At 39.4% G+C, this 60948-nt stretch overlaps 5 protein-coding genes across 8 annotated transcripts in view; 3 read left to right on the plus strand and 2 right to left on the minus strand.

Moving 5' to 3' along the window:
• Nucleotides 1–3694, plus strand: part of iqsec3a (IQ motif and Sec7 domain ArfGEF 3a) — a 49857-nt gene extending 46163 nt beyond the window's left edge. Inside the window, exon 12 of the mRNA XM_078243072.1 lies at nt 3544–3694. Coding sequence (XP_078099198.1) covers nt 3544–3609 — 66 coding nt within the window. The 3' untranslated portion in view covers nt 3610–3694. The remainder of the gene's footprint in view (nt 1–3543) is intronic.
• A 6164-nt stretch (nt 3695–9858) lies between these two features.
• Nucleotides 9859–19624, minus strand: LOC144512321 (sodium- and chloride-dependent GABA transporter 1-like). The gene is made up of 14 exons (XM_078242992.1): nt 19384–19624; nt 18192–18323; nt 17394–17494; nt 16551–16660; nt 16282–16414; nt 14899–15033; nt 14705–14808; nt 14491–14615; nt 13475–13587; nt 12602–12733; nt 12084–12186; nt 11618–11718; nt 10468–10635; nt 9859–9954 (listed from the first exon to the last, which is right to left on the minus strand). The coding sequence occupies exons 1-14, from the start codon at nt 19622–19624 to the stop codon at nt 9859–9861; spliced, it is 1794 nt and encodes a 597-aa protein (XP_078099118.1).
• Nucleotides 19625–33216: 13592 nt separating this feature from the next.
• On the minus strand, nt 33217–52573 carry LOC144512320 (sodium- and chloride-dependent betaine transporter-like). Of its 2 annotated transcripts, none has more exons than XM_078242990.1 (16): nt 52466–52573; nt 51889–52092; nt 51017–51151; nt 50502–50642; nt 50145–50265; nt 49378–49440; nt 48651–48784; nt 45588–45718; nt 41749–41852; nt 41530–41654; nt 40663–40775; nt 40455–40592; nt 39714–39816; nt 36264–36364; nt 35197–35343; nt 33217–34631 (listed from the first exon to the last, which is right to left on the minus strand). In XM_078242990.1, exons 2-16 carry the CDS (start codon nt 52076–52078, stop codon nt 34467–34469), a joined length of 1911 nt encoding a protein of 636 aa, XP_078099116.1. In that variant the 5' UTR covers nt 52079–52092; nt 52466–52573; the 3' UTR covers nt 33217–34466. The 2 variants fall into 2 exon arrangements, with proteins under 2 accessions (XP_078099116.1, XP_078099115.1); XM_078242989.1 differs by having other exon boundaries at nt 51889–52087; nt 52466–52565.
• A 503-nt stretch (nt 52574–53076) lies between these two features.
• On the plus strand, nt 53077–57770 carry LOC144512322 (protein mono-ADP-ribosyltransferase PARP11-like). 3 transcript variants are annotated; one of them, XM_078242995.1, is made up of 8 exons: nt 53077–53247; nt 53498–53622; nt 54505–54625; nt 54797–54872; nt 55274–55346; nt 55708–55835; nt 56080–56231; nt 56328–57770. In XM_078242995.1, exons 1-8 carry the CDS (start codon nt 53190–53192, stop codon nt 56642–56644), a joined length of 1050 nt encoding a protein of 349 aa, XP_078099121.1. In that variant the 5' UTR covers nt 53077–53189; the 3' UTR covers nt 56645–57770. The 3 variants fall into 3 exon arrangements, with proteins under 3 accessions (XP_078099121.1, XP_078099120.1, XP_078099119.1); XM_078242993.1 differs by lacking the exon at nt 53077–53247 and adding an exon at nt 53254–53395; XM_078242994.1 differs by lacking the exon at nt 53498–53622.
• A 344-nt stretch (nt 57771–58114) lies between these two features.
• On the plus strand, nt 58115–60251 carry parp11 (poly(ADP-ribose) polymerase family member 11). The gene is made up of 7 exons (XM_078242996.1): nt 58115–58334; nt 58454–58568; nt 58659–58728; nt 58863–58926; nt 59103–59236; nt 59327–59478; nt 59573–60251. Exons 1-7 carry the CDS (start codon nt 58233–58235, stop codon nt 59869–59871), a joined length of 936 nt encoding a protein of 311 aa, XP_078099122.1. The 5' UTR covers nt 58115–58232; the 3' UTR covers nt 59872–60251.
• Nucleotides 60252–60948: the final 697 nt, after the last annotated feature.

A 60948-nucleotide genomic window follows, 5' to 3' on the forward strand; every position in this document is an offset into this window, starting at 1 on the left:
ATGAATTCCTTGCTGCACTAGAGACATTTAAAAGACATACAAATGTTATGTTTTTTTAGTATTGTGCAAAGGAATATCTGCTCATTTTTCTGAACACAATGGCTCTCTCTGTTAGCAGTCTTTGGGTCCTCATAATAGGGAGCTATGATAGAGGCCAGTCTTCATGGTTGTCTGAGCTACCTTCAGCAGCCGTCTTCCCCTCTACCATGCAGCCTGCTGTAAATGTCAGTGGCTGGTGGGGAACCGTTAGCTGTCGAAACACATTTATCTTGGAGAGCAGGAGGGTCACACCAAGAATCCTGCTTATACTAGAGGCATGTACAATCCCACAGCAGGCTTTTATTATCAGCAGAAACTGATAGTAAGGTGATGAGATTGTACCCTGAGTAACAATATGCTAGTCTGTGCTGTAGTTTCAATGTGGCTAAAGACTTCTAAGACAGTCAAGGGTGTCATTTATATGTCCCCCTCACTTTTCAAAATCTTTTTTTTTTTTTTTTTTCTTCAATCTACACCCTTGAAGACACAGTCATGGTAATGGACTGTCTGTCAATACACCAGTGACATGATGATGACATGTTTGAACAGATGTGTGGATTGTTTTGTTGACGTGAAAAGCAAAACCAAACACAAAGAAAGCAATCATCACAGAAAAGACTGGCAAACAAAGACTGTTGCAATTAGGAGCCCTTTGAAAGCTCTACCAGCTTCTCCTCAGGTGCAACCAATCCAGCTAACAAGCTTCGACAGTCTAAATCACATGTAGGTTTTGTTATCAAAGGACTATAATGCATCTGAATAAAAGAAAAAGAAGATTCAGACTTTAAAGGTGCAGTAGGTAAGACTTATAAAACAAACCTTCTGTCATATTTGCTGAAACTGACCCTATGTTCCAGTAGAACTACATGAAGCAGGTAATTACAAAAAGAAATCCGTCTCCTCTGGCACCACCTACAGCCTGTAGTGTGATTTGCAAAACTCCACCGCTCCCTGTTCAGATGCACCAATCAGGGCCAGGGGGGGTGTCTAACTGTGTGTCAATCACTGCTCATGCACACACATTCATTCTCCCTTGTGGGGGGAGGGGCTTAGGAGACCGTTTTGGTCTTTAGCAGAAAGGGGGGAGGGACTGAGAAGTTGTTGATGTTCAAATTTTTTGGCTAAGTCCTGGATCTTCACAATCCTACCTACAGCACCTTTAATGCTGCGGTGGAAAAACTAACCGAGTCACTTATATTGAGACTCTGGCAAATCAATCAATTCCTTTTTTTGATGCACTTGCCATCCTAATAAAAGAGTCCTGTTTCCTTGTTGTGTAAACATACATATTTTATTATTTTATTAATCACAGTCAGCCAAGTTTGTTTTTCTGCATGGTAAAAAAAGGAGTGAATTTTAATAGGAATAGCTCCTACTAATGTGTCATTGGATTCACATGGCATTCATTGACAGCCTAAAGGAGTCATTTTTGAAAATATGCGTATTTGCTTTCTTGTGAGAGTTGGATGAGAACATCAATACACTCACCAATCTGTCTGTCAAATATGGAGGTAGAGTCAGGAGATTAGCATAGCAAAGACTAGAGGAGAAACGGATAGCTCGACTCTGTCCAAAGCTATCACCACCTCTGAAGCTCAATAAATAACATGTTATATCGCTTTAGTTTGATCCATACACAAACAGAAATGTAAGAATGACAAGCTGTGATTTTACAGTTATGTGCTAAATCTATTTCTTGGTTGGGCGTATTTACTTTCTGAGCTGTGTCGAAAATCACTCCCTATGCACTATATTTACTTATGTGTACTTGTGTACTTATAGTAGTACATATTTTTCATTCCATTGCACATTAGTGCATAAATCTCGCACTCAGAATTTGGACACTCAAATAAATACAGTGCACTATATAATAACTAGGGAGTGATTTCAGACACATTAATCAGAAAGGAAAGGTTAGTTTGTTGCTGCTTTTTAGCAACCAAACTAACCAAATCTAATAATGTAATTGAACATTTTGAAGGAAATGTTATATCCAGCACTATAATTCCTTTGGTCATCTGTGGAAAAACCGTATTCTTTCTACTTAGACATCAAACTTTTGAAAGGCACCAGAAAGTCAACAAAATCCTTCATTCTTTATCTAAAGTGCTTCAGAGCTCATTGATACTGTACTCTTAAGTATATGTGCCAAGTCGTCAAGGAGAAATAGTGGTTGGCAGATTGAATAGGAGCAAATGTTAATAGAGTTCGTTCACACAAGAGTTACATCGGCTCCAGTAAGAGAATGAGTGAACACCACTATAAGCCCTTTCTTACCTCAGATACTTCACATTAAAAGTCTATTATATTGCAGGTGAATTACCGTTGACCTTTTTCACACAGTCACCATTGTGAGGAGTTTTGCTGGGAAACTATATTCTGATTGACACAGTCACAGTATGTTAAAGTGAATTTAAAACTAAGATATTTCGAACTACTATGACTGCTTGAAAGTATGGAGTTAGAAAGTCTGCCAACTTACAGTACATAGCAGATCCATAGACTTGGGACTTGAGTCTAAATACTTTTAGCTAGTAAATTCTCTACTAGCAGTGAGCGTTTTCTACTTTAAATTTGAATTGAAATACATTTAGTTATATCGACCAATAATTTAACTTATACTTTACCTTGTTAAAGGTGACAAACACTATGCTAACCCATTAGCCATTAGCTTGCGACAAATATAAAATCAGCATCCCTGTGCTGTTGTTGCTTCTAATTTTCACATATATTTTGTCCACTACACATTATATGCATTTCAGTTTATAATACTTCCTATATTTTTGTTTTGGCCAAACGTAATGCAGTGGAAAAAAAGTGGAAAAGTTGACATGTTTCCTACAATAGGAGACATATAAAGAATTAAAGAAAGATATAATAAAAGGAAGACAGACAGAAAATAATCTTTGAGGGAAGGAAAGTGTCTACAGAAAATAGAGAGTTGAAATAAATGTGACATAGGGAGGTTTGCATTCTGATGAGTGTTGCCTGTGGACGTCTGTGGTTGTCAGTCTGCTCACCTCCTCTCCTTCCACCCTCCTCTTCTTCGTATGACCTCCGTCTATGTTCTGGTTACCCCGACACCTCAAGTCTCCTTGTGTCCGCTGTCACCATAGCGCCACACAGTGGTTTGGAAGGGAGACACAGGGGCCCTCAGTGTCCCCTTTGGAACCACCGGGCCCCTTCTGTAGCGTCGCACCAAATCTCTTATCCCCATTCCCCATCACTTTCCTCCTGACCCCAGTCACACACTGGTGTTCCCAGTACCCAGTATACACTGTCCCAGTACCTGTAGGTGTGGAGGGAGGGGAGTGTGCAGTAGTCACAATGATTTTACACCTCCACCGACCCCCAACACCTAAGCGCCCACGCATGCCCTGTGTGTGTGTGTGTGTGCTGTGCGTTTACAAGAGGGCTTGACGGATTGTAGAGGAGGAACCAGTTTTATAACATTTGATGCTGTTCTCTTGGCTGTTTTCTAAACTAGGTGTCAATTCACAACAGGCTTCAGACGTACCAGCTCAGCAGCAGCAGCACGGCTCGGAGTCCCGAGAGTTTGGCCCTTCTTAACCACCGGGGGGAGCTGCTTTTCCAGCAGGGGCCCGAGGGGCTAACCCATGGGCCGGCGCCTCCAACCCAGGCGCAGTTGCAGTCAGCGGCAAGCACCCCTGCCCACCACCTCCACCTCCAGCAGCACCAGCAGCAGCCGGCTGTCAGCATGGCTGATCTGCGGCCCGAGACACTCATCCAGTGTCAGCAGATCGTTAAGGTCATCATGCTCGACAACAGCGGCCACGGACGCATGGAGTCCTTCCTCAGCCAAACGCCCACTCACCACCACTACCAGCACCAACACCACAGCCACCACCAGCTTAGCCAGTCAGCCATGTCCACCCCGGTGCGCTCGCCGGACTGCGCCCATGGCACCGATGGCCACCAGCCCCCGCTGCCTCCCCCACCTCCGCCTTACAACCACCCACACCAGTACATACCCCCTGACCCCCGCCTCAGTCTACACCGGACCCCAAGTGGCTCTCGGAGCATGGTGTAAATAAATGAATTAGGATTCTTTCCCTGAAAACACACACTCCCACACGAACCCTACCCCTTCTCTACCTATTTAAAAGTACATAATGTACATATATACATACAGATGAAAGAGTTATAATGGAAAAAAATGAAATCTCACCTATATGCATATTTAAGGAAAAAAATAAACGAAAATAAAAATTAAGGTTTTAAAAGAGAACCGGAGAAATAAAGTGCATATATAAAGTTTTACTTGATTCCACATGTATTTTGAAATATTATGTAGTTTTAACAAATTTCTATAACTTTTTGTCAGTTTTAACTCTTGCTAGGGAAAAAACAGATTTTCCATTTCTGGATGGATTCCTTCTTGTTCTGGTATTCATCACCAACAACAACATAAATGGACTGTGATGGATGGACACTCTTCAAGGACCTTCTGCTTCTGTTCGCTTTTATCATCCCAGACCTCATGCCTACTGTGCTGTATGTGCACGTGCGTGCATCGTTGACACTTACTGAAAACGTGTGCCAAAATACATTAGCCTTCACTAAACACTGACTTCTTTGCACTTGACTAAACGCTAGGGCTAGAAGAAAAAAAAAAGAAAGAAAAAAACTCCTTTCTTTTGCTGTGAGAAAATAGGCACACTTCTCCCTCAAGGAACACAAAAAAAAGAAAAACAAACCTGATATTTCATTTAAAAAATATCTCCCTGTGTGCGCTGTTGCTGATTTATTTATATGACGGAGAGCATTCTCTCTTCTTCTCCGCTCCCCTTGATAATAAAAAAACTGAAAAAAACGACCTCCGATAAGCTGCATTTGTCATCCGCTCCTCTGTCGTGTTGTGGCTCTCTATCATCAGAAAACACTCTCACTCAATTGTCACTCTCCATAGATCTTTCTACAGTGAAGTATGGCAGGACACAAAAGCAACTAATCACGCGGATTGCTTCCAAAACCAAACATTCAGCCCAGGATGGTCCTGTTGATTGTTGTTTGTCTGTTACTCTCCATATTTAATAGCCTATCGATAACTCTTCCCAGGAGTTCGTTCCACATGTTATCTGCTGATGGAGGGAACATTTTTTTTTATATGTTGAAATCGTTTAAGCTGCTGAAACTGCTCTCTCGGACTTTTCTAAAACTAAAAGGATTCACCATTCACATGTAATATATGTACACTGTGCTGTCATCTGTTGTTTATGAAACGCTTCTTTGCTTTTTCAGTAAATCACCATGAATTTCCATGAAGATGCTTCTGCTACAACTGTTAAATGCCAAAATCTGTGTTTATTTGCATTTGTGTAAAACATATTCCACTATTGTGTGTTTTCCGTCAGTTGATAAATGCAGGACACCCACAAAACATACAGGCACTGTCTATTTATGTCGGTACAACTCCCAGGTTTTGTTTCAGCTCCTTCTGACTGTTTTCTCTTCCTTCCTAACCTTTCAGTCTGACATTTTCAAAAGGCAAAAAACTACAGAGGCACACACACACAAACAGCTTATGTTGCAAATGCTGGCATTAATGGTATTGTTCGTGCTGTTGGCTAGCCTGCTTTAAATAAGAACGGGACAAAAGCAACATATTATCTGATCTCTTTCCATTTCACCCCAACCTAGATTGTAAATACCACATTCAAGCAGTGTCGGAAAGGACAAGCAAGCTACCGCTGCCCTTCAAAATGCTATTGCCCTGTCACACGTCCTTCATTCTGAAATAGGGCAGCTGAATGCATCCATCTTTTAAACATAAGCCCCGCCAGGTACTGTGGAATGGATGTTCGGTTAACTCTGCTCCCATCTGACCCCCACCTGTCTGATTTGTTGATTTATAATCACAGAGCCGCTGCGGGGAGGTCTCTATCTCATCTTTTCTGTCCTTTTTCACTCATGATTTCACCCAGTGGAAATACAAAGGTTGCAGAAAAAACAGTCCGGCAGAGATTGTGTGTGTGTGTGTGTGTGTGTGTGTGTGTGTGTGTGTGTGTGTGTGTGTGTGTGTGTGTGTGTGTGTGTGTGTGTGTGTGTCCTCACCGTAGCATCCTAACTTTCCTGTAAACCAATGTGACCTCTTTCCAGTGTGTCCCGGTAATTGCTTTTGTTCATATTTCAATAACACAATGAGGAGAACTAGCGCTTTCAAAATGAATGAAGAGCTGTTATGACAATTTTAATATTTTTCACTGGCTATGAACAAACTTTTGGAGGTTGCGTAATACATTTCAGCATATAACATAGAAAGTTCTGATATTATGGATTTAACATTGATGGATGATTGTTGTGATTTAGATCAACATTCACATAAATGTGATTCTTTTCTCATGCATGCTATCAGTTTAGAGGCCTATTGGACTGATTCCCATTTTTTATTGTTTGTGCATGACTGAATTTAGTGAAAGATGAAGATGACACATTTTTTTGTTTGTTGTTGAACTAAAAAATATTAACAATTATGACAGCAAACAGCCCTTCAAACTGAAAATGGATTTACAATGGCAAACCGTGGCCATGTTTGTTTCCCTGTCTTTCACTACCCTTTATTAATGGTTGCACAGTTTTTCCTACTTGACAATGTGTTTAAGCATTTTGAGAGATAGATATCCTGGGTGTGCAAAAAAAAACATGAATATGAGCCACACTGAAAATCATGTTTTTATATTTGAAAGCGAACCAATGTAGCATTTTGGGAGTGCATCATATGACATGGAAGAGCAGTAGTGGCTAACTTTCTTAAAGAAACTGAAAAAAGGGCTCTGCCATACCAGTGCACTGCTTCATGAATGCCATGTGGAGCTTGTCTGGCTCTTCAATACTGTTTGCTCAAACTAGTTTAAAAAACATTTTTAGGGTAAGACAGGTGGAAACTGAGTGTAACAGATATGAACCATCACCTCCCTCAGTTGGCTTTGAATCCCTCTCTACCTGTCTTTGCAGTGTATTAACATGCTATTAAAGATGATTTAAGTCTATTCACCACAATGGTTTGCTTTGGTTGTTGGATTGAATTGTCTGATTCTTCACAAATTTAAAGCCGCTTGGCCATAAGTCAATTTATTTAGACTTGCTGTGGAAATATTATAATAGAATTTTGAAATGTCACTTTATCATGCATTACACACCATAAACCCAGACTCATATCAGCTAACTTTTTTTTTCACCAGAAAGTTGAATCAAAATCTACTGTATTAACTACTGTTAAATAGCAAGGATCCAGCTTGTCAATGGATGATAATGACCTATTAAGCCAACTAGCAGGTAGAGTAGGGCCCTATCTCTATGGTAGTGATAACAACTGCTAGCGCCTATTCAATTGGCTGATAACATGCTAAGCGGGTGCACCACATGACAATTTTTATCTAAAAGGGGTTGCTTTCTGCTTTTTTAACTGTTTCAGTGTCTTTCAGTGAATTGTTTTGATATTCCAACATGCAACTTTAATGTTTTGGGAAATCTCTGCTCTCATCAGTGTCATTCCCAGCAGCAGGGTTAGGGTTAGTAATAAAAAAAAGGGTTAGGGTTAAAAAAAAAGAAGAAAAAAAACAAAAACTGCTGTATGTGTAAATTTGCAACTTTAAAAAGGATATAATATGTCAGCTGTTTTGTTTACAGCTTGTTTCTGCTGCCCCTAAGTGGCCAAAAAGTGATTTTGATTATGGGATTATTCTTTTCGCATCCTGGGCTTTTCTCCTGTAATTTTTCCCGCCCACTGTGATAAATGATTGTATTCAAGAATTCATCATGTCATCAAGAGTGCTGCTCTGAATACACATGGCTCTACAGTAAAGTCAGACCACAAACTTTAGGGTTTATCCCAATAGGACAAGCTTTTGGGGCTCAAGCATTACATCATCTCTGGAGTTACCAGGTGCAGTTTATTTTGTACATGTTCTTACTGACATGAAAAAACAAACTGGAGTAAAGTCAGAGCAAATCCTTCATACACCTCATTTGACATATTCCCCAAACTGTCAAAACAGATCATTCTATGGTATGTAACAACTCTTTACAAAAACATAACATATTTTAATCAAACAAGCTGCCATTAAGGCTAATACTTGAAATTATACAATGTCATTTAAAACTTATCTCAAAGCAGTGTTAATTGAAAAACTGTCTAAAGTGAATAGCCTGTACAACTTTAATCAATACATACATTATACATGTTTGTTTTTTTCAGCTGGGTGGCCCACATATTTATTGCTGGACAAAAATATCACAGTGGCTGGTTGGTTGGTTCTTCAAGCTACCACAAGCAAATAATCGTTGATGCTTTACAGTTTTACATGTAAAATCAAGTTTTAACAGATTTCCATATTTTTTCAATGCTTCTGTACAACAACATTCAAACATTTGTGGTAAGCTTAGACGAAGACTGTGATTTTGTTGAGTAGTAGAGAAATTGTACATGTACGGAGGAAGATTTACAGTCATACATTAATGTGGTATATGTACACAGGTTCAATGCTGATTCTATAGCATTCACTCTACGGTCAGAGTTTACTCTTACTGCAAAAGGAAATCTATCCTCTAAATTTATCAAAAGTGACCCTCATTTTCTTACTTTTATTTGCCGGATTTTTCGGCAACATTTTTAATTTTTAAATATTTTATTTATAACTTTTTCAGAAAGAAAACAGACAAGACCTTGAAGCGGTTAACAAACAGGAACATTACCCACCTCCTCCCATCATTCCTTTCACATATAAGGAAGAAAAAACAAAACTTAGTGTACTCTTCTTCATAGAATTGGATGGTCATCTGTTTATACAATTTGTTTTGAAAAGTATATGAAGACAAATGTTTAACTTGCTTTCCCTGACATCTCATAAGATTTTCTCCATACATAAAGAACTAGAGAACCTCTGTGAGCCAGGTTCCAAACAGGATGATGTCCCTTTGTTCCAGACCTTGAGAATGATTTCCTTTTAATTACCATTCCATACTGCATCGACAAAGTTTTCCAATGACTTAGAGTTTCCAGCTGTTGTGACCGCAAATCCATTAACATCTGAGTAGCAATGAAAGACTTCTGACCAAAACCTAGAGTCTGGTGCAGAACCAAAACAACCAAAACATACGAGCCAGTGCTCCATCAGATTGTGTGCATTGAATACAAGTGATAAGGATGGGTATAAAAAGTGCAATTTAACACATGAATAATGGAGTCTATGTATGACCTTATACTGAATTAACTCATGCCATGTCATGTAAATGCTGTGAAGACGTCTTCTGAAATTCCTACTCCTATTTCACTCTCCCAGGACGCCATCAGGTGCTGTGGAGATGGAGCAGTCTGACTCTCCCACACATTTGCAAGCATAAAGACCAGCTTTTTGGTTCACATGTCAATAGGAACTGAAGTTCATCCGAAAAATTCTAAGTTTCGAAATTTGAAATGTTTCCTCTGACATAGTTCCTGATTTGTAGGACTTGGGCATTGGTTTTTAACTATACAACGTGTTTTGTACCGCCCCAGATGAAAGGCATGGTAATAAAAAACAATGGTTAAAAAAATAAAAAGGGGCAAAGTCACCATTTTTATCGCATTAATTCGGCCAATCATTGACAGGAGGAGTGTTCATTAATATCCAGTGTCACTCCTGAGTTTATTCATCATAACTCTATTGTTCAGACAAATTTTTCGGCAAAATGTTATATAAAGGAAAACATCACAGAAAAATGTGGCACAAGGCTCCATCCATCCAAATGTCAAATTTCAGTGTTGACTACAGTAAGTCCTGGCAGACAAGGGAATTATTTTGACCTGAACAATCCTGGCTAGACAGGAGCGTCGCCCATGCTCCCCATGTGTGTAAATTCTTCATGCCCCGATGGCTTTTCATCCTCCTGGGAAGTTGTCATCTTCCGCCAACGCTGGTCAAGTAAAGAAAGTCACATCAGTCTCACCTTAGCAATAAATGCTTCACAGATTTTCTTGAAGGTTAGTCCAGACATGCGAAGTTAGGTGGACCAAAACTTAATTGTAAAACAATAGTGTGAAAAGTGAGTAAAATGTGCTTTTTAGCTGTAATTCACGTGATTTTAATTTAAGGAAAAGCAGAGGAAACTAAATGTTGTTTGTAGGGCAACAAACTAACTAAAAATATTAACTCTAAGAAGCTGTGCTCACCTTCAAAACATACCTTCCTACCTAAAAACAGAATAATAATGTTGGCCTCGAGCCAAATCCATTTTTTCTGCCTCTCTTCCTGCAGTCTTACCTCCTGCCTTCCTGCACCGTAGATCAACTGGAACTACGGTTTATTTTATTCACTTTCAGTTTTTCTCCCTTTGAAGATCCACATAGAAGTATCCTACATAACTATTTAACTGCAGGGAGTAGACAATAAAAACAGAGAGACCTGTAAGAGCATAGGTATAAAGTACCTGTTTGATGCTGCCCTTGGTGATGCAGAACATGTAGATGAAATAGCCCGGGATCAATATCATGGAAGACAAAGCCATGAACCAGCCAATCACTTGACCCCACAGCGGGTACACATACTTCCCCAACGTCAGAGGGGTCATCTCAAAGGCACTGAAGGTAAACACCCCCTACAATATAGAATTATGTTCTTTAGTCCATGTAATCTTTACCAATAACAGAATGAAATCACTAAAATGGTGATTTGTATGCTGACAAACATCTCGGTTAAAACTGGGCTAACGTCACTGGAAAAATAGATGTTTTTCAAAGCCTAGGTTGTAAGTAACATTGTTTATAACAGCTTTTAGATTGTTGTATTACGTTATGGACCTGTATCGCACTCAAAACAACAGTTATGTGTTAGCCTACCCTTGATATCTTAACAAGAGTCTACAGCCATGCTAGTGGCAGCTAGCGGCTAGACGGTGAGACTGTACTTAGGCACAGTGGTGCTTTAAGATAAAGGTTAATGTCAGAGAACGCTAACACGCTCACAATAACAATGCAGACATGCTGATGTTTAGCAGGTATAATGTTTAGCAGATATAATGTTTACCGTGTTCACCCACCATCTTATTTATTGTGTTAGCATTCTAACAGCTAACATTTGCTAATTTGCACTAAATGCAAAGCACAACTGAGGTTTAATGTCACCATACTGGACAATTAAACATTTAAACATGATGCTTGGGACGATGCGTGTACCAAATGTTATAGCAGTCCATCCCACAGTTGTCGAGATAGCCCTCTGGCTAAAATGTTTTACTTTTCAATCAAATTTAGCCCAGTTTTAACCATCTAAGCTGCATTTATTACTTGTGGCAGAATACCCTTGATTTTCCATAGAGCTTCCTTTAACATTACACTTCCTTTTTAACCACAGTATTGTAGATAAAGCCATCACCATGATTTCCCTGAGGGTCTGACAGTCCACAAGTACAAATCCCCACATGGCGAAGGAAACCAATTCAGCAATGTCATCAATTCTCTACTATTGGCACCTGCTGCAGCATGATAGATCTCCGTGAGGGAGAAGGGAGAACACGCGATGGTTCGACTTAGAAAAACTGCATATTATGGAGGTTAAATTGATAATCATTCAACTCCTACCAGGCAGATCAGCGGAGTGAAGAACTTCCAACAGAGCTTCCACCAGCCACATGGCCTATAGCCGATCATGTCCTCAATGTTCGTATAAAACCTTTCAGCTCCTGTGGCATAAAGAGAGGCGGATAAATAAAAGGAGTGTGTGTGTGTGTGTGTGTGTGTGTGTGTGTGTGTGTGTGTGTGTGTGTGTGTGTGTGTGTGTGTGTGTGTGTGTGTGTTAATGTGGAGAACAAAGCCTTATGGGTTGAAAGAGAGGGAAAGCTGATTGGGCAGAGAGTCTTAAGACAGAAAGTGGAGCAGATGTAATTTCCTCTTGGACAGTTTCAGTGTATATAAGAAATCGACATGCTTGGCCAAATATAGTCCTTTTCTATCCAGCTTTGTCTCAGCTTATTTCAGCTGTGGTTACATTTGATTTCACTCTACAGTGTTTGGTTTAAGCGTTGACGTCATAAAATATAGTTCCTACCATAAAACCAGGCTATGGAAACGGTTTCGAAGAAGACGAGGAAGAGAAGACACATCCCACTGGCCGAGTAGTAATCAAACAGCTTGAACACGTACAGACCACCCTGGGAGATTTCCACACACACAGAGACAAACATATCTGCTTAGAGGCTGAACAATAATACTTCTCACATACACTCTCTATATTGAATAAAATATATGCATGATGAGTATAACGCTGGTTGTTGTGAGATCGTTTTGTCATTATGTATAATGCAGGAGGGGGCTCATTTCCGTAGTGTGCAAATGTTCAGGTAAGTGTGTGTGTGTGTGTGTGTGTGTGTGTGTGTGTGTGTGTGTGTGTGTGTGTGTGTGTGTGTGTGTGTGTGTGTGTGTGTGTGTGTGTGTGTGTGTGTGTGTGTTGGAGTTTAATACAACCGCCGGCAGTGACTTTAATAAACTGAACGAAACCATCTTTTCATACTGGAGAATCAACATGGACTGAGGGCATGTAATACACAGAGATGTACACAACTGCACCTGTGTGATGTTGGAGAAGCCAATGATGAAGGAGATGAAGCAGACAATGAGGATGAAGATCTTCTTCCTCTTCCTCAGCACCATGGGATATTCATCCATTAGAGCTGTGATGAAGCCTTCCACTGTGCAGAACTAATACATGTCATTATTAAGAGACATGGGTCAGAATGTACTGCAGTTTGTTATTTAAAGACCCCACCCCACAAATTTAGCATTTCTTTCCTGTAACATTGTCAAACTCACGACTTAAAAAGAATCAAAATACATGCAGCAGAAACAGAGATATTGTCTTTTTTATTATTTATGTCAAAACCAGGCCCCTACATTACCCACAATGCAAAACAACCTCTTGTCAGTCGGTCACTCAGAGTTTTGGGTGTGTTATGCCAGTAGCAACTAATGTAGCCTTGAGCCGTTAGCCTAAAGTTGAGATTCGGTAAAATCACCTCTTTCTATCTCCACAACCCCAGAGCATAGGTTTAGTTTCAGAAGTGTGTGTGTGTGTGTGTGTGTGTGTGTGTGTGTGTGTGTGTGTGTGTGTGTGTGTGTGTGTGTGTGTGTGTGTGTGTGTGTGTGTGAGGAGGGGGGGTTAGGATTGCATGTTTCATGTTTTTCCATTATTTATTCAATTGCTAGTAACATTCACTTAAATTGACAATAATCCCATCTGAGCACAAGACACTTGAGTGTTGGTCGGAAGTTAGTTGGTATTTCTGTGTATAGGACATGATCTAAATCATTAATGGAATATTTTTTTTTTTTATTATACAGCAGCTTTCTGGTCAAGCAAGTGTGTGTGTGTGTGTGTGTGTGTGTGTGTGTGTGTGTGTGTGTGTGTGTGTGTGTGTGTGTGTGTGTGTGTTCTGTTTGTACCTGACTGTCCAGGCCCAGCATCATGAGCATGGAGAAGAAGAGAATGGCCCACAGAGAAGACATGGGCAGCTGGGTGACGGCCTGAGGGTAAGCTAAAAACGCCAGACCTGGACCTAAATGTTACACAGAAGACACGCCATTTAAATATCTAATGCTTAATCTTATGACATTATAGTGTAGCCTAATGAAATTCATAAGAATGGACATATTTACATATCTAGAAAACATAAGAAACAGGACACAAACATCACAATACTATTTACTTGTTTTTTCTTTTCGAATTTGAGTTGCACTTGGTTAGCAAGCCTCTAGTCTCGCTTTGCCAGACCTTCCTCCACAGCGTTGCGGAGGAGGGTCTGGCTAGTCCACACAGCATTCCGGAATGGGAGAAAAACATGCTGTGGTTTAATGGCATGTCTATAAACCAAACACAATCCTCATAGGCGGCGCTAGGCACGGGTCAGAGCCACGGTGCCACTGCAAAATAGCCTCAGGAAGGAACTTGTTTTGGTGGAACGTGTACGTTCAAAACAACAGAAAACAGAAACAACAGAAAACTCATATTGGACAGATAGTCTAGCTAGCTGTCTGGATTTACCCTGCAGAGATCTGAGAAGTAGTTAATCATAGTCCTCATAAATCCACTGGAGTTTAAAATTACAACACAAAGAAAGCAGAAGGTAGCGGACATCCAGCCGAAAATGTAGATATAGACTATTAAGCTTCCAACGTTTTTAAGGTTGCCAAATGCATAGGTTCACTTAAATGTGGACTGAAAGCAGGTCAATTTATCTGAGAAAGCTTTTTCCATGTAAAGGTCAAATACACAACCTGTCTCAAGTTTTCAAGAACTTTTCTCAGCTTTTGGGTATTGGTATGTTTATATATATAAGTATCTGAGATTTGGAAGATAATCATACCACATTTCCAGACTCATGCATGCCTCATTGGAAGTACCAAGGCAAAGATTTAAAGAAGTCCTTGCCAAACAATTCAAATTCAATACAGTACTGCACCTGATGCTGCTAATTCCTGGACAGGTTTTTTAGTGATATGGGACATGAAGCCTACAATGGAGAAGATGACGAAGCCAGCAAACATGCTGGTGCAGGAGTTAATGCAGCACACTATGATGGAGTCCCTGCCGAGAAAGAAACACAATTAACAGTTGGGATGACAACATGATATCAATTATGAGGATGTACAAAGCTTGTGACTGCATGTCCCTACCTGTACACATCGTTGTTGTAAGGGTTGTAGCTCCCCAGGGCGATGAGCGAGCCCAGGCCCAGTCCGTAGGAAAAGAAGATTTGAGTCGCTGCATCCAGCCACACCTGTCAGATACATGTATGCGCCCATATTCACTTTGTCATTTGTTTGTCTATAAATATGTTTGGGTGATCGGATGTGTGCAAGCTGTCTACCTCAGATCGCATGAGCTTTTTGAAGTCTGGAGTGATGTAGAAGAGGATCCCATCTATGGCTCCAGGCAGAGTGACCCCGCGTAAGAACAGGATGAACAGCATGACGTAGGGATAGGTGGCTGAGAAATACACCACCTAAGAGAAAGAGAAATACTTTTTTATGTATTCACATAAAATATACTTTGGATTTCTACTCTGTCAAAGCCAAAAACCCATATTTGAATTATACAGAACTTAAAATGGAAGTAAGCCTGTTTTAAGACGGGGGTTGAATCTTGTTTTCAAGTTAATCACAATTGCAAACATCCCAAAACCATTCCTCTTAAATAATTAAAAGTCAACAATAGATGCAAAATCCCTTGTTGCCACAGTACACAGTGTGAAAAATGTCTTGACTAAAATATTTCCATGGCTTCTCTTTGCTAGAAGACCTTGCCAGAGCCTTAAGAATGTGGCCCACAGCTCTGTAGCATAATCATTATGCTTAATTGGTAATGTCCATCAAGGCCAGGGGCCTTGGGGGAATTCATTTTTCTCACTGCTCTCAGATGCCACACATTAAAATCCAATTATCCACTAGCAGTAAATGTGTAAATGTGTTTCTGCTCACATACATCGCTTGGACTTGCTTTAATTTAAAAATCCCAGGCAGTAGGCAGAGTGATATATATTTTTTCTTTCTTTTTCTAACTCTTTTGCTAACACCTCTAAATCATCCATCAGTTTCGGATTAAATACATTTTGCAACCATGTCTATTTATAAGAGAGAGAGATGGGGTGTGGACAGCAGGATGACGACAGATACAAACAATCTGTCAACATCTGAGAAGAATAAATAAATACTAAGGCATATGATGATTAATAAATAATTCAAATATATTTTAGGTTGTTGTTCAACTCGGTGGAGCCAATTAACACATCCTCTGTCCCGTTTTGGTGTGCAAAATTTGGAGGAAGCCAAAGTCAATAGGCTTCATCATCTAGGCACCACAAATGTCTATACAAGATTTTATGGAAATCTGTTTAATAGTTGTTGAAATATTTCCATCTGATCCAAAGTCATATACACTGCTCTTTTTCTTTTGTAGCCTATACTTCATGTTTTCTCTGAATCATTTTTTCTCTTTAATCCACCAATCAAGAATGAAAACAGAAACATCAGCTCTGCCTCCTGAGCAGCTCTGTGCCCTGTCCTGTTTGCATGATTAAAACTTACAATAGGCAAAAATGGGAAGAGCGTCTCGGATAAACCAGGCTGTGTGATGTAGCAGAATCAGTCTGAGGCTAGAGAGAAAATTGTAAGTTTTAAGAATGTAAGAGGATAGGGAAAGAAGATAAAAGAATTGGGCAAGAACAGGGAAAAACAAAAGCACTAAGTATGACCTTCCCTGTCCACTCCACTCCTTTCCAGATTGAGAAATAGACAAGGACCCAGGCCAGTGCCAGAGTGCCCACTAAGGGCCAGCGAATCTCTCCTGGCTCCTCCAGACCACTGGACAACTGGTGCATGTTACGCCTACAGAAACACACATACACACTAAATTCAGACACAGATAAGCACAAATGGCTTCCATAAATAGCTTCAACCTATTCTTGTACAGGCTATCTTGTACACACACTCATACTGTATGGCATGACCATATCTCACTTACTCCCAGAACTCGGTGACAGCACTGGTGAGGTTGGTGGTATCTGTCAGAGTGTAGTTGCAAAAACATTTCTCTGTGTTCCAGGGGTTATTACAGCTTTGCCAAGGCAGCTCCTGCACACATATACATGAATATGATGAAATATTTCTGCTTTTCTTCACGGAAAAACATTGCTCTCCACAGTCAGTTTTAATGATCCAACCATGTTTTGGGCCTTAAGATAACAAAATTGAACAATATAAATCTTTCATCCCTGCTTCTCAAGCCTCTATTTTCCCACCAAAAGAACCTCTTGCACAATGCCTGCAAAGTCTTTAAATTCCCTCCACCCGGCTTCTTTGAGCCAGGCGCCAGAGAATTACAAAAGCAGAGTGAAGACAGACATTGTTGAGGTGGTAAACAAAACATTTTCTCGATATACTTAGGCGATGAATAATCAGGTATAAAAAACAGAATTTTAATCATGCCTACCATCCATTTAAAAAAAATACTTTTCTGATTTGACATTGAAGTTACAATAACCAATTGCTTGGCCACTTGGGGTCAGCAAAAATAAGCTGTAAACACAATAGTGACACAATATCACCTTAGTCGGTAGGTAGTTTACAGTGACTTTATCAGAACAAAAACAACACTGATGAGAGCCATGAGAGTGAACCTGAACAGTAAAATTGACCAGAAGCTCGGTCAAATGGGAAAGATAAAACATGCCCGCACTACTTAAAATGCCACTGAATGTCATTTTCATTATCAATTAATCTGCTGATTATTAATCAATTAATCTCTTTGTCTATAAAAAAAGTGAAAGCCCCAAATCCCTGTCTAATGATTGATTATACAACATACCGAACCAAAGGAGTTGAATAAGTAGTAGAGTGCCCAGGCAATGATGATAATATAGTAGATGTTGAGCCAGAAGGACAGAACCACTGCAGCTAAACCAACACCTGAAGAAGGAAGAGACACAGACGTCAACGTTTTACATTATAATGCTTTATTGGACACCCTGCAAAATCAAATGTATATGTATATGCTAGAAATAACTCTAGAGCTGATTTCTCCTCAAACAGTGTCACTTAGCATGTTAGTTATAATCTTTATCATCCTCATCATTGCTGTTTTTATTATTTCTAATGTTTACTTGCTCTTGGCTTTGGGTATCAGTTGGCACAGCGGCACACTCGCTATCACTGCTGCTGTCTTTGCTGGCTGGAGATAAATTGTGCTTCACTCGAGCTCTTTGAGCTAGGAGGCAGTGGTATAATTGCTACCACCAAGAACTGGCTAGAAAAGATTCTTAAATGAAAAATGTTGTTCACAAAACTATTTTCCTCTTTTTTGTGTGTTTCTGCACCTCTTTGGAAGCTTCATATCCTTGTCGTCTTTTTTTGAAGTGAAATGGCACGGAGAAAGAGACTGATGTCAAGCGGAAATATTGAGCAAAAGGTCATTCAAAGTAGATTTTGGTTCAGCACAAAAAGAGAATTAGTGCTAATAAATCAAATCTATGTGGTAGGTGCATATTATTGGTGACATACCTGGTCTGTTATGCTCAAAAGCATGTCAATAACTTAAAATGTATCTGTAAATTGATATAACAGCAGATGTACATCCATATCTCCCTATTGTATATCCACAGCTTACCTTTCATCATAGGGATGAGCTTCCACACCCCCAGCCCTCCCACTGAGGTGAACTGTCCCAGAGACGTCTCCAAGAGGAAGAGAGGTATCCCAGCAAACACCAGGGTCAAAAAGTACGGGATCAGAAAGGCCCCTGATAGATCATAAGATAATGTAGATAGTAATTACAAGGATTGCAATACTATCATAAACATGCCAGAGTAATACTGCATTTCAACAAACTGATGTAACTTAGATTAACAGTGCATAATATCTCAATAAAAATTAAAACTAAATATTCAAATTTAACAAATTAAGTTTCTTTTTCTTCAATTTAGTAACTAACAGAGAAATGAAATATTGCTGTAATACTGTGGTAAGAATGACATATCCTTTTCTCCAATTTGTTAAACCATGGCTCCTGCCTGAGGAGCTACCTTATTATTATATTATTAGAATTTTATGAAAAATGCTAGAAGTTAAATATTGTATAATTTGCATGCAGGAGACACACATCTTCCAGAGAATATACACTTGCCGTATGTGATTAAAAAGGTTTGTGTATATGTTAATGGTTTGCTAAGGATCTTATTCTTATAAAGTGTATTCTTAGAGGGCAACGTCAATCAAATAACCTATTAAAACATGCTCATCCATTGATTAATTGAATAATCATTGATCAGTATTACTCAAGAAGTCAATCAAAAGTATATTGGCCGAGGGCTAGTGACAGGGGCATATGAGCAACTAATTCAGATCTGATCTGCCACACACTGGAACGGTTCAAAGGGACAGTGGATGGTGTTGGAGAAGATGGGAGATTTAGGCTATGGCTTGAAGAGGTTTGAGGTTTGTGAGAGTACAGCAGCCAGTTTCTGTAAAAGGCTGTGGGTTAGGAGAAAGGCGTGACCGGGGCAAAGATGGGTTGAGCAGCATGCGGCTGATAGCCAGATAGCAACATGCTCGATGTATGGAGAACATTCCTCTGTCAGAAGGCCCAGTAGAGGCCCACTGCAGGGCCTCAAACATTTAATATACATGAGGAATCCTCACCCAACCTTTGTCACATTTGACGGTGTATTTATAACTATTGTGGCTTTGGGTGAATGAGTAAATGCTCTAAAGGTATTAAGTATCTCATCAGAATTAACTTTAAACTGACTAAAGATCTTTTGGTTCTGTCAGTCACAGGTACCCATGAATTGTCAACTTACCTCCACCGTTCTTGCCACACAGATAAGGGAACCTCCAGACATTTCCCAGGCCAATGGCGTATCCCACACATGACACCAGGAAATCAAACTTTCCCTTCCAGCTTCCCCTGTCAGGTGGCTCTTCCTTCTGCCTGTTTTTATCTGCAGAGGGCACCACAGGGTCCAGCTCCTCAAAGGGAACGGCTTGTTTGACCTCTGTTGGGGAGTTTAGGTCCACTGTACTCTGCCCAGTCTTCCCCATGGTGGGACCACTACAGTCCAGTGGGGTCAGTAAGTCCCTCAGTTGTCACGGCCTGCTATGGTGACAAATTAAAGTCTCTGGTCCTGTCCGGCTGAGCCTCTCACACAGAGTTTGGTGATTGACTCGACAGATTGAGAACAATGTGTGGACACTGAATGTGCAGAAAAGCTGTAGACAGAGGGAGAATACTACAGTTACTGCAGAGCTGTTATACCAATTATATATTGGTAAATAGTGAACGCTTTTGTTGTGTTTGACGGTGTTCTCATGGAGAGGAATACAACTCAAATTACAATTTACTGATGTTGAGGCGTTTTTATAGTCTTTTACAGCCCTTTAATTTACTTGGGAAACAATGTATAATTGCACACAATAAAGGTTATTATTTAATTTAACGTGGTCTTTGTGGGTAAGCCAACTAAAGCCATAAAAAGTAGCACAGAACAAGCACCACTGGACTGATATGAGCAAGAAGGTGGCGCAATACAGGTCACCCTTGAAAACACCGCACTGTGTTTCTTCATCAGTACTGACGCACGCCCTACCTCACCTCTCTTTCCAGTCCACCGCAGTCAAGTTCATGGTGAGTCACCACAATACCAAAAGAAAGCAAAAACCTGAATACAAATACCACAAAGGTTCCACTATGTGATGTCCACAAAAGAAGTCTGTACTGCTTACACACAAGTGGACATCTAGCTGTAATGTGAATTTAACTGCTGATTCAAGTTTTTATCAATATATATCAAGCCGTTCATTGAATACTCCCTCATTTCATGCCTGGATGACATGAAGTTGTTCATGATTACAAATATTGATTGACCCAAAAAATTGTCCATATCACTTCCTGCCATTGCTCGAGACTGTTGACTGAAACATTCGCTGAAAAAACAAAGATATTTTTCAAGGAAATGCCACTGCTTATTTTCACATACAGAGGCGCTGTGAAACAGCAGGGTACCGCTGAGCTTTCTCATTGTGTTACTCTTCTGCATACTAAATCATAGACCATGTTAGACTGATTCAAAAAGCCTGCGGTCCTTATTTGTCTTCTTTTTTTTGGTCTGCCTGATTCATTGTGCTTACTGACTGTTTCAAAGCATTCAAATGTATATTCATGTTCAATTGCAATTACTTGTGATGAAAAGCCTTTGCAACATTTAACATATGCATCACTTGTGCCTTCTAGCCTTTGATGATGTTGATGAAAACAAGTATTGGCAAAGTGTACAATATATATGTTATGGACGCAGATGATTCAAAATACCAAAATAAAAGTGCATTGGAAAAAGTTAGAAAAAATAGGATACATTTGAAACAGTGACTGTGATGTTTACTATGATCAGCATTGATCAAACTATTCTCTCCTGCTGTGGAATTATCCACACTGTGTACAAAAGTAATCAACTTCAATCAGGCATTATGCTATTAAATGATCAAAAATGTACTTTCAATAGTTGTCTAGGTGAGTAACTACTTCAAAAGCCCACCGTTAATACCAAAACACATCACAGATTCCCTTTGATGATTTCGTCCATTCGATTCAAAGTAAACCCTGCTGTTTTTTTGACAGTGGAGACTTTTAAGATGCAATACATTTTTTAATGACTTTCAGTAGCAAACAAGTTTTTGTCTCTCTCAACAATTACTGTAAAAGTTTCATCCAGTTCATGAATTCATATTGATTAATAGAATTATCTTCATGGTCTGTGGCAGTCCACTGAACTAAAACCAACTTTGTTAACCTTGCGATTTGTGGACAAAATCAACTTAATAACTTTCTCAATGATTTTTAAAGGATGGAGGAGAGGGAATTAGATGAATCCTACCTGAGAGATTTCCAAGTCCTCTGTCAGGTCATCAGCTTTAGTGCTCTACAGCACAAAGTCTTGAAACTTCAACTTAACATCCAAAGGAAGAAATATCATCTTTGAGTCAACTATGAAAAGCTTCAAGCCGGCTCTCCGGGACCATGGGAAGCCACAATGTATCTGCTGCCCGAAAAGCCGTTTTTGATTTTGCAACTCTTTCCTGTAGCCTATGCTGTATTTTGAAGAACTGTGGCTCTTCCTGCAACTGCTATCGAGTGCTTGATAATAAACTTCGACCTGTGTGTCTGCTTTGATTGCTCAGTTCTAACTACTGAGGCCCTGAGGCCATGGGGGATATGTCAATCGCCCAACTCTTGTGGGGAACTCTAGCAGCAGCAGTAGTGTGTGTTTGTGCTTAGTGCATATGTTTGTTGCGATAGCTGAGGTCAGTTCTTGCCAGCGCCGTTACCATGGTATTTCCCAACAGAGAAGGGCCTGATCAGTGAAAGAGCTCGTGGAGTTTTGGAAAATGAAACGAACAATGGCTTCTGGCAAAGATCCTGGAAATGTATGACCACAAATGCGGTCATGCCAGTATCAGACTCTGCAATCAGCACATTAAGAGACCAAATGTTCATCCTCAGTGTCCTCACTTAAATGATTGGAAAGTGTGTAGGCCATATCAAAGTATATGAGTGCAAAACAATCTTTATTTTTCATCAACCTTTAACTACAATTTATATTTTTGCGATATGCAGGTGTCTGCAAGTGATATGTGACTGTAGCCATGCCATATGCCTGCAAGCAATGCTCCATCTGGGCCTGCATCTTCAGGCATACAGCAACCCCTTCTGCTCGGTTCCACATACAGCTGCCAAATGCCCAGAACGTAATGCAAACCAGCACACATACAGTATACACAGACAGAGATGCAGGAAATTCAATCCAAAGAGCCTGCTGCAGTACCCCCCTCTACTGTATCTGAACTGTCTGCCATGTTGTGCCTCTGAAATGTCCACTTCAATTCAATAAACTCACGATTAGGTGCCAAATAATCCGAGCTAGCGCCTCTAAGGGACATCCAAACAAGACTTTGCTTACTTTGCTTAACTTTTTTGCTGAACAGTGACCACAAGTGGCAAATGGCACATTGATTTTCCCAACGTTAAGTCAGTTGAGAGAAACTCAAACTGGACAACAAGCAGGAAAGTGTGAGGTATGGTAGTAACAGCAATATCTAGTGTGAAGTGTTCTAGCATTACCATAAACCTTTGATGTTATGGTCATTTTTTTTATTTGTAAGTAAAACACATACACTGTAAACCCAGATTTAGTTGTGATTAAACTTTTTAGTGGTCACTACTTATTCTTTCATGTTTTGTTAAAAACCATATTCATTACTAAATCACATTTGTAATAATCAGCTTCATTATCATCACTCAAGTTTCTGCGCGGGAAAGTCGCCTGACGACACAATCTTCTGAACATACATGCACAGACAGAGTTGTGTGGAGCTGATAGTCTTAATTAGCTTTGTAGCAACTCATTTGGCTTGAATGTAACGAACGTTAATTAATATAAAAATGTTACGCACTAAAGCTTTAACTTAACATGCTTATTTTAAACAACATGACTCCAGAAAAAAATAACTTTCGTTTACTAATGATTTTTAGTAATGACTACTAATGTAAACTTGATTTGTCTACTGCATCAACTTTACGTTCTGTGTTAATACAACTTGAGTTTCACGTTGTGTAAAAACTTAGACGGTTTAAGGCAAAGGCTTTCGACGCAAATTTCTAGTAAAGTCAACTAATTCGGGATAACAGTGTAGACTATAGTAAAACTGTTATTTCTTCATTAAAGTTATATACAGTGGGGCTCGAAAGTTTGGGCACCCTAGGTAAAAATTTGTATTAATGTGCATAAAGAAGCCAAGAAAAGATGGAAAAATCTCCAAAAGGCATCAAATGACAGATTAGACATTCTTATAATATGTCAAAAAAGTTAGATTTTATTTCCATCATTTACACTTTCAAAATAACAGAAAACAAAAAATGGCATCTGCAAAAGTTTGGGCACCCTGCAGAGTTAATACTTTGTACTGCCCCCTTTGGCAAGTATCACAGCTTGTAAACGCTTTTTGTAGCCAGCCAAGAGTCTTTCAGTTCTTGTTTGAGGTATCTTCGCCCATTCTTCCTTACAAAAGTCTTCCAGTTCTTTGAGATTTCTGTCTGTCACGCACTGCTCTTTTAAGGTCTATCCATAGATTTTCAATTATGTTGAGGTCAGGAGACTGTGAAGGCCATGGCAAAACCTTTGGTTTACGCCTCTTGATGTAATCCATCGTGGATTTTGAGGTGTGTTTAGGATCATTATCCATTTGTAGAAGCCATCCTCTCTTTAACTTCAGCTTTTTCACAGATGGCATCAAGTTAGCGTCCAAAATTTGCTGAAATTTTATTGAATCCATTTTTCCTTCTACTCGTGAAATGTTCCCTGTGCCACTGGCTGCAATACAACCCCAAAGCATGATTGATCCACCCCCATGCTTAACAGTTGGACAGAGGTTCTTTTCATTAAATTCTGTGCCCTTTCTTCTCCAAACGTGCCTTTGCACATTCCGGCCAAAAAGTTCTATTTTAACCTCATCGGTCCACAGAACTTGTTTCCACAATGCATCAGGCTTGTCTATATGTTCATTTGCAAACTTCAAACGCTGATTTTTGTGGTGAGGAGGTAGAAGAGGTTTTCTTCTGATGACTCTTCTCATATGACATGACTCTTTATAGTGGAATGGTGTACCACAACTCCAGTGTCTGCCAGATCTTTCTGGATGGATTGTGCAGTCAAACGTGGGTTTTGACTTGCTTTTCTCACAATCCTGTGAGCTGTTCTGTCTGATAATTTTCTTGGTCTTCCAGATCTTGCTTTAACTTCCACTGTTCCTGATGACTGCCATTTCTTAATTACATTCTGAACAGAGGATATTGGCATCTGAAAACGCTTTGCTATCTTCTTATAGCCTTCTCCTGCTTTGTGAGCGTCAACTATTTTCAGTGTCAGTTTTCTAGACAACTGCTTAGAAGAACCCATGGTGCTGATTGTTCGGGCAAGGTCAGATGAGTCTGGGCATTTAAAACCTTTGAGACTGACATCACCTGGTCTTTCCAGACGATGATTGAGAACAATCCATGACACTGTCAGGTCTCAGCTTGCCAAAGGGGGCAGTACAAGGTATTAACTCTGCAGGGTGCCCAAACTTTTGCAGACGCCATTTTTTGTTTTCTGTTATTTTGAAAGTGTAAATGATGGAAATAAAATCTAACTTTTTTTGACATATTATAAGAATGTCTAATCTGTCATTTGATGCCTTTTGGAGATTTTTCCATCTTTTCTTGGCTTCTTTATGCACATTAATACAAATTTTTACCTGGGGTGCCCAAACTTTCGAGCCCCACTGTAGGCTGAGTGTGAAAATCCCTCATCAGTGCTGGAAGAAGTATCCAGATCTTACTTGAGTGAAAGCAGCAGCATCACATTGTAGAAATCCTGTTACGAGTAAAAAGTCCAGCATTCAAAATTTAACTTGAGAAAAAATAGCATCAAAACCTAATGCACCAAAAGTAAAAGTACTTATTATGCAGAGCTGCCCATTTCTAAATGTTATATTATTGGATCATAGTTATTGATTCAAGCATCACTAATATTGCAGCTGGTAAAGGTGGTGCTTATTTTAACTACTTTATGTACTGCTGGGTAGCTTAATCGATACATCATAATGTATGAGTTGATTATATTTTGTTCTGCAAAGTACTTAGTAACTAAAGCAGTAAAATATACATAATGGAAGGAAAAGTACAAGCGTTGCATCCACAATATAGTGTAGCGGAAGTATAAAGTTGCATTAGATTGAAAGGAAAAGTACAAGGACATCAAAGTTGCAAGCAAATATAATGAAATGTACTTAAATAGGGAATGATTTTGGACATATCCAGTTTAACTTCATTGCTTGCTAGGCTATTTTGTCACCGGTTAAACTGCAGACACCATGGAGCCATTTTCTCAATTTAAAAACATGTGTACTTGTGTCCTGGCAGTGGATCCAGAGAGGTTGTGTATATTGTCTTTTTAATGACTCCAGTGACAGTACAACACTTTCTTCATTAATATTAATGGAATTAGATATGAGGCATGAACCTCTCTTGTTTCTCCTGGCAGGTAAACTCCTAACATTACCTGATCCAGATATTTTATCACCAGCCAATTTGAAAAAACTAATGAACATTCCCACAATGCCCCTGGCAGCAACGTCCATTGCTGTGCCAGTGGGTAGCGACAAGTGGTAGATATTGGGTTTCAAAAGTGATAGGTTTAATCATATTAGAAGCTTAATTACACCCGTAGTGAGCCACTCCTCTTAAGAACAGATTCAGTGTGATCTCTGGTGGGGTTGATTGTCCATGTGGACCCAAACGATGATAGCTGGCTAGATTGGAGTTGTCAAAGCTGGTTTTCGTCAATCTGTTTACAGCGGCCCCAGATCAATGCAGCCTAATTATGATTCCAGAGCATCCACAGCCGAGAATAATAGGGAGGGATTATAGGTTACAGACGGAGGCATAGAATGATAGAATGACACAGAATGTCTTAGAGCAAAAGTTAAAGTTTGTCAGAGTTTTGAGGATTATGTCAGAATTTGACTGGTCATATTTTCTCCTTAGATGATTTATTGTAAAAATGGGAAATGAAAATGGAAAAGAAAAATAGCACAAAGAGAATGAAAAGGTAAGTTAGAAGAGAGACAGAGAGGAAATGTAGTAATTAAAAGCTAGAATTTCACAGAGATTGTCATGCTATGTCCAAAGTCCTATTTAACAGTATTACATTCCTGCAGTAATGCTTGTTGGCTTTGCCAAAACACAGTCAGAATTTAAGATGTCTTCTGTTGCAGATGTAAGCCCGCAGGTTTCTTAATACGGAGCAGTTAGGGCAGAGAGACCAAATACAAATGGACTGTGAAATATAAAAGATACACCAGGAGAAAACAAAAACTATAATGCTTCATAAGACAATTGCTTCACCTTGACATAATGTAAAACGTTATAAACACATATCTGGACATGTCATTTACTGCATAATAACCTTTGGAGATGCTTTCAGGAGGTGTGGCATGTTGCGTTGAGGACACCATTCAATCCATTGTGATGTCTTGTTTTCTTTACTTCGCAACAGCAACTTAACTTGGGATGTATACTTCTGAGATATGCTGAGTCAGTGTGGCCAGAGGTAAACTTTAGCAGCACTGTCATTTGTATGCATGAGCTCTGGTCCTGTCACTGCATAATAAGTGCCTGGAGCAACATCCAAACACTCTTTAAAAAAAAAGCAAGAGTAATGGCTCATGTACCACATTCAAAATGAATCATGTGAGCAGTTTTTGAAAAACATTAATTATTTCTTTGGACCAGTGCTTAGAATAATACAGTTGCAGTAGATGTATTGTATTGTACAGATATTGTATTGTACAGATGAGGTGAGTCTAACGTAGTCTATTTTTTTTCAACAATACATAAACGGTGTGTTAGGGAAAGGTCTCTGTAGCAACCCTATTCCCAGTGTTCTCACATACTACATATTTGATTAATTTCCCTCATTGAATTAGTTAGAGAGCTGCACTACCTTATGATACATGTAATAAATGACTCAGCAAATCCAGATTTTTGATGCAAAAAAACAAAAGAGAAAAAAAAACAGTGGTCAGCATATCTCACACTTGACCGACAGAATAGATCATCTGTGCATCAATTTTAGCCTTGGAGGATTTTTAGCCATGCTAGCAGCATGACCCTGTGGATGGCAATATCGGTCTGTCAGTTAATTGGTCCACCACTTTGGTCCAGACTGAAATATCTCAACAAATATTGGATGGATTGCCATGAAATTTGATGTAATGTTAATGTAAAATGTATATAATGTACATTGTGTACGTTTTTCCCAGATGATGTATCATAATGATGACACTGTGACCCCCTGACTTTTCATCTGAAGCCACTAACAAATCAAAGTTTAAACTTATATATAAAACTATCTCAACATCTACTGGATGGGCCGGCACACATTCTATATTAATCATTTTGGTGATCCCTAACTTTTCTTCTAGTGTCACCTCACCAGCAGGTTGAAATGTTATGCTACTATGACGTAATACCTGAAAAACAAATGACATGCCCATCAGCCTCAGCTGCACATTATGTGTTTACCTAATTTATATCAGCATGCTAACATTCCTAAATAAGACGGTGCCATTGTAAATGTTTAACCTGCTGACCATCAGAATGTTAGCATCGTCATTGTGAACTTGTTAGCATGCTGACATTAGCATTTAACACAGAACCGCTAGATTCACAGAGTAATAAAGCCACAATTAAATCGCTAAACATAGCAGGAATAAGACAATCTATACAGAACCAAACTAATGCAGTTACGGCAATAGTCTATTTTTGGTGAATGAAAGTGAAGTGGTCAATACATCATAAAAGTAGTACATTTGCATCCTTTTTTGATTCAGTTTATGATGTGTAAAAGTAACCATATAACAGAAATGAGCAACTGTTTAGAAAATAAACTGCTGCCGCTGAGGCCTCCTTGTGAGCTGCGTTTAATTCACAGCACGTGTCATGGTCTGTGAATCAATGCGGGGGGTATTATAAAGCACGGAACACCCAGAGGCGATTGGCATGCGTAGATAGGAGGCTAATATTACCAATATTTTCATCCTGTAATGCAGTAGGACAGTGCATGGCGCATACATACAATGGCAAAGGTGGGTCGAGGCGCACATCAGAGAGAGCATGATTGTGTTTTATGAGAGAGAAAGAGTGAAAAGATGAAAGATGATGAGGCAGGCATTTTGTGATAAATCACTGCAAAGAATGAGGAAAAAGGTATATAAATGAGTTGGGAAGCAGAATGAAAAGATAGCGAGATAAAAAAAAAAGAAAATGTGAAAAATTTACAAGTTGCAGTACAGCCTGGGTAGATAAGAAGGGAATGAGATGAAAAGATACAAAGAAACTGAAAAATGATGCAGAGGAAGATTGTCCCATTGCTGGAGATAAAAACTTAAAGAGATAAAGCCTTGAAATGTCTTCATTTACAGTTTGCCTGATACATGAGCCCAGTGGAGTTTCATTGGTGTCACTGCAGAGTGTGCTATTCCTCCCTGGAGATCTATCAACCACCTAATTCTCAGTTTCATTTTGCTCATCTTCTATTACCCCTGAGTCATGTTTTATCATCCCAATTGTCTCACATCCTTGTGACCTTGTTATACGCTAAGTCATTGTCCTTAATATGCCCCAAAATAAATTGTATCAAGACATTGTCACCATAAAAGCCCAAAATAAGCTATCAAGCAGAAATACAATCAACGCAATATTTGCAATATGTTACTGTGATGCATTCAGTATGAGAGGCCGTATAGGAAATAATTCATACTTTTGTCTTACACACACTATCATAATCTTGCATATACACCACTATACTCATACACACACTATTATAATCCTTTTACATGTATGTATGAGAGGGTATAGTCATGTATATGAGAGAGTATAGTAGTGTGTGTGTGAGAGTATAGCATTGTATGTGAGAGTATAGTAGTGTATGTGTGAGAGTATAGCATTGTATGTGAGAGAGTATAGTAGTATATGTGACAGAGTATAGTAGTGTATGTCAGAGTATAGTAGTGTATGTGAGAGAGCATATAGTTGGGTATGTGAGAGAGAAAGTATAGTTGTGTGTGAGAGAGAATATTTGAAAAGGAAGTTGGTTTGATCAATCAGGAAGATTGATCTTTAAATTCTCACTTCCTCATTGGCTAAAGGGGCCATTTTAAATTATCATTATCTGGTGGGCTTGCTGCTTTGAAAGTACAGCTAGCACCAACTCAGAGGAACAAGGAACATTTAAATCAAGCAGCAGAAACTTTGACAAAAACAACCTTGTTGGACGAAAAAAAATATTCTTATCTTATTTAGTTTCTTTTTCAAGGTCAGTTTTTGTTTGTGGAAGTAAATGGTAATGAGGAAAACATTGCTATATTTTTCACTGATACACTGTTCAGAGAATTGTGAGGGAAACTGACAATTTGGTACATGACAGTGTCATTTTGGAAAGATTAGTTTCTGAGCTCAATGGTTATACTCAGACAATCTCTTTCTTGCTCTCGGTTAACCAGCAGTTTGAAGAGGATGACAATCAGGGAAGCTTTGGTGTAGACCTGAAGATCTTTGTCCGAACCCGACGGGACCTTAATTTCTATCATTTTACACGGGCTCGCGCTCCGGGTTGCCGAGCCCGAGCCGTGAGCCCGAGCCGCGAGCCCGAGCCGCGAGCTGAGCTTGCAAAGTTTCGGAGTGTCTGCTCGACCTAATTGCATTTTAACATACTACATGTATACACCAAACCTACAGTAGGTCTAGCTAGGCTACGTGCAGAACATTGTATGTTATTTCAGAAGTGAAAGAATGGCTTTTGTTGATTTGCTTTACTCTGAGCTCAAGCAGAAACTTCACTCGCTCGTCTGAATCAGATCCACTCATAACAACGTAGCCGGCTGAATCGCGGGATTGACTGACTCGTGCGAGCATCGACAACACACGAGTCACCGAGGACTCACGAGTCATCGAGGGCTCGTGAGTTGTCTGCGAGGCCAGCCGAGCCCGAGCCGCGAGCCGAGCTTGCAATGTTTCGGACTGTCTGCTCGACCTAATTGCAATTTAACATACTACATGTATACACCAAACCTACAGTAGGCCTAGCTAGGCTACGTGCAGAACATTGTATGTTATTTCAGAAGTGAAAGAATGGCTTTTGTTGTTGATTTGCCTTACACTGAGCTCGAGCAGAAACTTCACTCGCTCGACTAATCCACTCATGACAACGTAGCCGGCTGAATCACAGGATTGACTGACTCACGCGAGCATCAACAATTCACGAGTCACCGAGGACTCTCGAGGATTTCTCGAGTGAATCCCATGGTCTGCGAGCTTCCGGCTTTGAGTCTGCGGGTCGGACTGTCTCTCTGCTCACTCAGTCGCTTGAGTTGACTTCTGGAGTTATTGTTGCCTACGAAATTGTAAGTTATAAAGCTTTTTGCAGATAAGATGGCTAGGAATAGTAGTAGCTAATGTTGCAAGATGTTTGTGTGTGGCGCTGTTATCATGCAGTGGTGCATGTCCTGGCGACAATGTCATTCACTGACATGTATTTAACATATGAAACAAACATAAATGCCATTTTGTCATTATGTTTTACACATAATTTCCCATCGTTCTATCAACTGGCACTTGTGCCCTCTTCTTCTGCAATAGTTTTAATGGCACCCAACTGGAGAATTAGGACTACCAAACGTTTCTCGATTTGCCCAACTCGTAATATTCCCAAAACAGTAGTGGATGGAAATGCACATTCATTTGCATGTTCTTTTGCAGATTTTTCTTGAAAAAAACGTTAAGATTGTGTTAAGAAACACAACATCCAAAGAAGCAGTTTTGTGATATAAATTAGTTTTGACAATAGAAAAGCTCTTCATTGTTTTTACTGAAATCTAATTTCTCAAGTAGCTTTGAATAAGACACATTCTACAAAAAGCTGTTATAGACACCTCGACCTATGACCTGATATTAAAGAAGTGAAGAAATCTTCTTTGAATGCCTTAAAGTATTGTCTAAAAACCAAAAGTGTCTTTACCAAATAGTATTTACCTGACTTTTAACATCGGTTAATGCTTATATGTTTATGTCTTTTAATCAGATTGCCTACTGCATATGCAATTAAAAGGTCTGGTTAAGATATCACTAATTACCTGACAAGATAACAATTACCATTCAGCTCCATGCTATTAATTAGCCAATGACAATATGACACTGCCCATAGAAAATCCATCATCTGATCATGCAGAACAAAAGCCAATGCGATTTTCATAAAATATTATGAGCCCCTTCAAAACAAGTATTCTATTTCATGCCTTTTGCATATTTGTAATATATAAAGGTTTGTTAAAATGTTGTACAATTACACCTGCAAACATAGTATTGAATATTTGAAAGATACACAAAGGCAGACACTCATCATCACTGAAGATTATCTAGTGGTCAAGACTGTTGCCTCTGAGATTGTCTGAAAACATAGTGTGATCAAATAATTTCGAATGAAAAATGAAGTGTCTTTTGATTATAATTACAAATGCAGACTGGAGTCAAAACCAGCCGAGGGTAGGAAGCGGTTTACTCAGTTGAACATGATGTGGTTTTTTTGTAGATACAATCACATGGAGGATATTCTGACTCAATAAGGGGCAAACAGAAATAATATGCCATTTAAGTTAAAGGAAAACATTGAGGGGAAAATACAAATATGTCTACAGATTCATTAAGGTGATTTCTTTTAGCTGTTTTCGTATGCTCTTCCTTTTCTTTGTACTTATATAATCGTGGTTGTGACTCAAGGTTGGACAAAGACTTAAAAAAACAAACTTAAAAGATATTATTTTACTGATTGGAAACTGAAAGAAAATATAACTTAAACTAAAGCAAATGAAACCAAAGCAAGCGGTAAAAAGTCCAAATGATCTGAATCTCCCTGATTACCCTGCACACTTCTGCAGCGACATGGTAATAATATTAAATCATACAAAAAATACTGTAGGTGACTTTAAAACTATATGGTTTCTCTTAGGCTTACTTTCAGGGAATATACTTTTTAACTTGGGGTTCCCTATTTACCAGTTCCCATCCAACAGACAGCCCGACTTACAAACTGAAAATGTGAAGTTCGAAAGATGTCCGCGTTTACCAGTCAAGGAAGGCCTAATGAAAGACACTATCATGTTGCATTATGGGAAATGTTGGATTCAGTGTTTCTGGAGTTTGAATAGCTAGGCTTCTGTTTGTCTGTGATTTTGACCATTTCTTTTTAAAATCAATTTCTTGTGAGTCCCCAAATGTTAGTACAATAAGTAGTAAGTGCAATACTAAACTGCTGGAGTACTCCTTTAATGTAGCTGCAGTACCAACTCTAAGGTATTGTTAGGTACATAATGGCTGCAAAAGCAAAAAGATAAAAAAAAAAAAAAAAAAATGAACTTGCATTTAGAATCAACAATATTTATTTATTCATCACTTTTTTATAACACCTTACATAAAAAGAAAAAATGATCTCATGTTAATGTTTCCATTAACACTAATAATGTCCCACTTAGTTAACTAATCTGTATTTGTATGACGTGTAGATATAGTCAATTGTTGGTACACATGCCAATTGTTCAGGTTTTCCATTACAGTAACTTTGGCTCTCTGCTCATACTGGAATTGTTGCTGCGCTTGTGAACCTACAGTTCTATCTCCGCCCCCAGCTTCTAGCACCATCAATGTACAAAATGGGGGCCTTGCTTAACATCATCCTACCGCTGTTTTCTATCACTTTAGGAACATCTAATAGCTTCAAGTTGTTCATTTCTACTTCTTAAAAGTAAAAAGGAAACCAATGTCAATTTGAAGATGCACTTGTCCCAATGGTGAGCCATACTATTTGAGGTCATTCCCTGTCTGGGGTGGGCTGGAGGCAGCTAGGGGGTCAGGAGAGGTGGGACGCAACTGGCCGGAATTGTCAGTTAATTGAATGCCAGTTTGGATCACACGGATGACTGAACTTGGCATTATGATGGAGCAAGTTCATGTTCACCAATCACACATATCCTGTGACATCACACAGACACAGAGCCAAGTTATTTTATTATTTTGTAGGACAAAAAGAATGTAAGCCACACAGACCTTTGAAATATTGTTTTCTTGTTAAAAAATAGGAAATATGAGATTCGTTTGCTGAACTGACGAGCTGATCATCCTGAACGTGTATTGAATGTTGATCCTCTCTGGTCATAAACTAAATAGACACCAGGATATTTAGCATACGGATACTTTTAATGGGATAAATTGTGCACTATGTATGAACACATATAATGAGTTGAAGATAATGTGCATGCCTATTCTGAAACAAAGATTTGGCCTGTTTGGTTGAAGATATATGGAGGTATATCAATAATAAACACAATAATTACCTCAATGACAAAAGAAGTAAGTTGTGCTGCGTACAAACATTAAATGTCCATGCAAATAAAAAAAACTAATTCAGCAATGCATATGCAAATTCTGCATTTGATTAGGATCGACATTGCACAGTTTTGTCTGCATTATGCATTTCATGAAAAACAGCTACTACAATTTACAATTGCATGTAAAACATGCAATAACTCAAATGTTCCAGATGAATGTTTTAAAGGGAAAATACACCTTTTTTTATACATCAAAGTTTGTTTACAGGTCTTGGCACCAGAGGGAGCTGCATGAAGTCTTATAAATTGCCTCAAGTGATGTCACCTGAGGCAGCGTCAGTTGGGTCTGATAACTACAGCTTTGAAAATGAAAATAATAAGAAAAAAAGAGTGAGCTAACCAGACCTCTGTAGTCAGATCCTCATCTCGCTTTAAGGCTAGCAGCTCAAGGCTACATTAGCCGTTACTAGCATAACACACTGACATTTTTGACCAATCAGCATTCAGGTTGCATTGTGGGCAATGTAGGTGCCAGGTTTTTACGAGGATTAAGACAATGCTTGGAATAAAAAGATGATATTTATGGTTCTGTCCACTCAGAGTCCCACAGTATTACTGTATGAGAGTGAAATGCTTAATAAGTGAAGTACTTTTGTAAGCCACTTACAGTAGATAGGATTATAGGTGTATAGAAAAATGTATATTGCGAGGTAAACACTAATGTACCAAAAAATTAAACACAACATTAAAAAAACACAACTGTCCCTGAATACTAATGAAATTTGTTAACTTTTATACAATTTTGCATTTGATGAAAAAAACATTTTTTGTTTTTTTTGTTGTGACAGATTTGTACAGTTCAACTGATGACATCTATGCACTCATTTGCTGCAGGTCTGTTCATCAGTGATCATCAAACCATGCTGGGTTCCCCCATCACCATCTTGTCGTTTTCCTCCACATGTCTGTATGGCTTCACCTGTGCCTTGAAGATGACGTGGTTACACAGTGTGAGAATTGGCTTGTGTGGTTGAGCCTGACGCAGATCACTGGATGGTGTAATCATTTGTTGGCCATTCTGATTGTTAGGAGGGAAATGCAATTAAAACACAATGTTATGAAACATTAGTCTCGCTTTGCCAAGACCCTCCTCCACACGCTGCGGAGGAGGGTCTGGCTAGTCCACACAGCATTCCAGGATGGGAAAAAAAAACGTGCTCTGGTTTATTGGCATTTCTTTAAAACAATCACAATCGTAAGCTCCACACGGAGCCGCTGCAAAATAGCCTCAGGAAGGAACTTGTTTTGGTGTAACGTGTACGTTCAAAGGTTGGTTTAGTCGTGCAAGAGAAAACTCTGATTTAACAGATAGTCTAGCTAGCTGTCTCAATATACCCTGCAGAAATCTGAGGAGCAGTTAACCATAGTCCTCATAAATCCCCCGGAGTTTGAAATTCCAACAAAAAGAAAGCGGAAGGTAACGGACATCGGCGATAAGACATGCATCCGGCGGGATTTCCTGCGGCACCGGAACAATCCCGGAAGTGGATCGTCGAGGATATAGACTATGAAACATAGTAAAGCACCCATCACAGTATAACAGTCAAGTGCTCAGAAAATTGACAACTTTTGAATTCACCCACCTTATACAGTGAGATCAAAAAGAATACTGGGATGCACATCAGTGGTGTGATGATAAGTAGCGCTCCAAATACGTCACCCCAGATGCCGGGTTTATAACCGTAGACAGCGAGACTCTGTGATTGTGTTAGGTCATACAGCAATGTGACCTAGGGGACAAGAAATGCTCATTTTAGAGAGCTTAGCTGTAAAACAAGTGAAGGGGTGTGCTTTATGGTGCAAGAAAAATAAATCTTAACAAATAGAAAGAAGTGGAACGAAAGCTCTCTTTAAAAGTGAATATAATCAAATCCTCTGTTTTTAAATCACACTTGAATCAAATGGTGAAAAACTTAAATGGTTTAAAACATTTTGAATCAGGTAAATAGGCACATGCAATTACTGAACGTTTCTCCAACTTGCAAAGGTTTAGCTTCTGCTAATAGTTCATCTCTCTATATCATTTGTCTCCAGGTTTCATTTTTGTTATGTTATTATATAACTTCAGGTTGATGAGAGAGAGAGGTCAGGAAACCAAAACAATGAGCTGAAAGACAAAGACAAATCTGTGCCATTATCATCCACGCCTTCAACTAGGCTACTACACGGTAATACTGTGAACTGTGAGGCAGAAAAGAACAAAACATTACATCATAAATTGTATGTGATTTGTGTGGCTTAAACACACCAGTATGCTCCTTTAACTGACTTACCAACTCCCATTAAGAATGAATATGCCTGCTGAACTTTCTGATATTGTACTCATCACGCAGTGAAGTGTGTTTTTAAAACAGATTCGTTCACATTTTCAGCAGGTGAAGAGCGGCAGTCTCACCTTTTCTTTCCCATATGTGAGCTCAAGCATAAATACTGATGTGACAAAATGAAATATGTGAAACACTCAGTAAAGATAGAAAGGCCAGGAGAGAAGGGGAACAGGAAGAAGCAAAGATAAGGGGCAGCGAAAGATCTGTGTTCAGAAGTGATGTAAGGTAGAAAATAATGAATACACATGAAACCACGAGGGGAAACAGACATTAAGAGTAGGTGAATCAATAAGAGAGATGTGACACAGGTGTGAGTATCTCACTCCACAGATGAGTGGCGTGATGAACAGCCAGCAGTACTTCAGCACGGGGAATGGTAGGTACCCGATCATGTCCTTAATGTTGTCATAGAAACGGTCTGCACCTGCAAAGTCATGGACGGGAGGTGTTAGTCGATCCAAGGGCACTAAATGTTTTGTTTTACAGGGAACACTCTTAAACACATGGGGCCCTTGACTGAGATGGTGAAGCCTCAGCTTTGTGACATCCAGTGGTATTTCTTTTTCTTTTTCCAACAAGTCCTTCAAACTATACGACGATATAGGTTGTTTATTCCTGCCCTCATATACAGAGATCTTCAACAGGGGGTCCTTTTTCAAAAAATTAAAATGAGCTAGCTTAGTATTCTATGCACAAAAAAGGTATGTACTGTACTGCCCACATTATTGTAGGCCCAATTTAATATGCAACTTATTTTTTGCAATATATGCAGTAGGGGGTCCCTGCTCCGTCTCTCTTTCAGTTAAGGGGTCCTTGGCCTAAAAACGTTGAAGACCCCTGCTCTAATACAACCCACATGAGCGCCTACTGGTGGCAGGAAATACGGCCCACAGGGTCGTTTTCCGTCCTCAAATGTAGGCTAAACGACAGAACGTAACTGTTTGCGGTTTTAAACATGTTGTTAACGTTGTGAAACAGTTGTAGTTTGGTTATGTTTAGGCAGGACAACTACTTGGTTAGGTTTAGGCACCAAAACTACTTAGTTAAGTTTAGAAAAATATTGTGGTTTAGGTTAAGATCATCAGTTACGTTACTTAACTTCCGGTTACGCACGTGACGCAGAACATGACAGAGTTCTGTTATTTACGTAAAGTTAACAAAAAACTTGCCATTTACTTAATTTAAAATGGGACACAAACCTCGGTTACCTAGGTGAAAGTCTTGTAATTGACCCATCCCCAACCTGCATCAGTTTATTCCCTGCTTTGCTCCCGTAATAATTACGGGAGGCCACTAGAGGGCGCCACCACTATAAAAGTTAATATGAGTGGTGATTACTGCTTGTAAAAACGACCTATGGGAGCGTTTTTCACGGGAGGACAGTCTCATTTTTCCCTAAACCTGTCTATAATTATATGTTTGTATTACCCATAATGAAAGGAACCAAAGTATACTTTTAAAATAATTGAGTAGTTTCATTTTAATACTTCTAATCCACTACATTAACTTTATACTCAACTACATTTATTTAACTATAGTTAATTTAACTACTTATTATAATTGCAGCATTTAGAGATACGGCATTAGTAACCTAATCTAAGATATCATTTTGGTTTTTATTTCTGTTGCATACTATCAAATGTAAGTGTTGTTCAGATGTGTCATATGATTTATTGCTAGGAAACATGTAATGTGACGTTTCAACACACAATGGAAACTAGTACAAACTAAATGGAACTAGTAAGGAGGGAGGGAAGAGGAAGAAGAACAGCCTCCAAACCAACAAAAAGCATGTATCCAGGGAAATGATGAATTGATCTGTCAAAATCAGGTGGTTCAAATGAGGAGGAAAAGGAAGACCACAGTCGTAAGCTGAGGAGGAGTGAAGGAGGAGGAGAAATGAGGTGGAGATGAGAAAGCTGCTCACCTTGAGCTGCAAAAGAGAGGAGAAGAAGAACTACAGAAAGAAGGAGAGACATTAACACAAACTAATATGAGATTGGTCAGGTGCATGACCTGGCTGATGGAACAACATCCACGGATTGATTTTTGCAAATGCACAATAGAAGAATAAGTTGTGAACCCATTTAGGAGAGCAGACATGGCTCCAAAAATTATACACTAATCAACCCCTAAAACTAATGTACGCGTAGGAGGAAATTTAAATTTGGGTGAGGAAGTTTCTCCACACGTAACACAGACTCACTCTGAAGAGGCAGAGAGGCTGAACGAATGGCTAAACAACTCAAAGTGGGGCTGAGGAAGCTGGTGCAGAAACGGATCAATATCGCACCCTGCATCACTGTGCAGTAGAAGATGTGTAGCTGCCTGGACCCAGATTCTAAACCCTAATGGTCAGGATTTTTCATGAGAGCCCTTCCTAGGAATATGCCTTCAGTTCCTTGAAGGAAAATTGCTTGTCTTGAGAAAAGAATGCAATGCAGATGCTCTGAGAGATGTTTATAAGAAGAGAGGAATTCTCCACCCACATGTTGTAATTTAGCCTGTAATACTGCCGATAATGAAGGTGTGGGAAGAAGATTTACTCGAAATGATGGCTGAGGAAGACTGCAATATGGAAATGGAGGATTCATATTTGTGGTATAGGCATTGGACAAATCCTGACACATTTGAGGAGAAGAAACTAAAAAAAAATGCATTAAATACTGCAGCAGGTGTTGCTTTTGGTTTCAGTCCAGTAGATAGAGCACTCATCATTCTAGTCTAAGATAAACTCTACGAACAACCACTACGCTCAGCTGGAGTTGTTAAATAAAACACAGATAAATACCTCATGTTCTGATTATTCTCCTTACTACAACTGTTATGTACTGTAGCTGGGTTTTAAGTTAGATCAAGTTAGATGTAACCTCCTGTAAACAGCAAGGCTGTTAGGAGTATCAAACATGGTTGTGTCAAACTAAAATACAAGAAAATAGGAATAAGAGTCTGTAGCCTTGCATGCTGCTCTGTGAAGTTGTGTCTACTCTTAAATAGGTCCTCACATATACCTGTTTTACCATTACCATAATATTATCCTTGGTTTTGATGGTACATGCCTGTATACAGTACTTTCAGTTATTACAGGAGACATTAATAATTTTTATTGTGCATGTATTATCTATCATTATATTCAGTATTTCAGTTTACTAAATACAAAGTACAGTTGAGGCTGATGGGAATGGTATTAGCTTTGCAGGGATTTGGTCATAAACCAAAGTATTTAATTTGACACAAATTGACCCAATGATGGTGCTAGATGTAAAGTCAGGTAATCACCAAAGTCGTTAGGATTCATTGTCTGGGCACCATGGATGTCTCATAAAAAAAAAAAAAAAGATTTGATTGAAGCCTAAGAAGAGTGTATCTGCAGTATACGTGGTGCATTATGCATTATTATGAGTATGGGGGGGGATATTCTAAAAGAAAAATTAACACAGGATCCTGTTATCTTTTCAAACTCATCAAAATGTCCTTTCTTTGGTAGAGCTCTTTCAATGTAAAAATAAAACTGTGGATATCAGAAGCTGGCTTCTTACAGATAAGATTGTACAGATACAGGAAGTTGATTACACATGTGAAATGCGTTCCTTTGTTGGCAAAATTTTAGACCTGAAAGTAAAGGGCTTTAGATATTTAGATCTTTCGAAATCATTTAAAGCTAGTAAATGACTTGTATGTTGAGAAACAGTGCAGCAGTAGATCACTGTTGCATGCAGTGCATAATAAAAAAAGCATGTAGTGCAGTGATAACGGCAAATGGCATGACTTACCATACACCCAGGCAATGACAATGGTCTCAAAACAGGCGATAATGAGGATAGTGGTTCCGCTGGGACCGTAGGTGTCAATCAGCCAGAAGAGGACTATCCCTCCCTGAAACATTAGGAGAAAAAAATAAAATAAAAAGGACTTTTCTGCTATTTCCTGTGCGCCAGTAGAGCATACCATATTACCATTACCATATTTGTCATACATCATGAAATGTAACCCTTTAATCAAGTGGAGCATAAAGTGTATGCTCTATCAACACTTTTACCAATTTCCTTTTGCCTTACATCACCCATTTGAAAAGTTAGTTAGTTGATAAGGAAGACAAAGTTTACAGCCATGCTAGCAGTTATGTGTGAGGCTATGCAGATACTTTAAGCTAAATTCTAACATGCTGATGTTTAGCAGATATGTCCAATTAGCACTAAACACATGAACTAAAGTTTAAAATAAAATATAAAATAAAATACCTGAATGTGGTGCTAAATGAAAAACTAAGGGATAACCAAAGTTATTACAATTCTTGCTGTGAAGAACATAAATGTCTGAGCCAAGTTTCATGACCATCCAACAGCTGTCCAGATATTTGACTCAGTTGACATACAGTAGTATATAGATCTGCTATCTATCACACAGCACTGCAGATTTGAATCTACATGTTGTCACCTGAATTATTACATTATCTTTTCTTTTCTTTTTTAGCATCTTCAATCCAACATTCCGTTACGCTCTCTGCTCCATACCTCAGAGATGAGTGGCAGCCCCAGTAGAAAGCAGGAAGCAGCGATGACCAGAGCCAGGACCTCTCTGCCGCCTGGCCTCCTCAGCTGACGTGGGAACATGTCTGTGATGGCTGTGGCAAGGCTCTCCACGCACACAAACTGTGAGGACAGACACAGGATTATTTGTGGATGTGACGTGATGCTGAAACACATGCATTACATACAATACCTGAGTGTCCAGGCCCAACAAGAGGACCATGAGGAAGAAGAGCACAGCCCAGAACGTTGGGGCAGGCAGCCACGACAGAGCCCTTGGATAAACTATAAAGACCAGACCAGGACCTGTAGAAAGTCCATAAATGCAGCTATGAACACATGAGAGTGTGCTGCAATCTTCATAATTTCGTGAAAGAGAAACATTTGTTATCCTTCAATCATCTTGTGACCTCTTTGACTATCAATAACTTTAGTTTAATATTTTCTCTTGCTAAATGCTTTCCAAAACAAGATTTAAAAATAAGAAGTCACACCACAAAAAAATAACATAACCATATAACATATAACAACAATAAAATGTGTCCGGATAAAAATGTAGAAGAAGGTAGGACTTGTGCCACCAGGACTTTTTCCACCGTCCACAAAAAAAAAATCTTTTAACCGCGTGTGAACATAAGATGCCATCTTGTGGACATTGTTGGTTGTTGTTGCCACTGCCAGAATTAAAGCCACTATGCATTAGAGCTGCAACGATTAGTCGATTAGTCTAGTCAAAATGAATGGGCAGCTGCTTTGATAATCAAACAAATTATATTAATTTAATTTATATTAACCTTTTATTAATATAACACTTGCTGTTTCTAGCTTCTTAAAATGAGGATCCAATGCTTTGTCATATACTGTACATGATATATAATCTTTTATGATCATTGGCTGGACAAAACAACAACAAAGACATTTGAAGATGCCCAACGAAAAAATATGTTCCAGATTAATCAATATTGAAAATAATATATTAATTGCAGTCCAACAATGCATACAAATGAAATACAGCAACTGTTTTGAGATATTTCAAATCCAACAAATGGAATGAACTCACCACTAGAAACAACTTCACTCATCGGTACGCCCATGTCATGAGCCATGAATCCCAGCACTGAGAACACAGCAAAACCAGCAAAGATACTGGTGGCACTGTTCAGGCAACATAGTGCCAAGCAATCCCTACAACATAACAAGAACAAGGGCCTGCACTGTCAAAGAGCACAAGAATGTGAAACTGTAAATGTGATGATGCGCTGTGTGTGAGGACACGGACCTGTAGCAGTTGTTGTTGTATTTGTTGTAGCTGCCCAGAGCAGTCAGTACTCCCTGACACACGGCGAAAGAGAAGAACACTTGAGTCCCTGCATCACGCCATATCTACAGTGGAGTGGGTAAGACATGGACTTCTGAAACATTTGCGGGACATTGAATGTTGAAAGTGTTAAAATAACCCAGAGCACATGCTTTTAATCAACTTCTTTCCTTACAGAGCAATACAAAAAGAACTTGTCAGAACTGTACGATAACAAACTGTATGATTCTTTATGCCAACATCAACTATGATACAATTTCTGTGATTGTGTGACTGTGTTGACAAGTACATTATATACAGAATTTGCATCTCTTTGTTGTGTTCCTGCATTCACAAATGTGATTGAGTGTGCACTACATATGCGTTTGTGTTTGTGTCAATCCATGTTGGTGGGTGTGGGGGAAGGTTTGTTGACATGAATGTCAGTCCGCGGGCCCTCGTTCTCACAGCATCTGGTTAACATTAGAGTCTCGCCTAGTAAAAGATAGAATTGGCAAGGCTCCAAAGCAATATACAGGCCCCTACTATAGCCCTGTGGTGGGCCTGATTTCCCCCCAGCTTCAGGTCAGAAATGAACGCCTCAGTCCGTGGCAAAGGATCTTCACATCTGACACTGGACAAAGAGGAAGCTGTTGTGTCTTTAGAAGCATGCGTATTATTTTGAAGTCCTCTTGGCTACTCTGGATACAGAGTCACACACAGACACAGAGACAAAAGGACACACATTCACACATTAAACAGACCCCAGATGCCGGCCAGAACTCAGTTTCATCTGGGCTTCAAGCTAAAACATTTGCATGCTAAAGCAGCACTCATAAGAAACATCTGTTTTCAGATCTGGTTTTAAGAGCATCTAGCATTGCATTACTCTGCTTTTTGACCCATAACCGCTTTCACCTGCTTTCGGCATACGCCAAAAACATTCTCACAGGTGTTCCCTTTGCTTCCTTCCATGATTACATGCTGAGATTCCCACAATGATTCAGAGCTGTATGAGTAGATGCTCTTACAATAACAGGAACAATTGAGATGATCAGAGCTAAATTGAGTTGCATGATGCATCCAAATGATGATGGGATTAGAGTTCACTGGAATTGTACCTCGTACGGTTTCATGTGACAAATGAAAAAATGATTGATTGAGATTAGCAACACAGGAGTCCAGTCAAAGAGACAAAGACTGAAAAAGAAACAAAAAATAACTTCCACAAGCAAATATCTTTACCACTCACAGGAATGTGCATGCAAACATACAGTCAGGTCCATAAATATTGGGACATCGACACAATTCTAATCTTTTTGGCTCTATACACCACCACAATGGAGTTGAAATGAAACGAACAAGATGTGCTTTAACTGCAGACTTTCAGCTTTAATTTGAGGGTATTTACATCCAAATCAGGTGAACGGTGTAGGAATTACAACAGTTTGTATATGTGCCTCCCACTTTTTAAGGGACCAAAAGTAATGGGACAGATTAACAATCATAAATCAAACTTTCACTTTTTAATACTTGGTTGCAAATCCTTTGCATTCAATTACAGCCTGAAGTCTGGAACGCACAGACATCACCAGACGCTGGGTTTCATCCCTGGTGATGCTCTGCCAGGCCTCTACTGCAACTGTCTTCAGTTCCTGCTTGTTCTTGGGGCATTTTTCCCTTCAGTTTTGTCTTCAGCAAGTGAAATGCATGCTCAATCGGATTCAGGTCAGGTGATTGACTTGGCCATTGCGTAACATTCCACTTCTTTCCCTTAAAAAAACTCTTTGGTTGTTTTCGCAGTATGCTTCGGGTCATTGTCCATCTGCACTGTGAAGCGCCGTCCAATGAATTCTGAAGCATTTGGCTGAATATGAGCAGATAATATTGCCCGAAACACTTCAGAATTCATCCTGCTGCTTTTGTCAGCAGTCACATCATCAATAAATACAAGAGAACCAGTTCCATTGGCAGCCATACATGCCCACACCATGACACTACCACCACCATACTTCACTGATGAGGTGGTATGCTTTGGATCATGAGCAGTTCCTTTCCTTCTCCATACTCTTCTCTTCCCATCACTCTGGTATAAGTTGATCTTTGTCTCATCTGTCCATAGGATGTTGTTCCAGAAATGTAAAGGTTTTTTTAGATGTTGTTTGGCAAACTCTAATCCGGCCTTCCTGTTTTTGAGGCTCACCAATGGTTTACATCTTGTAGTGAACCCTCTGTATTCACTCTGGTGAAGTCTTCTCTTGATTGTTGACTTTGACACACATACACCTACCTCCTGGAGAGTGTTCTTGATCTGGCCAACTGTTGTGAAGGGTGTTTCCTTCACCAAGGAAAGTATTCTTCGGTCATCCACCACAGTTGTTTTCCGTGGTCTTCCGGGTCTTTTAGGGTTGCTGAGCTCACCGGTGCGTTCTTTCTTTTTAAGAATGTTCCAAACAGTTGATTTGGCCACACCTAATGTTTTTGCTATCTCTCTGATGGGTTTGTTTAGATTTTTCAGCCTAATGATGGCTTGCTTTACTGATAGTGACAGCTCTTTGGATCTCATATTGAGAGTTGACAGCAACAGATTCCAAATGTAAATAGCACACTTGAAATGAACTCTGGACCTTTTATCTGCTCCTTGTAAATGGGATAATGAGGGAATAACACACACCTGGCCATGGAACAGCTGAGCAACCAATTGTCCCATTACTTTTGGTCCCTTAAAAAGTGGGAGGCACATCTACAAACTGTTGTAATTCCTACACCGTTCACCTGATTTGGATGTAAATACCCTCAAATTAAAGCTGAAAGTCTGCAGTTAAAGCACATCTTGTTCGTTTCATTTCAACTCCATTGTGGTGGTGTATAGAGCCAAAAAGATTAGAATTGTGTCGATGTCCCAATATTTATGGACCTGACTGTATGTATGCACATTCACATGCCCACAGAACAAAAAGGAAGAGACTCCCCTCAAAGACATGGGGTTTTCTGAGAGTTACTGCCCTCTGGTGATTACATTTGACCCCTGAAGTCCTGCAGTGAATTGTCAAGAGGAAGACGTAGAGATAGAGAGAGAAGCAGGGGGAGGGGGAGGGAGAGGGGGGGACGATCTGTTTTGTGGGAGGAAGAGTCATTCTTCTTAAATCGTTGCTGCAGAAACAGAGGCTGTTATTGTGCAAGAGCATGCATCCACAATTCACCCTCTGTTTTTTTTCCCTTTTTTCATTTTAGAATTGACTTCACCATGCTGAATAAAAAGCAGATCTGCTGTAAGAATGCAATACAGTGTGCTTATTTTTCTGTAAATAAAATCATTAATTTTCAATTATGGCAAATTGCTGACTTCAGTTTCAGCTAGTAGTTAAATTGACTTTTTAATAAGGCAAATACATCTTTAAAATGTGTTAGAAATTCCCAATGGAAAGAGTTGTCTTTTACTCCTGTGTGATGATGTTACACACGAGGGGGAAGCTATCTTCGACAAACTTCTCACTGAAAAATGATCCTGGTTTGCTTTTCTTGTTAAGACTCTGTCTTGGGACCGGATACAAGATTTAAGGCGAAAAGGGGGGGGGGGGGATAACAGGACACTGTATTCATCCTGTTCGAACACAGAGGAATCTAACAGAGAGAGAGAGAAGCATTGAGATACAAAGAGACAGATGATGTTCTGGTTGGTTGTGAGGTCAAAACTCGGAGTTCTAATGCCTCTTTCTGCGTCTTTACTTTACAGAATTTCTGTACTGTGCGTATTGTTTGTAATGTTGCTTTTCAGATGCAAACACTGTTAACAGTTGATGATGAGCGTGAGTTCTTACACCTGGATCAGTGATCTTGCTGAAGTCAGGAGTGAGGTAATATTTCAGTCCCTCGCCGGCTCCTGGGAGTGTCACTCCACGGATGAAAAGGATCAACAGCATCAGGTAGGGGAATGTAGCAGTGAAGTAAACTACCTACAAATACGAAAAATATACAAACAAAACAGTAGGTCATGATTTCATATGTACACTCAAAACACTCAAAAAAACATTAAACCTGTATTAAGTAATTTCTTTAGGCAGCAGAAACAAGCAGAACACACAACACTGGCATATTCTCACCTTAAAAATTTGATATGACAAATGTGTTAGCAAACAGCTTTCTTTTTGCACATTCAGTGTATGCAAGTCCATTATCCAGTCTCTTTTTGGCTCTGTTTTTGGTCTCCGCTAGGCTTATCCTATGTACAGTGTAAAGCCTACCAAAGCCAAACCAGAGCATGTTTTCTCCTCTAACAGAAAGTGAACTCGTGCAGCCAGACCATTCGTCCGCACTGTGGAAATAGGTCTGGCAATGCGAGACTAGGTCTCCACCAACTCATGAGTGACATTTCTGTCTCTTTAGCTGCTAAATGCTCCACTGTGTTCACCAGCTAGCGGGGGACGGACTGGCCATCTGGCGTACCGGGCACTTTCCCAGTGGGCCGACGTGCTTTTTGGGCCGACCACCGACACTTTTTTTTTTTTTGATTACATTTTTTTTGTCCGGCCCATGAACCGGCCCATAAAAGTGGTAGGACTAGATCAGCGGCCCACTGATTTTTCAATTGACACTGGGCTGGCCCAAAACACTTATATCACATAGGCTAGGTTTTTCCATACATCCCCTACTTTTACAATGAAATGGACTAGTCCATAACGGTGCGTGGCGCAAAAGATAAATACACGGTCAGTGACAGGAGAACTGGGAAGTACACAAACAGATAGGGAGCAAGACAAGTCTAAACGCAAAAATGAAACAAAGGTGCAGAGAAGTTGCGTGAGAAAAGACAGCCCTACAGGCAGACGCTGCCAAATGTGTCAAATTGACAGACATGTTTTTGGCAGTAGCAGGACCTTCATCAGCTCCCGTGGCTGATGATAGTGGTGGTGGTGTCGGTGTTGGCGGAGTGGCATGCAAAGTGAGGAGGAGACTCAGGAGGAGAGGGACAGAGATGAGGGAGGGAGGGTAGAACCTGCGGTAAGCACAACTCCCCTTAAAACACTTTCCCCCTTGATAAAACTGAGCCAAAAAAAAGTGGTGGACAAACTGTTGATGATAACACTACAACAATAAAAGAAGTAGGCATGCTATACTGTATGATTGCATTAGATTGGCTAAGGGCGCAGGTATCTGAGATGATGTTCTCACTGTTTTATTATTATTTTCACCTTTCATTCATCAAAGTAGCCTACATCTTAATAATAAGCAAAACATCACTTTAAGGTTCATCAAACCTTAAGCTTGTGCATTTGTGTCCTTAAAGTAGCCTAGATAAACATTGCAGCAAACAGCAAACTTTCTTAAGGAGCATTGTAGCTTTTCTATCTGCATTGGCAGACAAAAACTCATGATAGACCTCTTCAAATTAGTCTTCAGTCGTGAAATGATATATATAAAAAAAAATATATATATATTTTATTGTATCAATAAATGGCACTTTTTTGAAGTATTTAATTTGTCAACTCTCACTGATTCTTGCTTACTCATTACATGGCGTTAGTAGTTTTAAGGAGTAGGAGTTGATATACATATTACCACATATACCACCCGTCCGCAAGGATGGGCCGGTCTGGGCCAAATTGCCAGGACCGATTTTTGGTCCCAGTCCACACCTGCCAGCTAGTCGCTAACTTTGCCTGTCTGCCATTTGGTGCTGGCCGGTAGCGTACTGTGGATTTATCTGATTTTAAAAACACCTGCATGCCGCTAGTTGGAAATGATGCTGAGTGTGGTGAGAATGAACCACAAAAGTGAAGTTGCGGGCTGTAAAATCAAAACAATGAGCTGAAAGGTACTAAAACACTCCATAGAGCTTAAAAGTTCAAATCCTTAAGATTTCCCTCCTGGTTGATTTGCCGACACTGTGATTACTGGTGGTAACTGCAAGTATGTTTGCCTTGAGGCTACTCTGTCAGATGGGCAATGGAAGAAGAGCAACTCCTGTATATTTTTACAGTGCATCCAAACACTACATGAGTATGCGCTAGCCCCAGCTTTTGTCTTCCACATCATGTCCAGTACGTACAAGCATTGTTTCCTGTGAATCTCTGGAGAGTGGGTATACAATTTAAACCTACATTGTGTAATTTTTTGAGTTGATTCTTAGCAAAAACCCCTTTGTTCTTTCACAAATATGTACTCATTCAGAATCATTTCGAATATTCAGAATCATTTAGAATACATACGAGTGACTCACTTGAATTACAGCCGCCATGTAGCGCCTCCATCTTTAAAATACATTAGCCAAAGAGGGACATACCTCCGCCTTTCTCGCTTTTAAACTCAGTGGCACCGTGCCGAATGCAAGGGGGAGATTACTCGCCAGGGAAGCAAAAAAACTGAATTAAAACGACAACGCGACAGGCAAAGCAACAAGACCAAAGTTAATATTGGAGTGGCTGGAAGAGCTGCGTGTAAACGATGAAGAGAGCTAATTTCGGGTTCGGCCACCGTAGGAGTTAAAACGCGCTCGGAATGGGAGGGGCTAGAAAGTAATATTCAGTTGGTTGTCATATACAATTTCACCGCTAGATGGGAGAAATTCTTACACAATGTAGCTTTAAATCCCAGACAGGAATGTCGGACTCCGCCAGTACAGAACGTAAACACGTACATCATGGCTATGCTGAAACAATGTTGGGCCATAAATAGTTTCATTAAATTCTAAATTAAAATCTTAAGGATTATAACTTCATGTGCACTGATGACTCTGGATAAAAATCAATCACCTATTTTCCTTTATTACTTCTACACTAATCACATAGGAGTGACGGTAGATAGAAAGAAAGACAGATGAGCTAAAGAAGTCATATATATGTAACCTTAATATCAGGTACTGTATATGTATGCACAAGAAGTACCTGCCTTTCCTGACGATTTGATTCCCTTAAAGATGCAGAAGTAACACATTATCCAGGCAAGCAGGAGACACACAGCCAGGTCCCAGTTTATCTTACCCAGGGACATGTCATCTGACATCCTTAACACACGGTTACTGTGGGGAAGAGGTCAGACACATGAACACATGTATACGACTGCATCCTCTGCAAATAACATGCAGAATGATGGGTGCACAGATGTGCAACACATGTAAACACACATTTCTTCTTTCAAAAGCTTTTTTCCACTTCAAATAAACAGCCCGCTACAAATGCTTCATGACTGCACTGAAAGCTTTATTTTCTTTTAGAATGTCCAAAAATCTGTCAAAGTTTATTTTGGATGGCTTTAGTTTATATTATAGAAGCTGCAGGGAACAGAGTACATATTGTTCTCATTATACAGCACAGTTGATTTCCCAATATCTGTTCTCACAAAAAATCAGGAGATTATCGTGTGAAGAGCAGCAGCCATGTTTCAAAAATATCTATAAATGAGAAAAAAATATGGATGTTTTTTCTTCACTGACATCATGTTCTCTAAGCACCTCCGCATAAAAAATGACCTGTTGGTATGTGGGAGGAATTAAAAGCTATTGCTGAGGAATGTTCCACCCAAAGACAAGCACTCTGGGGAGGATGATATTAGCGTCAAAGCTGTTTTCTCATGATTTAAGAAGATAAGTGCATGAGTAAGTGTGTTTCTCACATCCAGAACTCTTCTTCCGGTGACCTGCTCGTCAGGAAAGGGTCCATTTCACTGCTTGTGTTCCTATTAAAACACAAGCTAGTAAGTGGAAGTGAGTTGAAATCAAATAATAATTTCTAACAATGGTTCTTCATTGTTTTAAGTTTGGATAGGTGATCAATCAATGTAGTTTTATTTTCTAAACAGTCTCACACGGACAACTTATCAACAATGTTTAAATGGGTGTTACTATCACCATGAGACAGAGCCAGGCTAGCTGTTCCCCTGTTTCCAGTCTAAGCTAACCGGCTGCTGGCTGTAGCTTTATAATTACCGTATGAGAGTGGTATTCAACTTTTCATCTAACTCTCAGCAGAAAAGCAAATTAGCATATCTCCTAAAATGTCTGACTTTTATTTGAATATGGCATTTTTCTACCATTTGACACCCCACTTGTTTTTTAACCACTATTGAACAAAGGTTTGATAAGTCATTTTGATTTATTGGGTGTACTTTTCACCCTCAAACGGTCCCAAATAAGCAATAAATAGATGTTTTTTTCGAAGTTTTTATTACAGAAACAGATGTAAGGACCTCCTGTTCTGAACACATGGAAGCATGGGTGTGTCACAAAGCTGCTACATCTACAGTATGAAAGCCAAGACTAATCCCTGTTTCTTACCATTCTTTTTATGTATCTCATCAATATGATGAATTCAGTACTTGTCACAAAATTATAAATTGTGATAGTTCACCCAGTACAGTTTGACAATAAAGATGCAACTTACGTGTAATTGAAATTCTCTAAGTAGTCAGGTGGTGAGGTGATGTTGTACAGAAAAGACCAGTTGGAGCCAGGTTTAAACATATGGGGGTTGGAAAAGGCACTAGAGTGACTGTGACATGTCTCTAAAAGGTTCAAGAAAGAGAGATGAAGGTGAGTTGGGTGTTGCATGCTTCAACATGTTAAACCGTGTAGGATCATTTATTTTGTGCTTCCCGTCGAGTCTCTAAGAAAACCAATAAGTTGAAACTTGTTAATTTGATATTTTCTATTCCCTACATAGGCACAATAAGCACACTGCTAGTCAAATACAGACGTGCTTAAACAAGCAAGCGTTGATTTGTTACAAAACATGTTTTACCAGTGTTCCACCAGTTGTCACATGTGGACCAGGGCAACGGGCTTTTGAAGGACTGATACAGGTAGAAGATAGCCCAGGCCAACACCACGATGTAGTAGATGTTCAGATAGACCACAATAACTTGGGATGCAATCCCCACCCCTGCAGGACACAATGAGTTTTTTTTTTCATATTTTGTAAAAGTCTGTTGCTGCAGTCTTCCTCTGTAGAAGAATGCAACATCTACAGTTAATCAGTGCCTCCAACACTGAGATACACATGTACGTACATATGTTATTTAGTAAAAAAATGCTGACAGTTGTCAAAAAACTTTGATACAAGTCTAGAATATTTCAAAAGGCTAATCTGGTTTTGTTTTGGTGGATCTGGTTGGAAACACTGAAAAATGTAAATGTATGCCTAATATCTTACTACATGAATATCTTCAGTGTATTCCAGCATGCAAAAAGCTATATTTCTTTCCAATAACAATGAAGAAAGCACAATGATCAAATCTGTCTGAGACTTGTTTTTACCCTCGGACATGGGACATATCTTCCTCCAGGCGGTCACCCCGCCATCACTGGTGTATTGTCCCAATGCCGTCTCCAGGAAGAACACAGGGATGCCACAGAAGAAGAGGAACACGAAGTAGGGGATGAGGAAGACACCTGCAGATATAGATATCCATGAAGAAGAGTCACTTGTACTGTATGTGATGTAAAGCAGGGGTTCCACACTGACAGATTAAAGGTCAATTATGTAACTAGTTAAGTGGGGTGAAAGAGGTGATGAAAGAAATTATAGTGGTATTACACAAATTCCCATGTTACTTGGGAGAAATCTCAAGGTCCCCGCCTAGAGAATCATGAACAGTTATTAAAGAACTAAAGCAAAACAATAGATATATTGGCATCTATACAGAATAATTAAGCTCAAATTTAAAATTATGAAATGCTTTCTGACTATGTGAACGCCAATGTAAACCATTCTTGGAGTGAATCCAGTTTGCAATTAAGATGATGACAAATAAAATCTTTGACAACATGCATATGTGCACAGACATGCAAATGAACATGTGCACATGTTCGCACGGGCAAACACACACACACACACACACACACACACACACACACACACACACTACCTAGTCTTGGGTTCATTAAGACAGAAAAGAATAGTGCCAACTGACACACACACACACACACACGCACACGCACACACACACACACACACACACACACACACACACACACACACACACACACACACACACACACACACACACACACACACTAGTCACATTTTCAGCCTACATCTTTTATTTAACTTCAGCAGCCATATATTTTATATTAGACTACTGCCAGCAAAAATCCCCTATACAGTATATCCAAAGCCGGTCCCTCACCTCCTCCATTCTTGTAGCACAGATAGGGGAAACGCCAAACATTCCCGAGGCCAATGATTTCTCCAGCCATGGAGAATATAAACTCCATGTTGTTGGCCCATTTTCCCCTCGGCTGAACCCCTTCCTCAGCTGCCCCTTTATCTGGCTCCGAGACTCCAGCAGGAGCGCCTGTGGCTGTTTCCTCAGTCATGGTCTCAGTCTATTCTATGCACACATAATAAACACAAAATGCACACCTGTTATGTCTGTTATGTTCTCTCCAGCTCGCCCTAATATGCAGATATATATATATATATATTTATTTATTAGGGCATATATATTTAAAAAAAGATTTACAATTTAATTAATAGTTTACCTATTTATTCTAAAAGCTCACACTGCAGTAAGCCACATTAGTCCTCTCCTCAGGTTAAATCATAGCCACAAAACTCGAAATGCCATTAACTGCAAACGACTTTTAAAGAAATAACTCGACGAACTGTGCTAAAGATTGCAAAAATTACACTAAGAACATAATGAGGCAATCAGCCTCAATATTCCTAGCTTCTTAAAATACATATGAATGCATGTTACTCACCCGTGAGCTTGCAGTGGGCAACGACTGACTGTGCGAAGTTTGAAGAAAAGCTTTGCTACAAAGATGGGTGTGTCCTGCTGGACACACACACACACACACACACACACACACACACACACACACACACACACACACACACACACACACACACACACAGGCTGTCCCACATGTCAAATAGGCATTCTTCATTAAAGTAGTCACGCAATATAGATATCGCAATATCGTACTGAAGCGTAATGCATTCACTTGAGAAAAGAACATTTTCTCAAAACCTTTTCTGAAATAATGATAATTATATACTATTATATTAATTCAGAAAAACTGGACAACTTTTTTTTCCTCCGGTGAATGCATAGCCTACGCTTCCCTACGTTAAGGCTACATAAAGTGTGTGGCGTGCAATGAAGGGGAAAAAAATAAAGTATACAGCAGTTGATTGACGACATACGTTTCAACTATTCCACCACTGCTGTTTGGTTTTAGTTTATAACCGAAAAAACATGTTTTAAGTGCAACATGTTAAACAACCATTAGATTTTTTCTAATAGCTGCCCTGCGTACTCTGCATGATAGAAGGGAGGAGTTACATCACATGACGCATTGACGTTTTGTGTGTGACGAACCAGGAAATAAAAGTAAACAACGCATAGGAAGACGAAAGTGTTATGTAGCGCCAGTCATCCATTCTCATTAGGACTCTGTGAGTTTTTGGAATTCATAATGCATGAAGGATTTATATCGCGATAAGGACAGGGACCCAGTTAGAGACAGTCTGGAAACCGGTAAGACACTCGTTGAGTTGAGACGAGTCGGGTGCGGCAGCCGCTAATGATAGCTAGCTCGATATGGCAATTTCCTGTATTATTTGAATTTGCTTACAGAATGAAATGCCATCACAACCATGGCTTAAAAACATCTCCTTGACGTTAGGTTAGTCACACGAATAAAACATCACCTTGGTCCCTCCCATACCTTCTATTTTAGTTGCTATTTGCCTAAGTGTGTTCGCGTCTTTTCACTTATTAATTCTAGATTTAGCTATGTTAGCCATCAGGGCGTCGGAGGAGGAGTCCACTGAGATTGAGGAGATGGACACCTCAGAGCCCAACTGGTGTTGGTTCTACTTGGCTGAGTGTGGAGTGTGGCATATGTTTGAGGTAGTTCACAGGACATGACAACTTTACACATTACAATACACACATTCTTACAGTCCTAACACTGTTTTCCTCGCCTATTGCCCTTACCTTTGTGATGCCTGGGTCTCTAATTGTGTGCAACTGAGAGCCAAAAGTCTGCAGGCTTTAATGTCAGTCAAAGACTACTCGGTGCAATGTCAGACTAGCTCTTCATTGTTGGTTGAGATCAAATAATCAATAAAATGCCCACTTGTAGTCTTTGGGTGGCACGGACAATGGCAGTCAGAGGCTACTTTCAGTCCCATTGCATTGTTAATTACCAATCACTCATTAACATCTAAATATATGTTCAACATTAGTGTAGCTGCAATGATTTGTCAAATAATCGATCAGTCCATAAATGATTAATTATTAAAGTTATTTTTCAAGTCAAAATGCCAACCATTTGATGGTTCAAATGTGAGAATTCACTGATTTACTTGTCCTTATTTTGTTGCAAATGTAATATTTTTTTGGTTTTGGACTCTTAGTAGAACAAAAAAACATTTCACGATGTCACCACGTGCTCTGGGATATTACTAAACATTAGACTAGGACTGCAGCTAACTATAATTTGCATTATCGATTAATCTGCAGATTCATTTTTCAGTTGTTTGTCTTTAAAATGTTAGTCCGTGGTCTAATGTGACATCTTCAAATTAATTGTTTTGTCTGACCAACAGCCCAAGAGACAATACTCAATTTCCTATCAGCAGCAAATGCTCACAACAAAGTACTTGGAACTAACAAATGTTTGCCCTTTTGCTTGGAAAAATTACTTAAACGATTAATTGATTATCTAAATAGCTGCCACTTAACTTTCTGTTTCATTAGTCTAATTATATTTCTCAATTTCCCTGTCAGATTGATCCAAGCGCAGCCTGCTCTGTGACTAGTTCTCAGATTGAGCAGTGCTACAACAGAAACCAACGAGGTGTCATGGAATTCTACACAGCCAAGTACACCTACAGACTGGACTTCTCAGGTATGAGTATGATGATGAGTTAGTTGAAGTTATACAAAAGGTACTCCATCAGACAGAAAATATTCAGCCCTCAGAATTATGAAAGATAAAGCAGTCAAGAATTCTTGGAAAGATTCTGTTTCAGAAATTGTGCATGAATGTGGCTCTAATCTTTGTTGATTTCCTCACCAGTGATGCGACAGATAAATGTAACGACAGGGAAGCAGCGGCCAATCAAACGCTCCCTCCACTCTGCAACTGGCTTCAGGTAAGATTTGTTGACCATTAATTCATCCCTTTATCAAACAAAGACATTTATATTGGAGCGGGCAGGGTGAGGCTGGGAGTAAAGAGACCATGCTTTAAATGAAAGGTCAGTGTTCAAGCATGTGTCAGCCTCAGAAATCCTTGATTTAAAGTCAAAATTCTTACCAGCTCCATGATATGGAGATGCCCTGCAGCTGACCCTGAACTTTGATCGCTCCAAAAACACAAGGAGCAAGTACATCAGGCACATACATGTTAGAATAGGCTTTCTTTCTTTATTGCATTCTTAATTTCCTTAATGTAATCGGTGTATTGACATAATGCAAAAATGCACACAGTCTTATACTGCTTTAACACTTTAGTTACTTACCCCTCTTGTCTCTCTTTCACTTATTTTCTCAGGTTTATTTGTGATAATCTTGCCTTGCCTGTTCCGTGTCATTGGGAGAGAATCAATACAGATGAGCCCTATCAGGTGAGTAAAATAACACATTACTGTGACACACTTTCCACTAAATGTGGTGCGCACACACACACACACACACACACACACACACACACACACACACACATTGTGGTAGTGAGTAGGGTTAGCATTTTTCCCCAGAGAAGGCAGATTCTTTATTGGTTGTTATTATTGAAATAGCATATGAATGTTTTCACATTATACTTTGTATTTACAATAACATAAAAAAAATATATATATATATTCTCACTCTGCAGTTGTTTTACTGTTCTTTGGTCCATTACTTCTTTCTTACTTTCCAGCCAAACTTTGACAGTGTAGCTCACTATTACTTTCACTATTTAACCCATGCCTGATTGGGTTTTTGCAGCTCATCCAGCTGGGAAGAGACACCTATGAATTTAAAGAAGTCGCCAGACTGTATGAAAGGACTATGGATCATCCAATCAAATCTATCCAGAGGATTCAGAACCTGGACTTGTGGGAATTCTTCTGCAGGTAGACAATTGTTGTATTGTTGTGAGTGGAAAGTGCTTGTTTGTGTTAGCAGAGAATTCTGCTGTGATTGGGATTTGACAGACAAAGCTTTTCTTTCTGTTAAAGTAAATCAACAGAATGAAACCCAGTTGAGAGCCTTCTCACTTTTACTGAAACGTTGAATTCATTTCGAAAGCAACATCTTAAACCAGTAACAGAGTAATGATCAGTACTCTGTGTTGTCATTCATTGGTTCTCCCCTAAGGAAGAAAACACAGTTGCGAAAAGTCAAGCGCACATTGGATATTGAGGAGCGAATGCTGTTTCATGGCACGGGACACAGCAACATACAAGCTATATGTACATTTAACTTTGACTGGCGGCTGACAGGAAGCCATGGCGATGTCTATGGCAAAGGTAGATCCTTCTGTGTTGTGATGTGACATCATGAAACAATTCACCACACTTTTTGGGGCCTGAGTTTAACATTGTATTCAATTTTTCTTCCCACAGGGAGCTACTTTGCCCGGGATGCCAAATACTCCAGTAAATTCTGTCACACCACAGGGAAGCACCACACCACCCTGCAGAGACACGGACTCGCCCCACCAATATTTGCTAGTGAGCCGTCCTACAAGACCATGTTCCTGGCCAGAGTGCTTGTTGGAGAATACACGGTCGGTCATCCTATGTACTGCAGACCGCCCTCCAAGGATGCCAGCTTCACCAACTTTTATGATAGTTGTGTGGACGATATGGCCAATCCAAAGATTTATGTCATTTTTGACAGCAATCAGATTTACCCAGAGTATCTGATTGAATTCTACTGAAGCCTAACAAGAAGACTTTTCATGGAAATATTTCAGATACATAATCAAATGGAGGGATGAAAATTGGAAGAAGAAGCAGCTTAAGGGACATTTGCCTTTTTGTTCCAGTCAGATCCAGTGCCTAACTGGAGTGTGGGTCATCTAAAGTGCCTTTAGGGGGAAAAAAAAAAGACAAAAAAATCAAGAAGACAATAAAGACTTTGTGTACAGTTTGTATACTGTACAGTATATTCTAAGACGGGCGCTTGTGGTCGGAATGCTTCTGTGACGTAAAAACGATGAAAATACTGACTAAAGATCAGTCTTTGTGGCAAATTTTGTATTAAATGCAAAAAACTGTGCTTGCTTGTTCAATATCTGTGCACAGTTGTTTTAAAATAAGAGTGGCACTTGCAAACCTGTAGGTTGTAGGTGATGTCCTGCCATCGGCTACAGCCCCTCCACATCCACAGTGCCACGCATGGGCTTATTTACAAGTCATGTAGACATAATTCCAAATGACGAAAACCAAAAACCACACCATGTTTATTCCTGATCACTCTTTCAGCACCGTGACCTGTCATTTAGGGACATCAGCATCTGTGTGTACCTAGTACGTTTTATGTAGGCATGGATGTTTTGTTTTTGTTTTTTTGTTAAAAAAAACACACGCTTCTACCTCCTTTTTTTTTTTTTTTAACTAGCATCAGTGGACTTTTCCCCCTTTCCATGAAAGGTTTTGTAATTGTGTCACAATGACATAAAGTTGTGATGTCGTGTTCACTTGTGGTCCTTGAGCAATATGTTTCTGTGTATCTTTTCTGACTATTGACCTCAATCGTCAAGAGAATTGACAATGGCCGAGGCTGGATTTTGTATGCGTTTGTAACCGAGTTAATTCTAAACCAAAACAAGATCAGTTCTAGCATCACATTTGACTTAAAACCATCTGAGTGTGATGTCACCACCTGCTAATGAGCAGGTTAGCTTTGCACCTGGTGTAAATTTATTTAAAAAAATTGAATGTAGCCAGCACATGTAATGAAAATTAACCACAAAATTGTGTGTGTGTGTGTGTGTGTGTGTGTGTGTGTGTGTGTGTGTGTGTGTGTGTGTGTGTGTGTGTGTGTGTGTGTGTGTGTGTGTGTGTGTGTGTGTGTGTGTGTGTGTGTGTGAACAGATTCAGTAGTAATACATTTGCCACAAGGTGGCATAACAGTACAAGAATGGATCTTAAGCAAGTCAGTCATATAACACCACAGCTGTGTGTTAGTGTAGGGGTGTATGAAGCCATATGTGTTTGTGTCTGTAGTTTGCATATGTCACAACTAATAAACTATAAACAATTCCAATATAAGCATATTAAACTATTTCTTTTTGAACATATTTCAGAGAAGAAGACTGATGGTAAATGATCTTGAGCTGGTAACAATGGCACATGCTCTTCCACTGCAACATGAGGAAAGCCAGCCTACCTCAGAGGTGTGGCTATGAATGACATCTAAAGAGAAACACCAACGTCAGCGTTATTAGCTCCCTGAGCGCACCAGAGAGAGTTGTAAAACATATTGATTTAGCTTTTGTTGTGATATCTATTTCATTTCTTTGCATGACAATGTGGGGCAATGAAGAAGTGGAATACATGGACACATCAGACACCACATGGTGTTGGTATTACCTGGCAGACTGTGGAAGGTGGCACAGATTTGAGGTAAATCTTGAACATTTCTTTGTCATTATCTGAATTTAAATATCACATCACAAAAATGTCTATAGAGCAGAATGCCTGAGGTATAGCTTACCTTTTGTTACCTCCTGTCCATCCTTCAGGATGACCCCGGTAACCCCCTGAGAAGTGAGGATATTGAAAATGTGTACATAAGAAACTCAAAAGCGGTGTTCAATACATATTCATTGTACAGCAGCAGCAAGATCGATTTTTCAGGTATTTGACTACGTTTCCTTGTTCACATTCAGTGATTCCTCATGTATCTATAAAGAACTTAGTTGACATGACTTCTGTGTTCTTGTACAGCAATGTTACAGACTGACAATGCAACAGGAAGGCAAAGAAGAATCCAGCGGAGCCACAACATTGAGAGAAGGTAAAATGATGTTTAAAACACGCAAATATAACAAGTGATTTACACTCGACAGTGAGACATAAGTGAGTATGGTTTCTTGCCAAATGAAAGTGAAACTCAGCACAGTGGAAACTAGTTTCTATTTCATTCTACAGTTACTCCTGCATCAGCGGTCCTCCTGTCTTTTGGGAAAATGTTGACCCCACTTGTCCATACCAGGTGACAATAACTGTTTTTTTTAATAATACTATTTAGTAAAGCAAGTTTTGACCAAGTAATTACAGTATATGGGGCTACAACAGGCAAACGGACACAAACCAAGTTAGAGCCACAGTAGAGTTAGCGTTAAAACAGTAAAATGCTTATTAAATGTGTATTTTTAATATATTTTACAGTTAATTGCTCTGAGTGAATTCTGCCCTGAGTATCAGACTGTGGCAGATTTTATGAAGACGGAAGGGCTGTTGAACAAATCCATTGTATCAATCAGCAGGATACAGAATTTCGACCTATGGGACATATATTGTCGGTAAGTACGTATCCCTCCCTACCCTTCATCTTCTTCATCATTCCCCTTTCTTTGTAATCAAAGTGCTCCTTCTCTTTTATTGTATCAAAGGAAAAAGAACCAGTTAATGAGAATCCAAGGTGTCAAAGAAATTCAGGAGAGAAGACTCTTTCATGGGACCAAAATCAAAAATGTTGACAGCATTTGCAAATATAACTTTGATTTAGGATTATCTGGACAACATGGCAACTCGTATGGCAGAGGTAAGTTAAATGACAAAAATATATAAACAAACAAACAAACAAAATAACTGTAAATGTAGGTCTGACTGATCTGAGTTTCTTTGTTTTTATTAAGGAATATATTTTGCAAGACATGCATCATATGCAGACAAATACAGCAAGGCCAGCAGGGATCCATTGCCGCTGTATGGCAGGGAAACGCAAGGTCTACAGGGGGAAAATACTAAGATAATATTTTTGGCTCGGGTGATGATCGGAAAATCAACTTTTGGAAAATCTAATTTCCAAAAACCTGATCATGGAAGTTATGAAAATTCTCATCACAGCTGTGTGGATAATATCAAACATCCTAATATCTTTGTTATTTTTGATCCACATCAAATCTATCCAGAGTATTTGATTCAGTACAGATAAAGTCAAGAGAGGATCGTGAGGATGTGCAATATCAACATCTCTATCATCTCTTTATCAACATGTCTACCTTACCTTACACTGTCTGGGTGAAAAACCTTCCAGCATACTGTAACTTTTGATGGCTTCAAAGATATTTTTACATGACTTTTTAAACAACATTTTTAAAAGGAGCTAGAATCTGCAACAATGTGAATGACACACGTTCAGCTATTATGAAAAGAATATGGTCCGACAAAGTGTAGTTTTTAAAATGCATTATTACAGGTTGACTTTTGTTTCATTTGTTTACAATAAGATAACATTCATGACCACATTTCACAGATTTCTCTTTGATCCTAAAACAGAGGAGCTCCATAAATAAATTAGCTGTCACAACCAAACATGTCTTTATTCATTTTCCAATTTGTTGTATTATCTGTAATATTACTGGGGATAAAAGGCCTAATGACTGTGGTTTCATCATGCAATGATGCAGGGCAGCTGCTAACAATTCTAGGCCCATTTACATCCTCACACACTCAGATTACAGTCAGAGTATTCAAATGTGCAGGTGTAGTGTAGACTTTGTTAGCAGCACATCCAGTACCTTTATCTATTACCAAGCACCTTCAACAGGAGCGAGGCAATCAAAACTTAACTCACACAAGCCAGCAAAGTTGTTGCACTGTTCTCTGCAGGTGTCAAATTTCAACACACCCAAATCAGTGATGTCTTTGTCCATTCACAACTTATGCAAATACTTCACCTGCATCACTGTCTGTGGTGTACTTTACATTATTTCCATTTCCATTCCTGCCTGCAAACATCAGTGAAATTAATATTAATAATAATAATAATAATAATAGATAGAGCCTGTGAGCGGAAAAACCACCCTTGCAACTTTCGGCCTTATTGTACGTAGTAGATACACTTAGGTTTTGGCCAACACTGCCTGGAAATTTTTTTTTCACCTTGCCTTTCAGGGCTTCCGTATTATTTTGTTACCACAGGCTTGTGTTTTCTAAGGGGGTTTATTCACCTCACCCTCATCCTCCACATCTTGAAATGAAGCCAACTGTCCTAAAGGGAAACTGTCAG

The sequence above is a fragment of the Sander vitreus genome, chromosome 23 (assembly GCF_031162955.1).
Source record: "Sander vitreus isolate 19-12246 chromosome 23, sanVit1, whole genome shotgun sequence".
Taxonomy (NCBI): Eukaryota; Metazoa; Chordata; class Actinopteri; order Perciformes; family Percidae; genus Sander; species Sander vitreus.

What these genes read in the sequence shown, in the direction of transcription:
- LOC144512321 (XM_078242992.1), bottom strand. Translation starts at nt 19,624, where the DNA reads ATGGGGAAGACTGGGCAGAGTACAGTGGACCTAAACTCCCCAACAGAG. An exon ending in TCACTCCGCTGATCTGCCTG is followed by an intron (nt 10,636 to 11,617) that starts GTAGGAGTTGAA and finishes TCTATATTGTAG; the next exon opens with GGGGTGTTTACCTTCAGTGC. An exon ending in CCAAGGGCAGCATCAAACAG is followed by an intron (nt 9,955 to 10,467) that starts GTACTTTATACC and finishes TTACTTGACCAG; the next exon opens with CGTTGGCGGAAGATGACAAC.
- LOC144512320 (XM_078242990.1), bottom strand. Translation starts at nt 52,078, where the DNA reads ATGACTGAGGAAACAGCCACAGGCGCTCCTGCTGGAGTCTCGGAGCCA. An exon ending in CCGGAAGAAGAGTTCTGGAT is followed by an intron (nt 48,785 to 49,377) that starts GTGAGAAACACA and finishes TCTTCCCCACAG; the next exon opens with TAACCGTGTGTTAAGGATGT. An exon ending in TGTTGGGCCTGGACACTCAG is followed by an intron (nt 40,593 to 40,662) that starts GTATTGTATGTA and finishes CTGTCCTCACAG; the next exon opens with TTTGTGTGCGTGGAGAGCCT.
- LOC144512322 (XM_078242995.1), top strand. Translation starts at nt 53,190, where the DNA reads ATGAAGGATTTATATCGCGATAAGGACAGGGACCCAGTTAGAGACAGT. An exon ending in TAGAGACAGTCTGGAAACCG is followed by an intron (nt 53,248 to 53,497) that starts GTAAGACACTCG and finishes TATTAATTCTAG; the next exon opens with ATTTAGCTATGTTAGCCATC. An exon ending in GAGTGTGGCATATGTTTGAG is followed by an intron (nt 53,623 to 54,504) that starts GTAGTTCACAGG and finishes TTTCCCTGTCAG; the next exon opens with ATTGATCCAAGCGCAGCCTG.
- parp11 (XM_078242996.1), top strand. Translation starts at nt 58,233, where the DNA reads ATGACAATGTGGGGCAATGAAGAAGTGGAATACATGGACACATCAGAC. An exon ending in CTATGGGACATATATTGTCG is followed by an intron (nt 59,237 to 59,326) that starts GTAAGTACGTAT and finishes ATTGTATCAAAG; the next exon opens with GAAAAAGAACCAGTTAATGA. An exon ending in TGGCAACTCGTATGGCAGAG is followed by an intron (nt 59,479 to 59,572) that starts GTAAGTTAAATG and finishes GTTTTTATTAAG; the next exon opens with GAATATATTTTGCAAGACAT.